At 33.2% G+C, this 72,089-nt stretch overlaps 2 protein-coding genes across 2 annotated transcripts; one reads left to right on the forward strand and one right to left on the reverse strand.

Annotated features, from left to right (window-relative positions):
• The first annotated feature begins 18,685 nt into the window (after positions 1-18,685).
• LOC134726374 (uncharacterized) lies at positions 18,686-20,857 on the forward strand. Its single transcript, XM_063590774.1, has 2 exons — positions 18,686-20,053; positions 20,219-20,857. Exons 1-2 carry the CDS (start codon positions 18,686-18,688, stop codon positions 20,855-20,857), a joined length of 2,007 nt encoding a protein of 668 aa, XP_063446844.1.
• Positions 20,858-24,421: 3,564 nt separating this feature from the next.
• Positions 24,422-48,730, reverse strand: LOC134725001 (alkylglycerol monooxygenase-like). Its single transcript, XM_063588445.1, has 11 exons — positions 48,563-48,730; positions 47,708-47,835; positions 44,663-44,814; positions 43,857-43,960; positions 43,290-43,385; positions 40,840-40,972; positions 39,746-39,825; positions 32,775-32,909; positions 32,236-32,352; positions 29,632-29,714; positions 24,422-25,787 (listed from the first exon to the last, which is right to left on the reverse strand). The coding sequence occupies exons 1-11, from the start codon at positions 48,677-48,679 to the stop codon at positions 25,598-25,600; spliced, it is 1,335 nt and encodes a 444-aa protein (XP_063444515.1). The 5' UTR covers positions 48,680-48,730; the 3' UTR covers positions 24,422-25,597.
• Positions 48,731-72,089: the final 23,359 nt, after the last annotated feature.

Genomic DNA, 72,089 nt, shown 5'->3' on the forward strand with positions numbered 1-72,089 from the left:
GCTTGCATTTCAGACAAAAAATGAATAATGAACAGTGATATTGACTAGATTAATCAATAGAATATGCTGAACAAAAAATAGTAGACTCGACTTAAATTTCATTTATCAGTGTAGACGTGAAACGCATATTTATATTCTCTATGTTTTTGATTCTGATAATACTATAGTTATGAGAATAAATGTATGGGACAAGCTTTACTATTGTAACCATTTGCCAGTTGTTTTTTGTGTAAATCTCATGTGTAAAACTAGTTACATATGGATATAATAATAAAATATTTATCTTTACAAATCTGCAAGCAAACCGGAAATATGAGTTTTTATAAAAAAATAAGTATGAAATACAAATAGTTGATTGGTATGAGAGAAAAAGAGACAGAATGTCAACCCTAAGTTCACATTTGTGTTATAAACAAAAAATAATGATAATTGAACAGGAGTTATATAAAAATACATATTTGAAACAAATATTGAAAGCATGTTATAGTTCAAAGTGATATACACACATTTTATTTTTTCAGTTTTTTGGCTATGTCGTCAAATATTTCGAACCGATGTCTAGTTCCTTCCTCGTCAGATCCATATACATGACCATTAAAATACCACAAGCTTATGATGTTGTCATGTTGGTACAGTCTATTTAGGAGACCCTGGTTGAGTTTTGTAATATCATCACCAATTCTGACTTTGAGTGCTTCGTTTATGCTCTTTTTCTTCCGCAGGAGTGAAATTTTGGTATCCATTCTAAGAAATTTTATGAGAATTGGTCTTGGACTCCCTTCTTTTCCTGGTATTCTATGCATTGCAACAATTTCTGACGGGTTGATATCTAATTTGACTTTGTTTTTCAGTTCGTTTAGGAGAGAATGTGGTAGGTTTTCATTTCGATTTTCTGGCAATTGGTATATTTTCACATTTTTCTTACGTGAGTATTGTTCGTTCCAGTTACCAAGCCGAACACTTTCAGTTGCTTTCCTGTTGTTTACATCAACGACATCCCTCATTTTTCGAAGATCAGAATGCAGACTAGCATTTTTTTCAAGCAGATTCCCATTTTCAAACTCAATAGTGCTTAATTTGTCATGTAGATGAGATATTTTGGAATCGTAATTGGTTTTTTTATTTATCAACTCCTGACTTGACTTCCGTCATTATCTCTTTTTTAATTTGTTTTTTTCAGGTTTTCGAATAACTGTTTAAATATTTCTGTGACAATCTCTTTCAGGTCAGATTTTTTCGGGACATTTAACAGGGACTGCTTGATTTCATCAAGTTCGTTTTCTATACAAATACTATGGTCCGAGGAACTGGAGAGGCAAGAGTGGAGACGCTTGGCTGGATTTGTGATATTATGTTTATCTCTTGTTTTCTCTAAAAATGCTGATTCCTCGGCATTATTTGTGTTTTTGGCTGACAGTTTATCGACTTTCACAGTAGAAATAAAACTGGTTATTTGTTGTTGTTGTTGAGACATATTACATTTGGCGATTTAAACTATTGAAAGTTCACTTATGTGTACATCTAAATGTAAACATTGGCTAATTACTACTCACTCGGTTGTCAATTTTATAATTCGTAATTTAAACTGCAATCTTTATAATTATAGTTCTGCTTTTTGGAATACATTAATTCCAATCAATTAGTAGTAACATCGATGTAACAGAAAAGACGTAAAGAATATCTCTTAATGCATAAACACACAAAACTCTGTGCAAGAAATTCACATCAAACCTTCATGGGCGCCATCTTTCTTTTATATATTTATGACTATATTTATGCTGTTATTGAGTTAAATGACCCTAAACAGTCTTTGGAGATCACCTCGATGGTTGATTAGAAGGTGTCTACACTAAATACACATGAAATGCTGACATATATTATCTAGAAACGTTGAAATATATTGTTGTTGTCACGTCCACAATGTGTTTGGTCATTTTTTATGGTCGTACGGTGACCTATAGTTGTTAGTTTCTGTGTCATTTTGGTCTCTTGTGGAGAGGTGTCTCATTAGCAATCATACTCCATCTTCTTTTTTATATTGTTATTGTTTATATCGGGCTTACTGTAATTTCGATATACGTCAAATATCAAATAGGAGAAATTAAGTCAAATAAGTGAACATGAATATGACAGCAAATACCTGTTTTAATTTAGTTCATGCTGTGACAACTAATCAATAAGATGACTACCGACTGCAATTACTTTTTTATACAATATATCAACAACCCCAGTTTTGCATTAAAGATGGTTACTACTCTTTTAAACTGTAGAGCAAATTCTTAAATCTGGTATATATAGTCTCGATCATTTATAACGTGTGCACATTAATATATACTGTTATTATAAGATGTTTGAAATCATATATGATGTCTTAGAAAGATATTTACAGTGTCTTTCTGTATAATTATACTAATGAAATGTCAATCTTCAGAAAAGTTCATTGTTCCGTTTCACAATAATAATGTAGATCATTTCGTGACAAAATTTCATTAAATAAAAAAAGCCAGAAGAGTAACTCATAATTAAAGTTTAGATGATAAGGAAAGAAAACATCATTTTAAGTCGATGAGTTGGTTTCAAATTTAAAGACTCTACAATTTCGTACTGCGAATTGTGTTTTAATTAGTTTTAGCTACTATTTTAGTCTGACCAAATTATTTATTATAAGCTACCTTGAGATGCGATATGATTGCCATTGAGATAACTATTAAACAGGACATTAATAGTTGTTTGATCTAATGATTTTTCTTTGTGGTCCTTAACATGTTAATACCATGAGCAGATATAAACTTTCAATCAATGTCATAAAAACAATTGTTATATCATCTTTTGGGTATTTTCATCAACACATTGTTATACGGATTGTCCTAAATGTCCTTAAGGATGCTTGGTTTATTGTTCTTCTTTTGTCACGATGTTTCTAATAATATCAACGTGAAACTGAACATTATATTTTCTGAAGAATTAAATTAGAATAACATGAATTATCATACAAACAAACTTAAAATATCTTTCAAAGAAAATAGTCAACGAAATAACACGAATTTTGCCTTGTTCTTGGCTAATAACTTATGAAGTGATGAACTGTGTGTTTCTTAAGGTTTCACATGAAGTTGCAAGGACAATTTTTCACTGTGTTTTGATACGTTATTTTGTTTGTAAGAGAAGAGAGGTCAAGCTGTTTAAATAAGTACATAAAAGTTAACAAGCAAAAATATCAAATTCCGAAGGAAATTAAGATTTGAAATTACCTTATCATAATGGCAAAATCAAAAGCTCAAGCACATAAAACAAATAAAAACAACTGTCAACCGAATGAAAAAAAATATGTTATATCTTTATTTTATTCTTTTAAAATAAAAATCGGTTTCGGCTGGTTTTCTATGAGTTGTTTGAAACTTAAAATTTTTGAAGCATTTTGAAAAGATGACTTTGACTAAATCATACAAGAAACGATGCATATATGATTGTTGATGTCTTATACTTTATTAATTGGTTTGTATCGTAGATATGAGTGTGTGATTGGTTTAGTAATCGCATGATTGATTGGTTTGTGTGGGTTTGCGAATTTAAACAATCATCACAAACAAGTACGAGAGGTTTTGGTGTGCATAGTTCTTAATCCTAGTTAATTCTTTGAATGTAACACTGCAATACATTTGATAAATGCTTTCTCCCCAAATATCTAAGTCTGCAATACGCCATAATTTTTTCAATCCAAACGACAAAACTGGCACATACGGTTTGGGGTTTCTGTTTAAACTGGTTTTTATTATACAGCCATATAGTCCTTCCAATTTAATAAAAAGAGGTACGCATACATATGTTATTATTGAATGGCTATTGATAAGTAAAAAACAAATCTACTTCCTTCTGTTTAACCCTGAATCATTTATTTTTTTCTTAATCTGTTTTATATAAATATTATTCCCAAATTTTTAACGTATTTCGTTCGTCTTAGGACATGGATTTAACGTAAATTAACGAATTTGAACTATCTTAATTGATAAGCAGCAATATCACCATGTAGAACGCCACATGCGGGTTGTCGACTATAAATGACACAGGGTATCAAGTTCAAGTATCAAATTTGTGTTTTTATAGAATTCTAAGTATCATATAATGTATTGCATGGAAGGAACTGAAAAACAATATATTTCCTGCAAGCAGAAGCAGTCGTTTTCAGTGCTTTGTTTTCTCAAACACCTCTGCCTTTTGAGAGGAACCTGGTCAAGAACTTTGATGCCAAAGATGAAGTTTGATTGTTTGTAGCTTCGGCCAAATCATGAATGGAGGTCTGCTCTATGATTTTCTCCATACTTCGGTGTATTGAGCTACAGTTGTGACTTTTAATTGACCATGCTTGTGATGGGAAATGGAAAGAAATTTTCCAGCTTTCAAACACAATATTTTGAGTATTATTTTACTATTTATAAAAATCAAAAGCACATGTCTTATAAGAGTAAAAACAGGCAAAATGCAGTACCTTCAGTTTGGAATGTGTTAGCCTAATATAGTAGATGTGTTTAAATAAAAAGGTATCAGATAATGACCGTTTTATATGCATATATATTCTTTCTTTTTTTTTTTTTTTATCAAAAACCTCTACCCCTGGAGACGCCAAATCTGACACCCGAATGATACGGGGTGATGTCGTCTAAAGTAGTTTTTATCTAGACATTTGCTTATGAAGCCATAAAATCTGCAACACGGAAAACTAGAGAGTGGTGTTTTAGGAAACAGAGCACCGGAAACGACTGCTTCTGCTTGCAAGAAAAAGATTGTGATTCACTTCCTTCCGTGCAATACATTATACATGTTATACGATACTAAGAATTCTACAATAAGAAATTTTGATACTTGAACTTACTTTGATAGCTTTTTTTTGCTTCGAAATTACCACCCCGGGTCAAACATACTCGATACCCTGCATTTGGCGTACTACAGGGTGAATATTAAAATCATCAACATGTAACATGTATAATGGTTTGTAAGAATCTTAATGGGAAGAATAGTTTTGTCAAACAAGAATTAAAGAACGATTTAAATTTCCTATCTTATAAGTTTCTACACTAATAAGAAATATTTCAATACTATTAAGTTCTAACATTTCAAGTCAACCTAAGTATCAAATTAAATAGTGTGAATGAACTCTTCAGGTCATTAGCAGCTACATTTTATAAATTAAAATAAGCTAAATTTGGACAAGAAAATTATCTTCAAATCTTTAAATTCAGAAATTATAATTACAGAAGGACAAAGTAGTATTTAATTTTGAAAAGTTTTTATTTCATTACCTAATATACAGAAAATATCAAGCATCTTTAAAACATTTTATGAAACAAATGGGACACAAATAATGGAATAGAAATGATGACATGCATATATAAGAAATTATTATTGAAGAAAGGCATCTGTCTCACGCATACATAAGGCGGATGTCTTATTCGGGTCGAAATTCAGTTTTGGGTATGTTTTGTTTTTATCAATTTCTCAACATTTATCTTAATAAGACCTATATCATCCCTGATGAGATATTTTAAATGTGTTAACTTCCACGTCTGGTGTTATAGTATTGCCACAATCAAATATAGATTTTTAGGAATTATTTAAATGTTTAGAACAGAAAGGTGAAAAACCTAACAATACGAAAAGGTAGATAACCTGGTTCTAATAGACAGAGCAATTTTCATTTTGTCGTTCCAAGGAAAGGCATAATAAATATCCATTTCATTATCATTATTCATTTCTGAAACACGAATGATAGTTTGTCTATTGTGTAATTAGGTTGATCTACAACGTATATGATATCAAGATACTAAATTTATATTGAACGTCTGGCGTGCAAAATCATAAGCCTGATATCTTTTGATAACGTTCGTCTGGCTTCCAAATTATAAGCTTTGATGATTGTTTACAACCCCTGGGTCAATGTCACTGCTGTTATAGGTTTTGTCTCCGATGCTATCACACGCCCATTTATCAGCACTTTGTGACCACATGCATTATTATTTATATTGCATTCGGTGCAATTATAATGGTACAGTTAATTTAATTTTCTTCAAAATTGCTGGGGTTTTTTTTAAATGTTGTCATTGCCATTCAATGCAAGGTTTGGCTAGTCATAAAGCCAGGTGCAAGTCACATATTTTCCAAAAAAAATGTCTCGTACTAAGTCCGAAATATGGCAGATGTTATTAAATAGTTATTTTCTATGTATGCTGATTTTGCGTTTGTATTCCAATGCACTTCAGTGTTTCTGTTGTTCCGTTGTTTTCAACTTAAAGTTATGTGTTTCCATCGGTATTAGTTTGTAACCCATTTTTATTTACTCTCATACGATTTTTGACTTTTAAGCAGCTGTATACTACTGTTGTAGTTATTAAAGTTCTCGTCATCATAAAAAAAAACTAAAGTTTCAAATCCACCAAGCAAACTTCACCTTAGATTGATTTGGCTACATTTCTTAGATGATCGGACTTTTTTTAATCTGAGTTTTACCGTGCGTATTACTGTTTTTGTGTTTATTGCATTAGCTAGAGGTATAGGGAAGGGTTGGGATTTTAAAAAAAACATGTTTAAACCCACAGCAATTTTGCGCCTGTCCCAAAAAAGGAGCCTCTGGCTTTTCTGTATTTCTGAGTTTAGTATGACATTCATTATCACTGCAGAGGCATATATTTTTGTTTAAGGGTGAGCTGAAGCGCGCCTCCGAGTGCGAGATTTTCTCATTGTATGGTAGGCTCATGTGTTGCTTTTGGCTATTTTGTGCTCTTTGGTGGGGTTGTTGTCTCTTGACACATTTACCCATTTCCATTTTATATTTTATTTCCCTTATCTAATTCGAAAAAATATTGGAAATGTTTAGATCTCTTTTTTACGAAATAGAGTAAATATTAATTTACGTTTTTGGATTGAGTTAAGCCTACCAATTGATATTTTACCGTGTACTATTCTATGTTGTGTTGTTATGCTATTGTTTCAGAAAAAGTAAAAGGTTTGGTACCATTAAAACGTTTAATCCCGCTGAAAATGTTTTCACCTGTCCTTAGATAGGAATCTGATGTACAGTATTTGTCGTTTGTTTATGTAATTTATACGTGTTTCTCGTTTCTCTTTTTTTTTATATAGATTAGACCGTTGGTTTTTTTCCGTTTTCGAAATAATAGTTCCTCGTAAAGAATACGACTGTCACAGTTGTTTTTCGTTCGTTTGATGTGATTTAGCTTCTGATTTTTTCTATTTGATAAGGAAATTTCCGTTTTCAATTTTCATAGGAATTCGGTATTTTTGATAATTTACTATTTCGTTACCTATTCTAGCATCGGACTCGGACTTCGATCATAATGAATTTTACTGTGCATATTGCTGTGTGCTTGTTTAATTAATCTACGTTGGCTGGAGGTAGGGGATGGGTTGAGATCTCACTAAACATGTTTAACCCGACCGTACTTTTGCGCCTGTCCCAAGTCAGGAACATCTGACCTTTGAATTGTTAGACTTGTATGGGTTTTTTTAATTCTATTTCAAGTATTTGGTTAGGAGTTTATTGTGACGTCCTTTTGCACAGAACTAGTACATATTTTTGTTCAGGATCCAGCTGCAATCCGCCTCTGGGTGTGGGATTTTTTGCTTTGTTAAAGACTCAATGGAAGCCTTTGGCTGTGTTTCTTTGACTTTTTGGTCTTTTTGACACATTTTCCATTTCCAATCTCTATTTTATTTTGTATCTATTTTGTCAAAAACACAGACAAGGGCCTTAACTAACTATGAGGCAGGGGGCAGTTGCCTCCCCTGAATTTTCTACACCAAATGTTTTAACAGTGATATCATGATAAGTGATATATGTCATTTTCCGCATTTTTGATCGATAGTGAAACGTTTCAGTATTATTTTTTTTTAGTGTGGTCGTCCGCGAACGTGAATGAGTGAGAACAGACCCGGATTCGTCCGTCATGTTATTCGTTATTCGTACGAGAACACATGTGAAACTTTGCTTTCGACAATTTTGAATAAAACATAACTGTTCACATTTATTTAGGGGCTCAATTAAGAAGAGGAAGTAAGTTCCCTTTGTATTGTGAATCTTTTATGATATCGGAAATTCCTTACCGGCTACATCATCTTTTGTAATATTTTTTTAACGTCTCTCGATCGTACGAGAACAATAATGTCATTATGGTCTATGCCTTAGTAGTTTAACACTCCCATTCGTTGTAGCAGGGAATTTCTATACTAAGTACTATATATTAGTATAGAAATATTATCTGTTTATCATAGTTATATACATGTCTGTTCAGCTTTCAGCAATATTGAAATTCAAGGTCCTCGATAAAAAGAATATCTTGCGTTCTATGATCTTGCTTTATGTATTTTTTTAACTTACCACTTTGATTTCTAACAAAAATATCTTTAAATACAGATAATAATTGCTTGAATAAAAGTTTCAAGCAATACTGGTATGTCCTTAAGTAAGGAAATCGAAGGGAAAAGGGTAATTTTTAACCATTTTACTGAGAGGGAAAACAAATCGGCAGGGGGCTGCGCCCCCAACACCCTATCTATAAGGGGCCTTGTCGGCGGCCCCGAAACTACCCGGAATTCGAACCTTAGTTACGGCACTGCAGATGAGAAATTCGTTAGTCATTATACGTGACGAAGACTGATATAAATTAATAACGGTATATAGAATTACTTAAACGACCTTGATTGATATTTTATTCACGAACAGAAAATCATCACATATTGTTCATTAATATTTGTTATAAATAAAAATTCAATGAAATAATGTAATTCTTCGGTATTTGATAAACCTGCATATCTATTAAAATAACAGATGCAAATAATTAAAACAAAAAATCGCACTCTAAAAATCAATGATAATAACAAATACATCAAACAAAGACATAGACAATTTGGCACCTGACATTGTATTTAATGCTTCAATATCATCACTATGAATTGTTGTTACGGCAAACAAAGTCAAAATTATAATTTATAATACGTAGAAGTCAGGGTGACATCCCATGAGTTAAAGAGGAATACACATCATATTGGCAATATTGTCAATCGATATACAAGTTAAAGTATATATTCAATTCAATGTCAATTGTATATTATTCAAGTGCAATTTCAAATATCTTCATCATGTTACCAATTAAGCGTGAAATAAAACTGTCAAACAATGCTGCTATAGTTCTACTTGTTTAAAAAAAAACCTGCGGATGGCGCGAGAGCTTGAGAACAATTTAGGTCAATTATTTTAGAAACTTGTATCATAAGTATCCACGATAACAACCGTTTTCACTACAATCACCAGTTGGTTTCGCGGAAAGTTAACTGTCCAACACCCTGTGGTTCGGTACTATAATTTATATAATGATACATTTTATGCTATATATTTTATATTATGAATTTTTTCATTGTTAAATAAAAAAAACAACGTCTACACCATTAGGGAAAGTATGCACATATAGGCGGTTACACGCATATACGAACTGTCCTACAATGTCTTTAATTCTGTCTGGAGGATGCCAGTTCATTGTACATGTGTCACGATATGTTTAATACTATTAACGAGAAACAGGACAATGTTTTTTTCTGAAGATTGTAGTCATCAGAATAATTATACAAAAGGAAACTGCAATTATCTTTCCAAGAAAAAAAGCAATGCAACAACAAGAATTTCGCCTCATTCTTGGCTAATACCAAATGAAATGATGAACTGTTAGCAAGTATGATTTTAACACAAATTGGCAAGGATAATTTACTCTGTGGGTTTCGATACCTTACTTGCTTAGAATCTCAACAGTTAAAATAGGTACTAAAACGTAAAACAGCAAAATTACTGCACACCACGGAAATTTTCAATCGGAAAGTCCCTGATCAAATGGCAAAATCAAAAGCTCAAACACATTAACCGAAAGAAAAAGAAGTGTAATATACCCATTTTATACATATGAAATGAAATGTTGTTTCGCCTGGTTTTTTGGAGTTGGTCGAAATTTAAATTCATTAAAGCGTTCTGAAAAGTTAACTTTGATTAAATCATTTTTGAAACGGTGTGTACGCTGGTTGAGGTATTATACTATTATATTATTGAGTGATTGATTTAGTATAATTAAGTGATTGATGAAATGTGTTGGGTTGCGAATTTACACATTTATCACACACAATCATGCCTTTGCATTAGTAGAACGATATGTTTTGAGCCCATCTTTATAATCCATAGTCAACGTCCGATGGATTCATTATAGTGTAGAATTTAGTGCTTCAACACTTTTCTGAACCTCCCTGTCCATTAACTATGAGAATACAGTTCCAACATTCTCATGCAAAGAAGTTGTGCTTGAATTTTGCTAGTCTTGGTAGGTCTCTTATTTCCTATAGCTCTTTACGTTTATGCCTATAAATATCTCTCTCGATAACAATTGTCGAAGCATTCAATGTGTACATAAATGAAACGGGGCGTGTCAACCTCAGGAATAGATTACCTCAGCTGCATTTGGAAAAAAATTTTGGAATTTTTTGGTCCTCAATGCGTTTCAACTTTGTTCTTTATTTACCCTTTTAAACATATTTTGATTCGAGCATCACTAATGAGTCTTTTGTAGACGAAACGACGCGTCTTGCGTAAATATACAATTTTTATTATCATGGTATTTATAAAGTTTATTTCAAACGCACAAAATTCATAAATCGTTGCTTTCTTTTACTACCAAAAGACACTGTTTCATTTAAATATAATTCACAAATTTTCAACGTATTTCATTTGTTCTGGGGAAATAAATTTAACGCAAATAAACGAATTTAGAATTTCATAGTTTGTCTACAGTAAAATTAAAGTCATCAACATATAACATGTATAATGGTTTGTAAGAATCTTAACATGCTTGATGGGAACAATAATTTTGTTAAACAAGAATCAAAAAACGATTCAAATTCTCTATCTGATAAGTTTCTACACTAATGAGAAATATTTCAGTATAATTAAGTTTTCAAGATTAAAGTCAGCCTACGCAGCAATCTTACTAATGTTGATGAACTCTACAAGCCATTAATTAGTAGATACATGTTATAATTTAGAATACCAAATCAAAACTAATTGGGACCAAAAGTTATCTTCAAATGAATCATAAACCATCATTCAACTTCAAAAATTATCACACAATCTGAGGACAAAGTAGTATTTAATTTTGAGACGTGTCTATTTCATTTCCAAATATATAAAGAAGATATCAAACATTTTCAGACCATTGTGTAAAACAAATGAACTAAAATGATTGGACAGAAAAGGCTGACACGGAAATATATGAGTTCATGGTAAAGTAGGACGTATATCTCCGTCATATATACATTGAATGCCTTGTCCGAGTTGGGATTTAGTTAGGGGTATTATTTGCTAGTATCAACTCCCTAATTATGTCTTAGTTAGGCATTGGATTTATCTGAAGAGAAATGAATTGTTAATGCGTATCTGGTGTAATAATTTTGCTACCGTTAATATAATGATATAATTTTTATGAAGTATTAAATAATTCCTAGAACCGAAAGGTGAAAACCTAATAATAATCAAAATATTACTTAAGGTTCTTACACGTAAAGACGGATAACCTGGTACTAATAATCAAAGTAACTTTCATCAGGTAGTCCCACGTTAAGACATAATCACTGTGTCTAAACCACACCGGCAAAATTTGATCGGACTCGATGGTATCTAACATCCGGCACAATAACGGAACATTAATAGACAGAAGAAAGCTAGGTTTCTCCTTATTTTTATTTTTTTTATGATATCGAAGAATATATATACATATACAACTATTTTCTATTGTGATATGCAATATTTTCTACAACCGTTCTATATTAACGGAGAAATAAGTAAAAATGCACGTCAAAATGACGCATTGAGTGAACCTTGCCTTGAAATTGTTTAATTTCTCGTTAAATTGTTCACATTGTACGGAAAGAAAGGTGCGAGAAGATAGATACTGACACGGAGAGTGCAAAACTAGTCATTATGAGCATCTCAATACTTGTATTTCTGTGTATGGAACGAAAGAAATGGGTCATGTCAAATTAAAATACACCGGTTTCGTCATTGTTGTTTACTACACAACACCCGGTTTCGTCTATATATATCACCCGTTTTTTTATATTTTTTTAAACCAACAATTTTTGAAAAGAAACGTTAACACGGATCTGAACATTGTCTTTCGAAAGAATTTAAATATATATTTATTATAAAGTAAACTTGGCGTGTTTACATTTATTCACAAAGGTAATTATAGTACTACACACTTTCCCAATGAAAGGTGTATCCGTTATTTCACTGATCTTCAAACTAATTTTAAATGAAATATAAATACTCAAGAGCAAACACTGATATCTAATAAATTTTTTTAAAATTAACATTATGATATTTTTTTATATAGGTCTTGAGATACATCGCAGTATGTGACTCCCCCTTTTTTTTACAAAGAAAACCTAAATAACGCTTAATAAAAAAAATTTTAAATATCACCAAAAAGTATGCAGAAGTTAAATTTTATATAACTAAGAAGTGTGTAAAGTTTGATGCAATAATGATAAATCGTTTTGAGATATGGCGAGACATGTTAAAAAAACACACTCCTGTTTTACTTACAAAGTTATGTAACTCAAAAAGATTCAATTTGATTTTCACTAAAAGGTTAACAGATCGTTTGACCATTTCAAGAAATAACTGTTAAGTTTCATGCAAACTAGATACGCTGTTCTCAATTTACGGAGCGACATGTTTACGCTGGACAAAAGGATAGATGGATAGATATACGGACGGACAGACGGACGGACAGAATGACTGATAGATGGAGGCACGGACGGATGGAAGGACAGACACACGGATGGATGTATAAAATAATACGTCCTGTCAAAATTGTGGTGGGCGTGTAAAAACGCAATGAAATGAAAAAAAAAAACTCTTAATTAAAGGTCAATTAGTTTTATTAGGATATCGGCCAAGTCGATTTATTTGTATATCTTCTTGACTTCCTAAGCCATTTTTGCTACATGACTTTTATAAACATGTATATGTTTGAAAATAATAGATAGAAATTGATAAAAGAACTTCAAATTCGTCATTTAAGGGCAATGCAATAACTCCTTAAAAAACTAATGTGAGAATTTTATAGAAAATGGACAAACGGTAGAGCTCAACATTTTGAAGATAATCATCTGGCCCTTTCGAATTGTCTATGTCTACGGCTGTTTTTAAATAATTGACATCATGCACTTGCATGCCCCCCTTTGTTTATTTCTTAGCCATGAAGGCCATCTTGGTAAGTAAGTAAGTAAGTAATTTTTTTATTGGTTTAAAATCCTAAATTACAGGATTGATACCAAGACAACACAAATTTGTTATACACAAACATACAAACATATATATATCCAGAGACATATATACACATATATCAGTTGGTAGAAATACGTCTAATATTTCTACTATGGGCGACTTAGGATGGACATCATGTTTGAATAAACAGCGCGTTTCATGCGTTCGGCTTCTGTGTAAACTAACACGAATGGATCAAAGTAGAACTGTATATGATGTTTGGAGTTGGATATCACGTCGACGAAAAGGTTGGAATACGGAGGTGAACAAGATGGTGAACTTATTGGAAATTAGGAACATTGTTAGTGATGTATCATTAAGTACAAAAGTAGTCATGAAAAAAGTCACTGAACAAGTTAACATCTTAAATAATACAGAATGGCAGAGAGAACTCTTAAACGATCGCGGAAAAGACAATGGAAATAAACTTAGAACATATAGGCAATGCAAAAGCAACTGTTCCGTGGAACCGTATGTGTTAAAAATAATTCCACGGTCGCACCGACGTGTAATGGCCATGTTTCGTGCAGGCTCGCTACCGTTAGCCATCGAGACTGGAAGATACACCAAGCCGCCAATACCTGTTGATGACCGTTTATGTGTTTATTGCTCTGACAATAGTGTTGAAACTGAGAAACATTTTTTATTGAACTGCTGTCTATATAATGACTGAAGATTTGACCTTTACTCAGAATGTTCACAACATATTAATAGTTTTGAAAATTTGAATGACGATTTAAAATTTATACAAATCATGAATTGCTACGAGATTCAGCCATTTTTATGTAAAAGTATTCATAAGTTTTTTATGCGACGTAAATTATTACATAATTTTTAACTATTTTCATGCTACATAGATTTTTTACCTAAATTTTTAACCGTAGAGAATTATTTTAGCTCATTGAGTTTATTTAAATTATGCATATCAGTTAATTTTTTCCCCCGCGCAATATCTTAATGTAAATATTTTCATATATATATGTGTGAAGTTTTAAATGTATGTAAAATAAATATTTTTTACGAAACATTTTTAAATATTTTTACTTAAGTTGTATTCATCATGTTGAAAATACTTTAAAATCATAGTTATTATTTTTAAAAATATAATATTTCAAGGTATTGTTGGATTTTTTTTTTTAGAAAATGTATATATATTTTGTGCAATGTGTCTCATAAGCCAAATGATATGGCTGGGTATTGATTGTTCTATGTATGTTTTAATATTGTTGTATGATATGTATGTCAATCAATATGTGACACAATAATAAAATAAATTATTATTTATTATTTTTTATTTTATATATGTCTCTGATATATCATACCAAATTTATAAACATTATATGAGGAGATGGTACCACAAAGTTATTTAGTGCTTAAAGCATTTCTAAAAATGTACATGTCGCTTATAAATTTAACAATAATTATAATTATATCAGTCTCAACACACGTATACAAAAATTTAAATCTTGCTTCATTAGTCATACTGAAAAATTTACAAGTGGGGTCACAATAAACTTTTTAAAACTAGATACCCTAATTATAATTAAAAAAGACATATGATTTTAAATAAGGTTTGTTAAATGCAGCCTAGTAATTTTAGATGTGAACATTTATGTAAAACATTGTATTGAAAGATAATGAAAGACGGTCGACCGGTGCCAAGTGATGAAAAAACAACTTTTCCTGTTGGGTCAAGTGAGACAAAAGCAATCAAGAATTCCAAACAAAATTACACCGTTCTTGAATTCAAAAAACAAATGTGTAACAACTGAAAATTTCAAATTTTACGAATCGGATCGGACATAGCAAACAACTTCACTGGCGGTTTTTTGCAATAAAACAAATAAGACATATTATTTATATTTACATGTACGCACTGACATGTCACAAATGCTTAAATGGTCGCAATTCAATTGATGAAGGTCTGTGGCCGAAGGAAAAATAATATAGAAACGAGGTCATGGGCAGGGGCAATTGACATATGGCAAATAGAGAAAAAAATAGTTAGATCTGTGTTCCATTCTTGTATATGTTACAGTCAACCCTTCTAACTTTTGACATATGCAGCTTTATACAAATACTTCAAAACGCTAGGAATTCGAATCACTTAGTGTCGTCGCTTGTTTGAATTTTCATTGAGAATGTTTATAATAAACATAATCAATAGATATAGGAAGATGTGGTGTGAGTCCCAATGAGACAACTCTCTATCCAAATAACAATTAACAGAAGGTAAACCATTATAGGTCAATGTACGGCCTTCAACATGGAGCCTTGGCTAACACCGAACAAAGCTATAAAACTCATATAATCCGATTTCGCGGGGGACTCCATGCTTTCTTAATTCTCACAATATTTTAATTCGGTATACACTTTATAAGATAAGTGGCGAATCTAGAACCCCCCCCCCCCCCCAATCCCCCGACCCCACCTTTGATACATGGTAGAGTTTATCCTTTTCTTCCAATAAACATTCATTTTCCATGTCGATTATGCATGCATATATACATTTGTCTTATCATCAACGTTTATCCTTAAGAAGATTTATTTTTAACAATCACAGAAAAGATTACATACATAGAATGATTAGATCCCTTATAAAGGTGTCCATTCTCTTGTATGAGAAAATCACATATCAATTGTGTGTTTCGATTTTTTAAGACCGTAAAGTTTAACTCTAATTTCAAGTTTAAACATATTTTCCATAATTCATATACATGTAGAAAACGCATATTTGAGAGCTTTAACCTCAATTTGCGATATAACCTCCATTTCTATCTATTCTGCTGTTAACATTTTTTGAATGCAAGGTAAAATTTAAATTATTTGTGTTCTATAAGAGTAGGAATTCTAGTGTTTGCTTATTATTTATTTGAATCTGAGACTAATCATATAAATAATAAGCCGTTGTCCTGTGAAAGAACTTGTTTTCCAACGACCCGGTCACAAAACTTCTTTTTTACACTGAAGTTAAATTATCAATTATAATGCAATGCGATTATATTTTTTTTTAATTTGACCAAAACGGGTTATGCATTGTGAAATTTATGACCAAACCGGGTGGTAAAAATTGACGAAACCGGCCAATTCTATTTTGACATGACCCATTTCTTTCGTTCCATACTCAGAAATACAAGTATTGAGATGTTCATTAAAACAAGTTTTGCAATCTCCGTGTCAGTATCTATCTTCCCGTACAATGTGACATCATAAAAAAAATAAGAAAATAAGGAGAAACCTAGCTTTCTTCTTTCTATTAATGTTCCGTCATTGTGCCGGATGATAGATACCATCGAGTCCGAATAATTTTTGCCGGTGTGGTTTAGACACAGTGATAATGCATATCCTTTTCAATTACATCATTTATTTGTGAAACACGAATGATAGTTTGCCTATTGTGTAATAAGGTTGATCTACAACGTATGCTGAATTGAAATTGCTCGTCAGGCGTATTACATTACAAGCTTTGTATCTTTGACTAATTTCTACAACCTCTAGGTCGATGTCACTACTGGTGAACATTTCCCCCGTCAAGTACCACCGATTATGTGTCCTAATGAACTATCATTCATCTCGCATTCGCTGCAATAAAATTGGTTCCGGTAATTTTTCCATTTCCTGCAAATTTACTTTGTTTTTAAATGGTAAATTACTCAAAATACTAGGGTTGGCTATTCAAAGGCGCAAATTACCTCAATCGCTTTTCGAGCAACTATTCAGAAGTTTGATTTTTTATCTTCTTAACAATCGTTTTATTGGGTGTTTTTAATGATATGTTTCGAGCGCCACTGATGTGTCCCGTATTTACGTTAGCAAGTAATTAACTTTATTAAAAATTATTTACATTTTGTGAGCTTAAGGATGTTTACTCTGAGGAGACAAAAATTTCAAGAATTAAACTTTTTTTTCAGTTTTAAGAACAAAATGTATATTATTTCAACTTTTTTGTTATAAATGATTGAAAAAATACATATCTTAGAAATTTGAAAAGACCAAAATGATATGGGATGCACATGATTCTTGTAAAATCATATTTGTATCCTTAACCCATTTTCTCAAAATTTTGGCTAAAAATACTGACTTGATTGATCGTAAAATTTGAAAACTGGATTACTCGAAAACCATTCATTGTAAATACACAATTTTTTCACAGAGTTATGTTTGATAATAATATTTTTAAAATTCATTGATATTTTCCACTTGTATTATATATTTTGGAAAAAATTCAAGAACGAGATTTCAACGAGACTAAACGAGACTGAAAAGTCAGAAGAATAATCCTTAACTCATTATTTTCCAGTAATAATGTTTTAGATTATAAAGAAACTAAGGTTTCAAATCCCCAAGGCAAGGTTCACTTAAGATGAATTTTCTATGTTTTGCAGGTCATCTATGGTCATATAGTTCTAAAACTATTTCTGTTATCGTTCATCCTTGGTTTCAAATATTTGGCTTTTGACAGTTCCTGATGATGGTTGTTGTGAATTAGTTATAGTTACTTTATACTCTTTTATTTGTTTAACGTTTTACCGCCATTTACGTAACAATAGGTCCGCAACGTCGTCACTTGCCGACGTCTCTCTTGTATATCATAGACAAGTAAAGCATACGAAACATTGAAGACGCTTTTGTGTTTACTGTAATCGATACGTCCAAAACATTGGTGCCGTGACAAAAACAGAAGAATACGAAAGATGAGTACCGCGAAGATGAAGACCAGACGAGCTGGACATCGGGGAGTTCTTACAAAGTTACTGAAGAAAGTGGAACCGAGTTCCGTGGAACTTTTGCAGGAATATGACGTTAGTGAACTTTCAACCAATCGAGGACTTATTGTGAAGAAGCAGGAAACGATCGATCAACTGAACGAGAAGATTGTGGAGGAACTATCGGAAGAGGAAGTGAGCGAAGAAATAGAGGAAGCCGACAGATACACATATGACATAGAAATGAGTGTAACTAAACTTTCAAAAATCATTAAGGAATCGGAAATCACAGACAAACAGTTAAGTAAGTCAATGCTTAACCCAAATGCACACGAGTTTATCAATTTAACAAATCATCAAGAAAATCAACCTCAGCCCAGTTTCATGCACGCAAATACATCAGCGTCCGTTTTTTCAAACTCCAGCATGTACCACAAACTTCCCAAATTAAATTTACCAACGTTCGGTGGGAATATGTTAGAATGGCAACCCTTTTGGGATTCGTTTAGTGCTGCCGTACACGATAACCTGTCTTTAAACGATGTCGTTCGGAAGCCTTTTAGTGCCCATAATATTAAATAAATTACCTGGGAATATACGAGAAAACATGGTACGTGCCCTCGGAGGCGACCACTGGAACTTGCCGTCGTTACGACAAGCTATTCAACATGAGATAACGATTAAGGAAGCGGATCAGTCGGTAAACGGTGATGATATAGAGCCAAATTACACACCCACATCAGCATTCTTTACGGGTACAAATCGCAACTACGCAAATCAGAAAGGGAAAAGATACATAACCAAGAAGCCGTGCATCTTTTGTCAAAGAGTTCACGCCCCATTAGCTTGCAAAACTGTTACGGAAATTGAAGCTCGAAAACGCATTGTTAAGGAGAAACAGACATGTTTCAATTGCTTAGGAAATCACAGAGTTGCCGATTGCAAATCCGATAAAACGTGTAAAAACTGTTATAAACGACACCATACTAGCATTTGTTCAAAGACTGAAACACACTTGTATACCAAGTCGAAAGATAGCATTACATCAAAACCAGATACTGATGCCGCAGTCGCAAGCATGCATTCATCAACATCATTGGTTAGATCGCAGGTATTGTTGAAAACCGCGAAAGCACCTATCACGTATGACAAGACACATTTTAACACCGCCAATATACTATTCGACGAAGGAGCCCAGCGAAGCTTTATCACTCAAGAGATGGCCGATTTATTAAACCTTAGACCACACAGGAAAGAAGCGATAACGATATCCGGTTTCGGTGAATCCAACAAGAAGGTTAGAAATTTACAAATTGCTACTATCTATATAAAAGGTCTAAAGAATACACTTATCCCTATCGAAGTTCTTATTATACCACAGATTGCTTATCCGATACATACTTACTCAAGGAACCAGTCGAGTTTTCAGCATTTAAATGGATTGAAGTTAGCCCACCCAGCTTTACAGGACGAGGATTTTGATATATCAGTCTTAGTTGGCGCCGATTATTATTGGGATATAGTTGGAGACAGAGTAATTAGAGGTTCCGGACCAACCGCTGTACAGTCCAAAGTTGGATACTTGCTATCAGGACCTATACAATTGAACACTAACAGTAATAATCAATCAACGTCATCGATTATGAACATTTTGACCCCACACAGACTAGAAGAATGTGAAAGACATAAATTTTGGGAAATCGAATCCATAGGAACAGAAACAGACAGCGAAGTGAAAGCGAAAACATACTTACAAGAAATGACCACTTACCAAGAGAATAACATTCATTTGAAAGACAATAGGTACATCGCCGAGTTTCCATGGAAACAAGAACATCCGGAGTTGCCTAGCAACGAGATGATCGCCAGAAAGAGAGCATACAATGTAATAAACCGACTTGCTAAAGAACTAGAGATGCTTAAGATATACGGTAACATTATCAACGACCAAGAAAATCGAGGTTTTATAGAGAAGGTTGAGACCCTGGATGAGACTACTAATCGAGTGCATTATATTCCGCACCACCCAGTGAAAAAAGATTCATCGACTACACCGATACGTATAGTTTAGGATTGCAGTTGTCGTCAAGATTCAGAGTCACCCAGCATAAATGATTGCCTTTCTTCTACACCGCCGCAGCTTAATCAGCTAACAGATATACTTACAAGATTCCGCTACGGGAAATACGCCTTAACAACTGATATTGAGAAAGCATTCCTCCAGATTGGACTAGAAGAAGAAAACCGCGATTCCACCCAATTTTTCTGGCTTAGAGATCCAAGCAACCCCAAGAGTGGACTTGAGACTTACAGATTCAAGGTAATTTTATTCGGAGCGACATGTTCGCCATTTATTATTAACGCTACATTATTGAAACATTTATCAACGGTTAAAAGTGCAACAGCTGAGATACTCAAGCGAGATTTGTATGTAGACAACGTACTTACAAGTGTTAATACGGAAGAAGCCGCCTTAAATTTCTTTGAAAAATCTAGAGAACTCATGACAAATGCAGGATTTAATTTGAGAACATGGAATTCAAATAGCAATCAACTTAGCAACGAAGCTACAAAGGAAAACGTACTTGATACGGATAGCGAGACGAAAATTCTTGGGATGCGTTGGGATGCAAAGTCAGACATATTGACATTTGCGAAATTAAATGAAGATCGTATAGATATTGATAATTCACAAGGGGCAAAGAGAGAAATATTGAGTAAATCATCGTCAATTTACGACCCACTCGGAATTCTTGGACCAGTGGCCGTAAGAGCTTAGCTACTGGTACAAACATTATGGAAAGAAGGATACGATAGGGACCAGGTGTTGCCTAGCAACATAGTTAAATCATGGTATGAAATTTTAGATGACATCCGAGATGTAACAGTTTATACGAAAATCGCACGACATTATTTCAACGATCAAAATGAGAACGAAAGCAACGAGAAATTCACATTACATGTCTTTGTTGATGCCAGCCAACGCGCTTATGGCGCCAGTGCCTACTTATGTAAAGGAAACACTTCTTTTCTCGTAATTGCAAAAAAACGGATCGCTCCGCTCGCCAAAATGACATTACCAAAGCTAGAATTGATGGCTGCAGTAATAGGAGCTCGAATGTCTAAAAACCTCACGAAAACCCAAAAACCACAACGCACAGTACTATGGAGTGACAGTCAGATCGTTCTGCACTGGATTTCGTCTTTAAAATCATTTGGAAGATTTGTTCAGAATCGTGTGATAGAAATTAAAGAAACGACACATAACTACGACTGGAAATACGTAACAGACTCAAATCCGGCCGACCTTCAAACTAGAGGAATATCATCAACGCAATTCTAAGAATCGACTTTGTGGATGCATGGACCGTCGTGGATATCAGATGAGAACAGTTGGCCTACATGGACCCCACAAGTTAAACAAGAGACTCTTTTGTTAACGACAACAGATGACAGCGAAAAGACAAAACAGTGTGCTTTAAATGGAATTTCGAAATTAATTGACCTATCAAGATTCTCGTCATTGAAGAAGTTACTACGAGTTACATGCTACGTGTTTAAATTTGTGAATATATGTAAAAGTAAGCGATCGTTTAACTTGAGGAAATATGCTAGACACGGAAAAGATATTACGAAAGATGAAATCGACCGCGCAACTAGTACATGGATTACAGATATTCAAAATGTAAAATTTAGTAGTGAAAAGGGGCAACTCGTAAACCCGTCACGTGACAAGAATCTACCGTTAGTAAGGCAACTGCGCTTTTTCATAGATACAGACGGTGTCATTTGATTCGCCGGGCGCATACACAATTCACAGTTAGACGACTCCGCGAAACTTCCAGTGTTACTACCGAAGAAAAATCAATTTACGGACTTAGTTATATTGAACGCGCACCTGCAGATGTTACATTCTGGTGCTGGACAGACAATTACGCAAATCCGCCAATCATATTGGATACCTTCCATCAGACAATGCGTTAACCACATCGTACAGAAATGTGTACAGTGCCGAAAAGTGACCGGAAAAGTATTTCCACAGCAAATTTCGCCTCCGCTACCAAAGGATAGAGTCACCGATATGATACCGTTTACGACAACTGGTGTTGATTTCGCTGGACCACTATTCGTTAAAGATAATGGACTTGTTACAAAATCGTATATTTGCCTATTCACATGTGCGTGTATTCGTGCCGTACACCTAGAACTAGTTACGGATATGACAATCGAGTCATTCAAATTAGCGTTTAGACGATTCGTAAGTAGGAGAGGAATTCCGAGTACTGTGTATTCCGATAATGCACCAACCTTTGTTTCCGCCTCACATGACATTCCGAAGGAAATGAACATTCAAATTAATTGGAAATTTATCCCTAAAGCAGCACCGTGGTACGGTGGATGGTGGGAGAGACTAGTTGGAATTACGAAAACAACATTGAAAAAAGTGCTCGGAAAATCACAAGTAAATTCTGACGTATTACGAACAACTTTGATAGAAATTGAACGTATCATCAACGATCGTCCGATTACGTATGTATCGTCCGACATCCGAGATCCAGAGCCGCTTACGCCGTCACATCTACTGCAGGGAAGAAGATTATCGCAAGACAACAATTCTGATTCAGAGGACAATAATTTTAATTTAGATTTCACAGTGGCAAACAAACGTTTGAATCATAAAGTAACTTTGATTGAACACTTTACAAAACGATGGAGAATGGAATACCTCACTGGATGACGAGAATTTCATCGCGTCTCCGGAGACCAAAGCGCACATGTGAAAATCGGTTCCGTCGTACAAATCATGGACAATTCACCAAGAATGATGTGGAAACTAGCAGTTATAGAAGATTTGATCACCGGGAAGGATGGAGTCCTAAGAGCAGTCAAATTACGTACACCAAATGGACTGATTACCACGAGACCAATTGTGAAACTGGTGCCACTGGAAATATGAACTTTAATTGTTAAAAGTGTTTTTCAACACCCTTTTTATGAACAATACATGAACAGTAATTGCATTTTGCGGCCCCCAGAATGTTGTGAATTAGTTATAGTTACTTTATACTCTTTTATTTGTTTAACGTTTTACCGCCAATTACGTAACAACAGGCCCGCAACGTCGTCACTTGCCGACGTCTCTCTTGTATATCATAGACTAGTAAAGCATACGAAGCATTGAAGACGCTTTTGTGTTTACTATTATCGATACGTCCAAAACAATGATAAATCCTGACAGGTGCTTCGAAGGTCACATAGCTCTCCCACTTTTTCTTTTATTATGAATCCTTGGCTTTCAAATGTTCGGCTTTTGACCGTTCCTAATAATTGCAAATCCAGAAAAGTGCTTCGGACCGAATATGTCTTAAAAATGGGTTGTTTTCATGTTTATTAATCCTTTCGAAAATTCCCTTGTCTAATTCAAACAAATATGGTAAATATGTGTGTCTAGATTTCTTTTTTCAAATAGAATTAGCATTTAAAATTATATGATTCAATATATAATCACCATTTCTATTAGTTTAAGTAAATATAAAAAAAAGAAGATGTGGTATTATTGCCAATCAGACAACTATCAACAAAAGACCAAAATGTCACAGACCATAACTACTTTAGGTCACCGTATGGCCTTCGCAATGAGAAATCCCATACCGCATAGTCAGCTATAAAAGGCCCCGATAAAACAAGGTAAAACAATTCAAACGGGAAAACTAACGGCCTGATTTAAAGTAGATCATGAATATAATTCAGAACAAATATAGATATATGCAAAAACTAAGCAATGAATGTCACGTTACTTGACACATGAAAAGACAATCGGCTTAGGAGTATTCATGAAACTTCACATTTAATCTTAAAAAAAACTACTTTATTGGTACAGATAAGTTAAAGAAAAAAAAAAAAAAGTACACATATTGATGTCAGAAGGTACACAGATAATTATGTATTTACTTGTATTTTCTGTATGAGAAGATAATAAATCATCGTAAGGAATACAACAGTCACTGTTGTTTTCTGTTCATTTGATGTGATGTATATTTTGATTTTTTTCTATCTGATAAGGAAACTTTCCGTTTAAAATTACTTTTCGACTTCTGTATTTTGATATTTTACTTTTTGTATGTTTTTTTTTATCTTTTTTATAAGACAGATGATCATTATATAATATCTAAACTCTTGAGTCATAATACGTGCCGGAGACCGAAATATTAACAACCGACTATAAAATGACACAAAGAACCTTGATTGATATTTTCTTTTATTCATGAACAAACAATCATCACATTTTATTCGTTAATATTTGTTTAGAATACATGATTAATCAAATAATATAATTCTTCGCTATTTCATAAATCTGCATATTAATTAAAATAACAGATGCAAATTTAACAAAAAAAATACATCGCACTAGACAAATCAATGATAATACAATATACATCAAACAAAGGCAAACACAATTTGGCACTTGATAGCGTAAGTAATGATTTAATCTAATTCTATGAATAGTTGTTACGTGACAATACATAGCTGCAATTATAATACGTAGAAGACAGGGTGACATCCCAGGAGTTAGTGGGGTAATAACATTCGTATTAGCAATATTGCCACCAATACACAAGTTATTGTACATATTCATTGTAATGTCGATTTAAATTTATTCAAATACAACTTCAAATATCTGAATCATGTTACTAATACGCGTGAAATATATCTGTAATCAAATGGTAAAAAGTGTCGCAAAAGTTTTACTAGTATAAAATAAAATCGGGGGAGGGAAGGACTCTTCCCTATTCTCTTAGAGCACATTGATAATCGATTTTTATTTTTAGAAATTTGTATCATAAGTAACCATGATAGAAAAAGTTTTTATTTCAATCACGGAGTTGGTTCAACTGAATCAGATGTAGTGAACTATTCAGATTGGTTCGGTACTGTAATATATAAAACAAATTTTAATTCTATATCTTTTATATTACGAATTCCATCATTGTAACTAAACAACAAGTTCTATTCCATTACGGAAAGTTTACACATATGCGGTTTTAGCTTCTCTGCAAATTTGTTCTGCATTCCCTTTTTGTTTCTGATACACTAAATACGTACCGAGTATTTGGTTTCTTAACTATTTGCATTTTTCAGATATTCTTTAAACTAAAATCTTGCATGAATTAATTGTCATTTATAGGCACGGAAACGAATCATTCAAATGTATCTAATCACTAATATATTTTTTTTAATTTGAGCGTCACTCATGAGTCTTTTGTAGATGAAACGCGCGTCTGGCGTATATACTAAATTTAGTTCTGGTATCTATGACGAGTTTATTTACCCAAGGAATGTTAAATTAACTAATTGTGACAGCTTTATAGAGCTAGACGAATTATTGCATTAAGCATGATTGGCAAATTCGACGTGAAAACACCCTAACTATATGTTTCACCCGTAAAATTTATATCACTTAAAAGAATATGCTGTATTTGGTTCATAGTTTCTCTGAAACAATCCTGGTATTCACAATTCAAGCTGTTTTGTCCTTCTTCCTTATTGTAAACAGCATAATGGATACTAAACTTAATAGGAATAGTATCTGTAGAAACTTGACACTTTCTGGACGATCACTTGGTTGATATACTTCAAAAAAGCACATGACCCAATTCAGTAATAATGAGGCAGCACATCGTGTGATCTCGTAATACACAGCGTATGGTCTGAAAAAGAATTTTTGTTTCGTTATTCGATATGTTTTTTTTCTTTTTGTTTTTTAATTGGTGTATACGATGTTGTAGTTTGTGTCATACAATGTTTTTAGAATTTTGCAACTTCGACAATTGTAAGTGTAATTTAGCTGAAAGAGATTATCGTCTACCATGTGCCTACAGTTAAGAGAACTAAAGGGTATTTTTTTCATTTAATTTAGCTGTTTTAACTAAAACAGATATCAAACTGTCATTAGATAACTTAAAAATAAATAAAATATAAATGAACTTTACACTGCTAATATAATTTTTTCGATTTTTTAGATGGAGACATGTGTATTTTCAAAGTTTTTACTAATATACATGTACTAGGCCACACCAATTTAATTCCTTGTTCGACGGACCCACTCGCACCTATTTTTTTCTAAACAGATTATTTCTATATTTTTGTTATTCCCGCTTCCCGCACTATTAAATGATATCAACATTTGTTTTTTAAAATCACAGTCAATTTATCCCATATGTGATTGATTGATGGTTGATTGCTTTACGTCGCATTAGCACAACAAGCATGTGGGAGTGCTCCGATATAAATAGTTAACGGCGGAAATACTTGTACAGAACAATTATTGGTTTCTTCCTCCCTTTCTTATATTCCCTATCAAAAAAATTTCGTTGTTAGAATAAAGTACAAAGAACTTCAGAAAGATTTGCCTTCAACTGCAATTATATTGTATGCTGGCAAAACAAAACTATCCATAACCGCTGCATGTTTATGTACCTGTCCTGATTGATTCAGGTGCCTGCCGTTCAGCAGTTATCGTTTTTAATGTTGTTCATTGGTATTTTCCTGTTTAGATATATAAATTAGATAGTTGGTTTTCCTGTTCGAATTGTGTACACTAATAATTTTGGGGTCCCTTATTGCTGGCTGTTTAGTCTGGATCAAAGCCCTGTGGTAAAGGACGTACTTTGACCTGTGTTTGTTATTATCAGGTTGGGAACAACCCTTAGTCATGTCAGTACCTCAGACAAGGGGGCATTTTATTGTTGTAGAAAAGAAAAATAGACATGATAGAAATATCATCAAGGATTTGTATGGTGCTTGTGCTACTATACAAAACCCTTGAAAACTTGGAATTTTTTATTCAAAATTAATAGAGGAGAAATACCTCACATATTTAACAACTTTTCTAAAAGAGTTCACATATTTTGAATAATATTAAACTGTTAAAGTAAATGTGTTAACATGGTTTACAAAATTCTTGGACATGTTTTGACCATTTAATACTAAACAGTTTTTTTAACAAAGAAATACATTATATATATATATACAAAATATATAACTTGTATTGACCCCCATAAAAGGGATATGTATAACATTAATGGGTTGTTCCCAACATGATTATGACTTAGATGGAGAATTGTTTCATTGTCAGTCACACATACATATACCACATCTAATTATAGAATTATGTCTTGGTGAACAGAAACAAATACTTCATATATTAAGGAAATGTCAAAGTATAAGTGTTAAATCAAGTTTTAATATTGTCAAAACCTACTATTTTATGTTTACAAAAAAAAATCGCTAGCCTTTACTTTTCAAGCTTCGCCTCAAAAATTTGCAAATTCAATATGTTTTTATTAAAATTTTCAAATCGTTTGCTCGCCCAAACTTTTTGGAGTTTAAAAATCCGTAGAACAAGAAATTAATTTGGTGTGGCCCTAGTATTCTTTTCTAAAAAGATAAAGTCTTTGGTACTTTTTGTTCTTTCTCATTGTGTTCTTTGATTTGGTGCATCTCGCCGATCAGATGGGTCACCACCTTATCAATTTGTTTTTACATCTTTTTTCAATGTTGTACTAGTACACCACAGTTCCAAGTTTAAAGGGTGCTGGTCGCTAACAGAGACATTGAACCCTGTCACATTGTTTATACGCATGTCAAAATTCAAGAAGATGTAACTCAATGCTTTCGCTTAATGATACTAGTTCAAATCTAGCCATTGGTTGTGGTCTTCTCCTTTTTAGCTATATTTGTTTTCTCGGGGTCTTTTATAGCTTACTGGCCGATTATTTTGTTAACTGTTGTTTTTCGTATGGTAACCTATGGGTTTTTAAAATCTCATCCCCTTCGATTAATAAACGGGAAAAAACTGTATATCAAGTACAAATGTATCAATGGAATAATTTATACATTTATATGCGCAGTGCTAAATGTTAAACGCATCTTTCTTATATAACTTCAAAGAAAGGATACAACAGATACAATTAATTATGTTTCGTATCTCTTAAATTGGATAACAAATGTGAGTCATTTGAGAATATGCAAGAATGTCTATGTATAATTAGACCACATATATATTAAAATGGTCGTAAACACAATCATGTACAATATTCTCGAATGTGACATTTGCCGCATTTCAATTACCATAAGCAACATGAAAAATGCCATGAATAAAGCAGAACACTTGTTACCATTCCGGAGCACTTTAGATCACCACATATTTAGGAGGGGTTCATGTTAATGTCTTATTTTGTTTTATTATATTGATTCGTGGACTTGTTTGTCCCTCGTCGTCTTCCATTGTTTGCAAAGACTTTGTCAGTTTATCGTCGACTTTTGAGTTTCGAATGTCCCCTTCGCACTGTTTTCCTCTTTTTCCAGAAAAAAAATGTTGTGTAAGCAACGATACAAAATGTGAAAAATATGTGTGAAACGGTACAGCTTTACAACGAAGCTTGATCTAAAATATCAAATAGATCAGATACGCAATTGCTGAGATATGGGATAGAGATATTTTACGGACTGACAAAAGAATGGCCGAACAGATCTAGTAACAAACGCATGCTGTTATGCACACATTTTATCATGAAATTCTTCAACTGTCCTTTGTACACGTATTTCCATTGTGTGGCATCCGTTTACATTTATCACTGATGATGTTATCTTTCAATCATATGGTGATATTTCACCTGTATATGTTGTGGGAACAACATTACATGGTTTCAACTGGTTATTATAAAATACGAAATCACCTTTGTATGATGTGAAAATATCAATCTACTATCAACAAAGCATACATACTTTTTACCCATATCCACATTTCATAATATGATCGGTATTTTTACTATGTCCTTTTGTCCTTATGTGTTTGCTATTGTCTTTAAATGACGTTTCATTTGCATTTGAAAATAAATGTTGTGCAAATTCACTAATTCTATTTACATTCTCATTTATATTATTTTCTTGTACACTTTTTAGTTGTTTTTCATATGGTGGGCACCTTTTCCCTTAAAATATGAGCAAACGTAAATATATGATAGGTTTCGTGGCAAGCTATAATACCAAGTTTAACCGATATTTTTCGTATGAAGTTGTTTGTACAAAGTCAAGAATACGGTATTTGTTTTTACTTGTTCCGTTTGCATTTTTCTGTTTTTAGGGACTTCCACTTGATGAATTTGCCTTGGAGTTTAGTATCTATATTCGATTGGTCATTAATATGGTCAATTAGCATGATCCTTGACCGAATACTGTTCACATGAAAAATTGGGTTTGTTTCTTTTCTTTGAAATTATAATAAATCTCCGGTCAAATCTGTATCTGGCCTTTGATACATGGTTAAGATTATTTCTGAGTTGCACCTTAAAGCATAGGTACAACGTTTCAAAGATATATAATAATAGCTCCACGATATATAAAGTTGAAATTACACCATATAATAAATGGTTCTTTGTGTGATTGTGAAAGACCATCGTAGAAAGAGAATGGGTATAAAGAGTTTTTATTTTTTATTGAGTCTTTAATAGTTCTTAACATTTTCTGAGGTGTTTAGAAATTGATACTTACGCGTTATCAAATATTTTTCCGAAGCAAGTAAGACTGAATCCGGAATACAATAATAAACAAATGATCAAAGCTTGTGACAAACTCTAAAAAATAAATGATACAAATATGATTGTTTACATACTTTACACACTTCTAACAAACACATTTTCATATAGTAAAACCGAGATAAAACTAAATTTACAAGTAATACCAGTACAAATGTAAAGTACTACATAACTGCTCAATTGTAGTCACAACCTTTGGTCTTGAGCGTTGTTGATAACAACTCAATCCAGACAAACACACTAAAATCACGATAATGAAGTCATAAGATTCCAGTAGATATGTCTAGCATGTTAGCTTCAATTTCGGGATGAAATTTAACATTTAGCTCAAATGGTATTTATATACTAGTACATAGGCGTATTATGCGTGTAGCGATACACCAATCCAGTCTTTGTTTGTGTTTTGGACATACAAGGAAGATGTATATCTCTAAATATTGGTATTTTGATTTATCCAAGAACTCTTTGAACTTTTCTTTGTTCATAATTTTTGAAAATTTTGCATCATAAGAATATAAATAAGATATATTACTGGTATATGTAAACTCAGCAATGCGACCTTCTTTCATGTTTTTTCGACGCTATAAACAGTGCCCATACCACTCAAACGTTTTTTGAATGACCTATTCAAGGGGTACAATCAAAATCACGTGATGGATATACACACACCGGTAGTTACAGTCGAACTCGCCGCTTGAAAGGTTAGTAGTTGCATTTTCTTGTTTATATCAATTAAATTTTGATTAATAAGTTGGCACACCGAATGTCTGATAGTATGTAGTTTTAAAATACACAATTTGTTTTGCTAGAAAGCGTGCAGTTATTGCAAACACTTCGACACAGTTATCTGTTGAAATTTTGGAACTGTGTCGAAGTGTTAGCATTAACTGCACGCTTTCCAGCAAGGATAATTGTGTATTTCAAAACTAGATAGTATCCGACATTCGGTGCACTACCTTATTTATTAAATTTTATTGATATCAACAAGTAAATACGACTACTTACCTTTCAAGCGGTCTGCTCGACTTTACCTTCCGGTGTGTGTATATCCATCACGTGATTTTGATTGTACCATTTGATAATGTCAAGACGTAAACAAATCGCCTAACTTAAGGTTCATCATAACCTTTTGGCTAAAATGGCCGTATTTACACCCCAAATTTTACTCTGAGTACAGACTAACCTATACACCTGCAACAGATTTAATGGATGGCAGGAACTAGATATATAAATTTTAAATGCATTTTATGTTTCAGAAAATTATAAACTTTTCTAAATTTTGCTATCCATTTTTTTTCGTTCCTGCAGAATGTGCAAAAATTAACTAAGTAGTGAAAACGATTGAGAAGCTCCCCTCATATAATCAATGTTGTGAGTAGTATTGATTTAAATGGACAATAGATGGACAATATACACCTGTAAACAATAGGTGATTTAACAGGTTTAAACTGTGTAACTGAGTGGACCGTATCAAATGAAACTCGGGTGTTTGTTTATTTTTCTATCTTCTGCAGACTGGAAAAAAATGCACATCAAAATGCAGGTAAGTTTTTAATTTTCTGAAACGTAGACTTCATATAACTTTTATATATCTAGTTCCTGCCATGCCTTAAAACTTTCCTGGATGTACCAGTTTGTCTGTACTCATAGTAATTTTTGAGGTGTAAACACGGCCATATTTTTCAATTCCTTATGATGAACCTTAATCCACGACCAGGTCAGATTATTAGATAGTTGCCATTTTCACCAGTGTGGATATGAATTGACAAGGGCTAGAGATGTGGGAAGGGGAGCTAACGGATTTTTGTTTTTAGTTAATAATAGATAAGGAATTTATAGTTGAATAATAAAAAAAAATGTATTAACTTATCTGGTGATCATTACAAATTTGCTTTCTTTTGGTGGCAAAAGCCTCCACTCATAATTAGATATTCATATTTAAAATATCTGACGTTCAGAGTTTCTTCAAATACGATTGTTTTCCTATCTACAATTAAACGGCTTAAATTCAAAAACAAAAAAATACTGGGTTCTGTTGCTCATACAAAATATTTTTTTACTTTATTCATGAAAAACATCAAATTAAAGTGCCTTCGAAAATTATCATTGACTCATTTACGCGTTGCTGATAACAACTCAATCCAGAAACACGCACTGAAATCATGATAATGATGTCATAAGATTCTGTTAAATATGTCAAAGAATGTTAGCTCTAATTTCAGGATGACTTCTAACATGTAGCTAAAATGGTATTCGTTAGAGTATTTATAAATTATGGAAAACAAGCAATTTACACAGTGAATGAAACTTCATCAAAATTCTCATTGAATTAACCAGCTGTCTGGGTATCTTGTAAATTGTCAACGTCATAACCATATAATCTTTTTAAGAGTTTGACACGTTTGGTCGTTTTCGGAAGTTGACACGATTTTAAAGATTATGTTTTCATGTCTAAAATAATCTAGACATAGTCAACGTCTATTTCTAAAATGATCATGTAACTGTCTCGGAGAAAAATCAAAAGGGCACACAATGCATTGATTATTATTACTATACCTACCCCTTTCTGTGTTACAAGCTCTATGTTCATTATCAGTAGTACTGTAAAGTGAACAGCAGCGTAAATATTAAATATCAAGGAATGCTTTGGGTCATACTTTGGATGTGGTGCCTTAACCTATAAAATATTTACAAAATGTTATAAACATATGTGTAAATATATAAATATATGTACAATATGTATAATATTATACTAGGCTCAGGTCATTTATTGCATTTTCCACTTTTATTTACTAGCTAAATTTATAATTTACCCAACTCTAATTATTTTCTAATATTAAAAGAATACTCTTGTTGTGATTTGTCTAAGAACCTAATATTCGGCAATATTAATCATAAACATGATAAACATTGATATTTAATCTTTTTATCAAATTTGACTACATTTGCGTTTAAAACGATATAATCACAATCTCGTATTATAAAAGCGCCAAAATATTGTAAGTTTTTATACAATATTGCATACTACAAATGCCCGAACAAAGCACTGTCTTTCAAAAATAACATATACTTTTCAAAAGTGAGCCGAACAAAACTTACGTTTGGAATATCTTCAATTAATCCTGTTCTGGGTTTTCCTTCCTCCCATCCTGGTCCACAAAATAACACACCCAATTTGTTTTTTATTCCTTTCGTATCCAAAAACCGTTGAAATGTATACTTGGCGTGACAAAACTATCAAAAAAATACATAAGATTAAAATGCGAAAAGAAAAAGAAAAAAAAGTATGAGAAAGAAGAGGTGTATCTATAAGTATACTTTACTGCAATGGCAACACCCCAAACTCTGACGTATCAACGGAACGCGAAATCTGGGTGAGAAAAAAGTTGTATGTATTTCTAAAAGTTCACATCATGATGAATATGTGTTATGTTCTGAGTATCGAAGTGATGTGACCACGTCAACTTCTCCGTTAACTGCCTCAATTCACAACTTCATACTTTAACCTTGGACGGGACGGGCAAACAGACCCTGCAGATAGGGACGAACCTACCAGAAAAGTTAACAGGAACCTCGGCGGTCGTCTTAAGTTACATACATTTGTTTGGTTTGTTTAATGTGTTGCGTCGATTTTGTTAGTTGTTTTTTTTAGGGTATTTGTGTTCAGGACACATCGTCACATAGGGGGACAGGAGGGACCCTGATCCCGAAATCCTGGGCTTAAAAACACAAAATTTCGCGGTCCCGAATTTAAATAAATTTAGATCCCGACATTCCGAAATTCGAAAATACAATTCCTGGATCTCGAAAGTGTCAATCCCGAAAAGCTTAAAAACACCCTGTTATGATATTGTAATTATTATGTTTATTTATGTTGGCCTAATTTATGTTGTATGGCCTGATAGTTGTTTACCAAATAATCTTGTAACTGTGCAGTTTAGGAATCACTGTAACAATCACAGAATGATTAGAACTTTCTAGAATGATCCTTATAAAAGATGCGTAATTTAAACTTCTACGTTATTCCAGAAACTTCCGTTGTAACTTTCCAGGATTTTCCACAATGTTCCATTATAGAGTGTTCTAGAATTTTCCATGACAACACTATATATACAGACACTAAAGTTAAACTCTAATAATTAAACTTGGACATAGACATTGATAGACATTAGTATTCACAGCATTTGGATTGACACTTTTATTCTACAAACAACATCATACTGGATTGTGACATTAGTAGTGAACGTAATATTCAAATTGGATTCCGAAAGATTTCCGGATACAGATAAAGATAACAGATTGGACTCATATTTTGACAGTTAAGTTAACAGTAATATTTGTGTAATACGTTTTGTAAACTTTTGTATATTAAATATTGTTAAATTTTACTATTGATTTGTGTCTTTTGTTGGCTACAATTTAAAGGCGATTTCTGGCCGTAACAGAAATTGGGGGCTCGTCCTGGGATCTTAAAAATATTTTATTCAAAATTTGATTAGCATTTTTATTATAACTAGCCAACAAAATTCTACAAAATGGCATTTGATGCTGGTAAATTTTTGAAAACGCCAGACCTGGAGAGTTTTGATAATTCAAAGAAAGAGGAATTAGTGTTGCTTGCTAAACAACTGAAATTAGTTTTTAAAGTATCTATGAGAAAACAAATTATAAAAAATTTGGTTATAGACAAATTAGTTGACGCAGAAATTTTAGGTGAAGAGGCTCTTGATCTTAAGGTCGAAAATGTTGACACCTTTAAATTAAAGCAGCTTGAATTAGAACATGAGTTTAAATTAAAACAATTGCAAGCAGAATTGGAAATGAAGGAAAGGTTGGAGATAGAGAAAAGAAAAAAAAAAGAAGATGAATTTAAATTAAAAGAACTTGAAATGAGAGAAAGGCTAGAGATGGAAAAACTGAAAATTGAAATGGTCAAAGAAGAAAGCAACACTAAAGTTCACTCGAAATCAGATTATTTTGATGCAGCAAAAAATATACGTTTGGTTCCTAAATTTTGTGAAAAAACAGTTGATAAATATTTTCAACAGTTTGAGAAAATTGCAAATAATTTGAAATGGCCGAAGCCATATTGGACTACGATGCTGCAAAGTGTTTTTGAGGGTAAGGCCGCTGAAATTTATTCCGCACTTCCATCAGAAAAAAGTTCTGATTATGATATGGTAAAAAAGGAAGTTTTGAAAGCTTATGAACTAGTACCAGAAGCATATAGACAGAAATTTAGATCCTATAAAAAGTTTGATTCACAAACATATGTGGAATTTGCTCGGGAAAAAGAAGATCTATTTGATAAATGGCTTACGTCAAAGAAAACAGATAACAATTTTGATAACCTAAGACAATTGATGTTATTAGAAGAGTTCAAACAATGTGTTCATTTAGACTTAAAAACACATTTAGACGACAAAACTGTTGAGTCAATACATGATGCAGCTGTTATTTCAGATAATTATACTCTTTCACATAAAAGAAGTTTCAAGGGTCAATATGTTAATACTTCCAGTGGAAATTACAAAAATCAAAGCACTGAGCATATTGATAGTAAGCCTGTTCCACAGAATAAGAGTCAGTCCAGTTATAATATGTCTAGTCCAAAATTTGATACTTTTGAGAAGAAGTCACTGACTTGTGCTTATTGTAAGAAGATTGGTCACCTGATGGCTGATTGTTTTAGACTCCAGAAGAAGAATGAACGAGATAATAAGCCGAAGACCAGTGCTTGTACGACACCTTATATTACCAGTACATTGGAATGTCCTGCGAGTCAGGCTTGTAAGTCCAGTTTTTGTGATTATATGGAGGAATATAAACCCTTTATGTCTGATGGGTTTGTTGCTATTGTTGATGATACCACTCTTCAGCCTATTAAGATTTTACGGGACACTGGAGCTTCTCTATCTTTATTGTTAGAAGGTGTGTTGCCTTTGTCTGAGAAGACTTCTGTTGGTGCCTCCGTTTTGTTACAAGGTGTAGAGTTGGGTTGTATAGATGTTCCTCTTCATCGTATTTATCTGAATTCAGATTTGATAACTGGACCAGTTGTTGTAGGTGTTCGTCCTAATCTCCCTGTTGAGGGTGTTACATTTTTGCTAGGAAATGATCTAGCTAGGAACAAAGTGGTTGCTGAACCAATTGTTACCAGTGAACCGGTGGTGGATGTTAAATCACCTGAAGATGATGCTGAATTGTATCCAGCTTGTGTTGTTACTAGGGCGATGGCTAGAAAACAACAAAATCAGAATTTGCAAGAAGACAAATTTGATTACATGGACCTTTCTGACACTTTTATAGCTGACATTGAAGGTCCTGGTAGCTCAGAAAAGGCCATTACAAAACCACCTAGTGTTAACAAGAATGTTATTATGCCATGGCCAGACGTTAACAGCCATTCATTAGACCGAGAAAATTTATCTGAAGAACAACATAAAGACCCTGAGGTTCTTCAGCTCAGCCAGAGAGCTCAACCACAGGAGGAAGCAGACAAAGTGGCCGAATGCTATTACCATCAGGACGGCATTTTAATGAGAAAGTGGAGGCCTCCTGATGCTACCCCAGAGGAGGAATGGAGAGTTGTGTACCAAGTGGTGGTGCCTAAAGTTTATAGGCAAGAAATTATTGATCTTGCCCATGACACCCCCTTGGCTGGACACTTAGGTATAAGGAAGACTTGCCTAAAAATATTGCAACATTTCTACTGGCCCAGACTTAGAAACGATGTTGCAGAATACTGCAAATCATGCCATATATGCCAGGTTGTTGGTAAACCTAACCAGAAAATACCACCAGCACCTTCTGCCTATTCCAGCCTTTGACGAACCTTTCAGCAGAGTTCTAATTGACTGCGTTGGACCTTTACCAAAGACCAAGACTGGAAATGCGTATTTATTGACAATCATGTGTACATCTACTCGCTTTCCTGAAGCTATTCCGCTCAGAAATATCAAGACACCGACTATCGTCAAAGCTTTGATCAAATTTTTCACATTAGTAGGACTTCCTAAGTCTATACAGTCCGACCAGGGATCAAATTTCATGTCAGGTTTATTTCAGCAAGTCGTGTACCAGTTAGGGATTGCTCAGTACAGATCAAGTGCTTATCATCCAGAATCTCAAGGTGCCTTAGAACGTTTTCATCAAACATTGAAGAACATGATTAGAACTTTTTGTCTTCAATTTGACAGAGACTGGGATGATGGAGTTCACTTTCTACTTTTTGCGGTCCGAGAGGCTGTTCAAGAATCCCTTGGATTTAGTCCCTTTGAGTTGGTATTTGGTCATACTGTAAGGGGACCGTTAAAATTGATTAAGGAAAAGTGGCTTACTGAACATACTGACTTGAATCTTTTAGACTATGTATCTAGATTTAAAGAAAAATTGTTTACTGCTTGTCAAATTGCTCAGAAAAACTTAAAAAATGTACAGAACAAGATGAAAATATGGTATGATAAAGATGCCAGGGACAGAGTTTTTGAGCCTGGTGATAAGGTACTTGTATTTTTGCCAGTCCCTGGACATCCTTTACAGGCTAAATATTGTGGTCCTTATACAATAGAGAGTAAAATTAATGATTTGAATTATATTGTAAAAACTCCAGGTCGGTGCAAACAAACTAGAGTGTGTCATATTAATATGTTAAAACCATATTTTGAGCGTACTAATGTACTATGTGATAGTAAACCAATTGCCACTTTAGGCATGGTTAAATTTGAGAACAATCATGACAAACCAGATGTAATTGAACCAACTTTTAGTTGTAAAACTATGGAAGAGACAGTTAGATTGAAAAATTCAGAAATTTTGTCAAATTTAGATTCAAAACTTGCACATCTGTCATTCGATCGTAGAGAAGAAATAAAAGCTTTGGTATTTTCCTTTAAAAATCTTTTTCCAGATGTGCCTAACAAAACAACTGCTGTTTGTCATGATGTTGATGTAGGAGATGCTTCTCCAATTAAGCAACATCCTTACCGGCTCAATCCACTCAAACTTGAAGTTATGAGAAAAGAAATTAAATATATGCTTGACAATGATATTATTGAGCCGAGTAACAGTGAATGGAGCTCTCCTTGTCTCCTTGTGCCAAAACCAGATAAAACTTTTCGTTTCGTGACTGATTTCAGAAAAGTAAATTCAGTCTCAAAATCTGATTCCTATCCGATTCCAAGGATAGACGATTGTATTGACAATATTGGTCAAGCAAAATTTGTGAGCAAATTTGATTTATTGAAAGGTTATTGGCAAGTTCCATTGACACAGAGAGCTCGTGAAATATCAGCTTTTGTTACACCAGATGGCTTATTTCAATATACTGTAATGCCATTTGGCATGAAAAGTGCTCCAGCTACATTTCAAAGAATGATCAATAATGTTATAAAAGATTTAGACTGTTGTTATGCTTATATTGATGATCTTATTGTATGTAGTGATAGCTGGGAACAGCATTTAACACATTTGTATGATACTTTTGATAGATTGTCAAAATCAAATTTGACTGTTAATCTTGGTAAAAGTGAATTTTGTCAGGCCACTGTTGATTATTTAGGGCATACAGTTGGCCAAGGTCAAGTAAAACCTATAATGGCTAAAGTGGAAGCTATTTCCAAATTTCCTCCTCCTACAAATAGAAAACAACTTATGAGATATTTAGGCATGATTGGATTTTACAGGAAATTTTGTTCAAATTTTGCTACTGTTGTTCAACCATTGACTCATCTTTTACGAAAAGACTCTAAATTTATCTGGAGTGAAAATTGTCAAAACGCTTTTGAAAATAGCAAATCACTTTTAATTAATAGTCCAGTTCTGATTACTCCAGACTTTGAAAAACAATTTAAACTTGCCGTTGATGCAAGCGATGTAGGAATAGGAGCTGTTTTATATCAAGAGACAGATGATAATGTTGAAAAACCTATATCATATTTTTCTAAGAAATTAGATAAACATCAGAAAAATTATTCAACTATTGAAAAAGAGTGTTTTGCAATGTTGTCAGCACTTCAACATTTTGATGTATATTTGAATCCCACTGTATATCCTATTCTGGTTTATACTGATCATAATCCTCTCACCTTCATGCATAAAATGAGAAACAAGAATCAGAGGTTGACTAGGTGGAGTTTATTGTTACAGGAATATGATGTAATTGTAAAACATATTAAGGGTAAAGATAATGTAATAGCTGATGCTTTATCTAGAGCTTATTAAATCACTTTGTATATATTATGTATTTTTATTCATATTATTCCTGATAAGGTTTTGTTACACAAAAACTTCTTTTAAGGGGGGAGGTGTTATGATATTGTAATTATTATGTTTATTTATGTTGGCCTAATTTATGTTGTATGGCCTGATAGTTGTTTACCAAATAATCTTGTAACTGTGCAGTTTAGGAATCACTGTAACAATCACAGAATGATTAGAACTTTCTAGAATGATCCTTATAAAAGATGCGTAATTTAAACTTCTACGTTATTCCAGAAACTTCCGTTGTAACTTTCCAGGATTTTCCACAATGTTCCATTATAGAGTGTTCTAGAATTTTCCATGACAACACTATATATACAGACACTAAAGTTAAACTCTAATAATTAAACTTGGACATAGACATTGATAGACATAAGTATTCACAGCATTTGGATTGACACTTTTATTCTACAAACAACATCATACTGGATTGTGACATTAGTAGTGAACGTAATATTCAAATTGGATTCCGAAAGATTTCCGGATACAGATAAAGATAACAGATTGGACTCATATTTTGACAGTTAAGTTAACAGTAATATTTGTGTAATACCTTTTGTAAACTTTTGTATATTAAATATTGTTAAATTTTACTATTGATTTGTGTCTTTTGTTGGCTACAATTTAAAGGCGATTTCTGGCCGTAACAACCCGAGTACCGATAAAGGTCATATCGTCCCTCTCAGACCGAAGCTTGTAAACTTGTATTTTGTATCTCTTTGTACATGTACATGTATATTCAAGGCAAGCAATATGTAGTTTTGTTAATTTATCATTTAACTTTAGATTAAAAATACATTATGTTTTACCTGTACATAGTTTGGATCATAAGTATTCAGGGGATGGGTCAGCCCATATACTACTTCTTCGTTTTCTGCTTCAAACGTTCCTTTAAAAAGATAATGCAGATTGGAGAAACACTTTCCCTAAAAATCACTAAGTGGTTTTTTTTTAATGCTTTCAAGTCTATATTAGGTGTTTTGTGTGTTTTGTTTTAGTGGTCATCTTCAATTAGTATATAAGCTGGATTTTTTTAAGTCAAATTGGCGTCGCATTTTGAAATAACAATAGTTTGATATGTTTTAAACAACGGGATTCGTGATAAAACCCTGCGTTGAACAAAACATCGAGACAGTTCCAGCGTCATCTTCCAATGATGATATCATTTATGTTTCATGATGCATGTCGACATCTATTTCAATCTTTTTCGAAAATAAATTCAACGTTTGCTCTTTTTTGAATGAGCTTAATGTGAAATCCTTTCAGATTAACATAAACTGTATTGTATTAAACATGCATCTGCGCATTATTAAAAAAGCTTAAAGCAAACTACGCAAGCAAACTTGCGTTTCTGGTTGTGAAGCTGCAGTTTACTTTATTGATCTCCTTTGTTTCTTATTTATCAATTTTATAAAGTTTTTCCTACATTTTTATTTAATTATCTAGTATGTAATTATGTTATTATTTCGTGTTTGTTTCATCACTTTTTGCCATACGTATTTTGTCTTAAGTTAAATGATTTCGCCACAGTTTATGTTTTTGCCATTTTCACATTTCGTGACTTATTCAATTTTGACAGTAGTCCATTTTCGGGACATGACAAAATATCCTAAAAGAATACAAATCGCCGTTTCAATCCAGTCAAGTTTATTACTTGTCAATCGTGATAAATAGCCATTTATTTATAAATATAGGTCAATGTGATATATCCATACGGTTCTCCTCATAACAAAAATAAATCAAATATGTCAATGTTTGCTTTCATGATGAAGTGCTGGTACCAAGAAACGTGCGTGAGTCAGTGTAATTTATTGAAAACTAATAAGAAAAGCAATTATTTACCCTAAATCATTGCGTGAAACAAAGTCATCAAATACAATAGAATATATTTCTTCGAACTTACCAAACAATCTGTCCCAAATGATGAGGGTTCCGGCATAATTCTTGTCAATACAATACCGATTTCGACCATGATGTACTCTATGATGACTTGGAGTATTTAGTATATATTCTAATGGCCCGAGGGATTTTACATACTGGAAAATAATCATTTACAATTTATCCTATCATTCAAAATTTGCATATATTCTGGAATAGTTTCTCTCTTTACAAAATTTCAATATGGTCATGACATAACGTTTAATAACTAAATGTTGCAATTGTTTTGTTTTGTTAAAATTAACTATCGACCTGTAAAATTTATGTAAACTTTTTCAGTTTTTCTAAGAATTAATTGGTTGATTAACGATAAAATTGAAGAATGTGTATCGTTCAGCTGCATATATAACATGTGCAGCTATATTCATGACGATAAAATGTTCTGATTAAGCCCCTACATTGTTCAAGACAAATCCCCCGAGTCGGATTGTTAAAGCGTTCACTTTCTCTGTAACAAGTTGCACAATCTAATAAAAATTAGATCTCTCACTTGGTTTTGTTTACTGAGAAAGGCCCACGCGCGACATAAACAATTATAGCATGCGTTAGATCAATTGTAATTAACAGGAAGAGATTTCAACCCATCCTGTAGAGTGTGTTAGATGAAATTTAAATTAGATTAATACTTGCAGGAATACATTTAACTGATCCGGGGAAGGGGGAGTAACTATATGTTTTAAGTCCATACCACTTTTGTGAACTGCTAGGACTAGTTTTCTATGAACTGTTTTCCTATAGCCAGTGCATGGGTACTTGTATGATTTGAAAGATATACTTGGAGCATGAAGCTTTAGTTTATAAACTATGTAGTTGAACTAAAAGTAGAATCAATGCTTTTGCATGCGATGCATTCCTTAATTTCAGACAAACTAAGCTTGTTAATAGCAATTTTCAATAAAAGAATTTGGTTGGGCTATGTTGGCTGGTGACACGCACGCGCAATAACCGTTTATCAACAATACTATTGACCCAATGAAAGTATGAAAGTTAAAATATAACCCAATATTATTGTTTCTGCATAAGATGCGCATTTAGACAAAAAATGTCTCAATCAAACCTGCAATACTAACGTTGAACCGTGCAGGGCCAATTTTATAGGAAAACCTAGACAACGAATTGCTACCGTAGCTTATCGTGAGGGAAGCACGTTCCTTTATTTCGAATTATCTCTCAAAGTTTCAAAAGCTATCTGCTTCAACAAAAAAATATTTAAGAATTGAATGCTTCTTTTTGTAACTTCATTGGGTTGTAAAAGCGTTGAACGAAGTACATTTTGTTTCCGCGCTTCATTCTAAAATTGTGCGCACGGTAAACGCTTTTACAATCCTTTGAAGTTACAAAAAGAAGCATTCAATACTTATAATTACATTTTTAAGCTAGGATCATGGAAATGTGTACCATTTGTCATTTTAAAAACTTTTGGCGATGTGCACTCTGAACTTTCCCATTTTTTTTTATTGTTTAAAATATTTTTAACACTTTTCAGTTGAATACAAATTTTGGCTGCAGAATGGTTATTCAAGGATATTATATTTTTTTTTATATAAAATTAACATAACACATTTACATAGGCTTATTAATTATAAATTTTTGGACATCGTGTTATCATAAATAAGTTTTATTGTGTAATGCAATTGCTTAAGGAATAACACGTGGTGTGCAGTTATCCAATCAGAATAACGTATTATAATGACACATACATCTAATGTTATTATTTCCGTACCAAAGCTAAAGTATTGAGTTACCTGGCTGTCGATTCCTCGAGACAATCAGTCCAAAAGCAGAGGTGTCGTCCAAATTGTTTCAAAAACGTTAAGCAGTGATAATTTTACTGCACATTTAGACAATAAATGATTTACTTGCGCATTTGAATGACCTATTTAAACATATATTGACAAAAACAAGATATTAACATTAAACCGTACAGTATTAGTTCTGTGCTAGATGCGCGTTTCGAAAATGAAAGTCTCTTCAGTGATGTGCAAGGACAAAATATTTAAAAATCAAATACTTAATAAAAACATTGTTGACGTGATATATACAAAAAGTGGACAAAAACGTCGAAGAAAAAGCTAGACATGACTCCAAATATCTCATTTCGATTAAGTAAACTCCTACATGTAATTGCGTTTTCCTTCTTTCAACGTTTTACTCTTCATACAACAACCTTAAAGAAGTGGTATGGATGCCAATGAGACAACTCTCCGTCTAAGTCAGATCAAGTCGCAATTTGTAAAGGTAAACATTTAAAGGTCAGATTACAGCCGTCAGCAGGGAGCCTTGGCTCGCACCAAATATCAAGTAATAAAGGGCCACACAAATGACTGGTGTAAAACAATTCAAATGGAAAACCAACGGTCTAATCTGTTACAGTAAAAAAACGGAAATCGAGAAACACTTATGAACCATACATACCTGTGTATGTATCCAAAACTGATATAAGATGTTCAATTCCATGTGGACAATAAAAATCTGTGGTGGGATAAATAAGGCAAGTGGAAGATAAAACACCTGCAAATACATAAAATAATAAAAAGACAGTGTGTATTAGATGAAGTAAAACGAGGGATAACTCTAGTTTGATTGGTTTATATGATTGAAGAAATCTGGAATGGGACTCCTAACCGTCTTTGGTAGTAGGAAAAAAACAACAAATAAAGAACAGTCATACTTAAATTGTGTGATTTGTTTTTTACAGAAAGTATTTGTGATTGTCATAATTTATGTAACCAACGGTTTTCTATGGGTTGATTTAGTTCTAAACTCTACATCAGTTCTTAATCATTGCGATTTGGTAGTGTTATTTTTATGTGTGATATATATTTTTAGACTATCATGTCTCAGAAGCACTGACATGTGTATATCATTTGTCTTGTACATGTAGATAGCAATAGTCCTGTGCAATGACTGTGACGAATTAAACGTGTGGGAATATGGAAAATACATTTCCAGATTTCAGTGTTTTGTCAATATCATACACACCCAGGATGTATAACTCTGTAAGATAGATTGTCGTAAGGCTGTAGCTAGATTGTAATCTTCTGAACTGTGATGTACTTGATGGGCTGCCCACATAAAATTCACCTCTAATACAAACAAATAAAAATATGTAATACATAGAAAATTGAAAACATAAAATAGAATCATTGAAATCTTAAAGATTCATATGGACTTATTGATTGATTTAGCTTGCTCAACGTTCAGTGGCAAATATTTCATACATATTCATGTCCGGAACAAATAAACGATTTAAAAAAATCAATAGATAAGTTCTGTTAAGTTGGTCAATCTTAAAACAGGGCGCTAGAATTTAAATGCAACGTAAAAATAAAGAGTATATAATTATGTAAGATAATGGCAGGTTTTTCACCTCCTAACATGCTCCACAAATAGTTATAAAGCTTTGTAACGTCAGAGTAGGGTATTCTCCACCAGAAGATCATTATTTCATGTACAATACATTCCATACAGACGAACGGGCATTGTCTGCCGGACGCGAGAGGCACAAATAATGATCATATTGCTCACGTAAAAATCTACACCTGTGAAACTATTCTCTAGAAAAATATATTTATAATAAAAATTGTGGTCAAATTGACATTTTTCACTATTGTTAATAAATATATTATCATTTGCTGCTGTATTAATCTGTTTAAAAAACATATTGCTCAAATATGTGATAAATTGCAAGCTGTTTCAAAAACCACGTGAAACAATATCACACAACAGTCTATCAGAGCTTCCGAAAACAGTCCTACTTTTATGCAAGTTTCTATAAACAGTCTTACCGTGTGCAAGTCTATGGAACCAGTAATAACCCATATCTACGCCTAAAAAGCAGAACCACCATGTCCATTGCGAATTCCATGGTAACTCGAATATCTTGAAGTGCTCATGTACCCACATATACGACACAAGGCTAATGGCTTTTATGAATAACCTAAAATATTGACAATCCATTGTTTTGCATATAGAATAAATTAAAAAAAATGTTATAATATATAGTTCTGGGTTGGTGATACCCTCGGTAATGATACGCCTACTACATGTAGCAGTTGCGTTGACCAAGTCCCTAGTATACTCTTTTCTTATTGTAAATTGTTCTTGTACCGTAACTTAGGCCGTGCCTAATCCGAAAAGTAAAATATACATTTAAATTCACCAATGCATAAAGAACAACAATAAATAGGCCAGAAGAACGTGTCCTTTTCTGTTAAGGACATTGATCACAAAGTTTCAGAAATATATGTTTCATGAATAATGTTGGCAAAATGTGTTTTCATGTTATTGTATGTTTTATGCAGTCCATCATGGTTGAAATAAGTGTGAAACTATTTACTAAAAGCTTGCATTCCTCAATGACAATTACATTAGATACTAGCTTCTAAATTCTTCCAAAAAAATTAAGAATGATTCTTAATAATTTTGGGAAATACTCCTCCCTCTCTTGTTTATAGCATGCAAAGACTAAAACAATGTTGTATATGCTTACTCTGTAAAAGCAAGAGAGAGCTGAAATAGTTTTCATTGGACCACGCTTCATTGTCAATATCTTTGGATCTACTCTTCAACATTTTTGGCCTTCAGCATGACTTTTGTAAATTTATAACTCACTTTTTGTTTATAAACTATAAGATCATTGCATGAGGCGAATGTCATTTTGATGTTTTAAATATATATCCTCTACTTTGAAAGCATTTATTTGTAGCCTTTGGATGTTTTCTGCTCCATTGGCGGGTTGTTGTCGTTAGACAAATGCCCCATTTCAATTCCCAATTTTATTTGTATTTACACATCTATCCTGGCCATCCTCTTATGTCTTTTAGTGTCAACAAAAAATGAAAGTATTTTACTATTGCCTTCAAAGTGGACACTCACAATTATAATTCATCAAATAAAGATATGTTCATAGAAAGTCATAAGAGGATCATAAGACATCTGTCCTAAGATATATATCTTAGGACAGGTCTTAGGAATGCTTTGAAATACCAACCCCAGGACATTAACTGTATCAAAAAAGGACAATACACACTAACATGAAGGAATAATACAGTAAAAAAGTTATGAAAATATTATTGAGGGCAATATCATCTGTTATTCCATATTGGTATTATTTTAGTAGTTTTCTCTATATGAATTTGATATTAAATAAAAAAGCATATTCACCTGAGAAAGTATTATTCACCGCGCTAAACGTCACTCACTTTTACATGCTACGTTATGGTAAAATGTTTCATGTAAAATTTGTTTTGGTATAATTATGTTTGTCATCAAATACATTTTCTTTCCTCGGAAAATGGAATAAAGTTTCGGTAAATAAGGGTTTTATTGACTTTGAAAAACTAATATTCACTTTTTCAAAAGTCAATAAAACTGCATATTTACCTCATCAAAAGACAGTATATCATTCTGTGGCGATAATAAAAACATATTCTTATTTTTTGATTTTGTACAAGTTAAAACCATTTTTAAGCAATATTTTGTACAGGTTATAACATGTATGAGGTACTTTTGTACATGTTATAACTTGTATTTTTGCATTATACAAGTTATAAAATGTACAATATTTTTGTACATGTTATAACCTGTACAAAATCGCAACTTGTACACGACATATACATACGTATTAAACGTCTGTACATGTAACGTAAATATGATACGTCTGTACATATATACACAGACATATGAAACGTCTGTACATGTACACATGCATGTGATACGTCTGTAATGTACACAAACATATTATCCGTCTGTACATGTACACATACATATGATACGTCTGACATGTAATATAGTACATATGATACGTCTGTACATGTACATAAAAATATGATACATATGTATATGTACACAAATATATGAAACGTTTGTTCATGTAACATACATATGATACGTCTGTACATGTACAAATACATATGATACGTCTGTACATGTAACATACATTTGATACGTCTGTACATGTATACATAAATATGATACGTCTGTACATATATACACAGACATATGAAACGTCTGTACATGTACACATGCATGTGATACGTTTGTACATGTACACATACATATAATAAGTCTGTAATGTACACAAACATATTATCCGTCTGTACATGTACACATACATATGATACGTCTGACAAGTAATATAGTACATATGATACGTCTGTACATGTACACAAAAATATGATACATATGTACATGTACACAAATATATGAAACGTTTGTTCATGTAACATGCATATGATACGTCTGTACATGTACAAATACATATGATACGTCTGTACATGCAACATACATTTGATACGTCTGTACATGTATACATAAATATGATACGTCTGTACATGTATACATAAATATGATACGTCTGTACATGTACACATGCATATGATACGTCTGTACCATGTACACATACATATGGTACGTCTGTAAATGTATACCTTCCAGTGCAAACTTATAAAGAATTCGAAGATCAAGGCCCAGGCCATATTTAAATGGCAAGTACTTATATGGCTTCAATGATTTATTTCTTACTTAATATACAAGAAGAAGATAAAAGAATCATGATTTACATAGAAAGTTTTCATGAGGGATGGTCAATTTTTAAATTTGGAAAAGAATCATTTATTTGTTAATAACAAGACTGGTGCCATCTCAGTGGGTTGTTGCAAAGGGAAAAAGGAAAAATAAAAATGTTGGTTTGACAAAGGCAAATGATATCTAAGTCAATCCTTGAATTGCTATAACATTTAACACACATCAATCAACCAATTTTGTAGTGTATCTATACTATATCACCAGAATGATAAATAATATATTCGATGTAAATCCTAAAAACTTACAATGGAAACCTAGAAAACACCCCAGCACTAATGGATGTAATACTGTCACCGAGTCTGTACTTTCCATCCTTTTTATAAGAAGAAATGGCCAACTCTAGGAATATTAAAACGAAGAAGAATGGCCCGGACTGAAAATCAAACAAAACATTATTATTATAATATATTGGTTTGAAACATGTCTTTTAGTTATCAGATCACAAGAAAGGGTTGGTTAAGTGTGTAATGTATAGTAATTATATCATGTATATACTTCAGAGGCGGATTTAGGGAGGGGCCAGGGGGCCGTCCTCCCCTTTTGGGAAAATTTGGTGGCTTATATATGGAATCACTGAAGTGTGATTAGAGTGGGCCCGCTCTTAGGCATTCAGTGGGCCCCCACTTATGAACCACTGTACGTCTCCGATCAAATTGATAAAGGGTGTGTATATTAGGCTGTATGGGATGCAAAAATACGCAGACACGTTCACAAAAATATGGACGTACAATCCGATGCCTAGTTTGGGTGGGTGGCATGATCTCTGTACGTTGTAGAACTATTGCACAACACTATGAGGGGTTGGTCCGTAGATGGCCTGATGCTATACCGGAATTCATTTTCTAATTGTTGTCTGATTTCCGCCAGTTAACCAGCAATACACAACGTACCTTTTTGAAGTGGATATATTTATTATTTAGCCCTGAACTTGCTAACCCCTGACAGGTCGTGGACATTAAGCATATCATACAATTCAATCAAGAAAAAAAGCAATTAAACAGAAAATTAGTAAGTGTCGAGAAAGAGCTCGCCTTCTCTACTTAAGTATAGAAAGTAAACCTCATTTGGTTTATTTCATACTCAATTCAAATTATACATACTTCGTCTGTGTAGGGCGGTACGTCTTTAACATCAGAGAATGATGTTTCATTAGGTGTTACAGCATAAAACAACCGCCTCATTCCCACCTGAAACGGCACTTTTAATGCACTAGCCATGTTGGATGTTAAATAAGTAAAATGAAAAAGATTAAATATAAGTGTGTATTTGGTTATATATATGGTTAAAGGGTCATATGTTCGTGTACTAGATATTCAAAGTAAACATTGTATAACTTTAAAATCGGTCCAGGTAGTGACTAAAGATAAAATCCGATATTTATTAGCAAGAAATAATATATGACCCCTATATTTAAAGTGACGAATGACGGATTTAGGCGGGGCGTGGCTGGCATGCCCCCCCCCCCCCTAAAATTTACAAACATAGGTTGTCTTCAACTTGTTTATGTACATTTTTATCTGAAGAGACCATTCCTTCTTAACATTCAAAGTATATAAAACAGTCAGTTTAACCAGGGATTTTCTTTACTAACTTAACTAAGTAACTTAGTAACAGAATCAACGTGATTACGTGTCAAACGCTTGATAAAAAATAAAATAAGTTTTAAGCAGTTAAAGTACAAAAAATTGTTACATTGTATTTGCCGTTTTTATAATCAATTTCTTTGATAATCGAAGTGCCGAATTATGTACCGTATTACATGCATGGCATCCCCACAAAATAAACATAACTACGTAAATGCATCTTATTCTGATTTTAGTGGTTTGTGTCGAACACATAATGTATGTATAAAGTCTGGCACTACTTCCGAAAATGTAAAGCTTTATAGTGAAAGGACAATTGAAAATCACGGCGAAAAGTAGAAATTTTCGTTTGCAAAATCTAATACTAGTATCTAGTATTGGTCATATGAGTTGATGTAATCTGTCTTGTTTCACTTTGCTTCTGTCGGTCGCCCGCCCGTCTATGTGTCTACTCTTCACATTTTCCATCGTCTTAACCAAATCTGTCGGGGTGGTATTGTGGGGTGTTAAAGTTATTCTTAAGTGGGACCGGTTTCATTTCACATAATTGAAACCATGTACAAATGACTTAAACACATTGACGATCTGCAAACAAGGGCTTCTTATTTTTGTGATGTTTCTATTTTTCTGTCTATCACAACTATACCAGCACCAATATTTTTTCAAGGATTGGTTGACTGAGATACTTATTACCTGATATTGATATATAGATCATTGTACAACAAGTCCTGGTGTCTTGATTGTAGATTTGTTTGCACAGACTCAAAATAAAATGTTCGTATGATCTTCAGCTTCTGTCTTTTGGTTTCCAGCTTTATATCTGTAGCCTTAAGCTTATAAACGCTATTATATATACTAGTATGCAATATGAATCTCTTGCATGTAGTGTGTAAGTTATTGGCGTTAGGAGATTGTTTTAGATTTTTCAAGTTTGTACGAGACCTAATTATCATACACCAAAGGTGTCACAACTGTCCATCCATGATCTGTCAGTCAGTCACCAGTGATTGTAGATTGTCGTCAGAAGGGTTTTTTATAGTTCGTTCTTATGTTGTACTGTTATACCACTGTCCCAGGTTAGGGGAGGGTTGGGATCCCGTTAACATGTTTAACCCCGCCACATTATTTCTGTATGTGCCTGTCCCAAGTCAGGAGCCTGTAATTCAGTGGTTGTTGTTTGTTTATGTGTTACATATTTGTTTTTCGTTCATTTTTTTACATAAATAAGGCCGTTAGTTTTCTCGTTTGAATTGTTTTACATTGTCTTATCGAGGCCTTTTATAGCTGACTATGCGGTATGGGCTTTGATCATTTTTTGAAGCCGTACGGTGACCTATAGTTGTTAATGTTTGTGTCATTTTGGTCTTTTGTGGATAGTTGTCTCATTGGCAATAATACCACATCTTCTTTTTTATATTAGGCGGTTTCTACTTGAAACTTTAATTTCTTGCTGATTGTATTTCACAATAGTTCGAAATACCTACATAGCACCCCTTTAGAAGAACATTTCAAAAATTTAACCTCAATTTTTTCAATATAAAAACTTTGCGCCCGCCTAATTTGAAATCCTGGATCCGCCCCTGAATGTTAATTAATGTTTTCGTGTTTCCCTTATTCTAGAGAATGATGTAAATCTGAAGAAGAAAAATGCTCTTTAAAATCTTTCATGTTTTAATTTAGAGAATTTTCGATTCAGATGTGAACTTTAAGGACTTCCCGACAATTTTTAGTTTCTTAGGAAACATGAACTAATGATTATTGTTTTAGTACTATGGAACTCTTTTTTTTTTTGGGGGGGGGGGGGGGGGTTGACGAAAGAGAGGCAACGTTTTGTGTACTAATAAACTCCTCCTATAGTTTTACGTATAGATTCCTGAAACTTCACAGAAACAAATGTACATCGCATTATTCTGTTTAAGTTGCACATATGTACCTGCTTTTCTGGGCATCTGACCCTTCTAAATTGATTGATCACAAATATTGAAACCCAGCCCTAGAGATTTAACCCACTTTGTGTAGGATAACATAATTCAAAAAGTAAAAAATGTAATACGGAACAAGTTAGTATCGCACTGCAAAACGGATGAAATATTTTGAAAAATGAATAGAAAGGTTTCTTTTTTTTATATTTTGCAAGCTCGTAAAAGCTTTTTTAAATAAACATCTAAAAAATGTAATATTTACACTTTATAAGTGCTGACTTATGAAACACAAACTGTATAAAACTTTATACATTGATTTTCAATGTTAAAACAATTAAACCTCGCTGCTTAAAAAAAAACATAAAAAAAATCTTCACTGCTTTAAATATACGTTTAAAAAGCTCCCTAATTATTGTCTGTAAATCTACTGATTAAAATATTTGCGTTAAAGAACAGTTCTTATTCTAAATAAAATATATAAAGATTTGGACAATTAACCTTAAATAAAAGGAAATAAAGAAATAAATTAATGTAGGATAGTCTTAATTTTTCTTTTGATCAATTATCTCGTTAATTAATTTCATCATGTATAATCATTGCACTTCATTAATATATAAAAAGACAGAAGGTGTTGTCTTAAGAGCACGCGCGCTAGCGCAAACACCTGTTATAAATATTTAACTAACATATGTTATAAATTTTAATTAGTTAATCCTAGCTGGCTATATATAGCCCGTGAAGAGTTTGAGTCCACTTACTCGACTTACAACAAGCAACTCAATTAGATCTCACTCGGTTTTATTTATACAAACATTGCAACTTTATTTAAGAGGGTACTAGTAATTCAAACATATAGTTCATACATACTCGAGTCAATATTAACTTTAAAAGAAGGATTTATTTACTTCACGTTGGAAAATGAGGGATAACGACATGTTACTCCAGGATAATTTGGATACAGTTGTTTCTGGTGTAAAGGCATTGTCTATATTGTCGAAGATTGTAAGTTTTTATATTATAAGTTCATTTATTTTTTTTGTAAGACTGTATTTTCTTTTTTATCAAATTATTTTTTTTCCAGAATTATTTCTATTATTTTTTATTCCTTTTTTTTATTAATTCATCTACTTTTATGTATTCGCCTATTGATTTATATTTATTTTTAAAATGAAACACGTTTAAGTTTTTTTTTTATCTTTTGTAATTTATTTATTTTATGTCTTTCAATGCATACACCGAAAAAAAACTTATTTCCATATTTTTCATGATGCCATCGTTAGTTTAATTCTTTTGTCAGTTATAATACTAACATGTATATATTAAAATGTAATTTTAAGAAGATGTGGTACAATTGCTCAAAAACCAACTGTCCAAAAGAACCAAACAATAAGGATAGAAACAATTAAAATAGGTCACCGTACGGCCACCAACAATAAGCTAAACACATACTTTATACATGTAGTAAGCTATAAAGGATAATATAAACGAGAAAACCTATGGCTTAATTCATATCGGAAATTATCAACTTGACAAGAAAAGAAACCAAAAAAAAATGAAATGTTATTCTTATATTCTTTGGTAGAAGACAAGTATTTTTAAAGCAAATTTTACTTTAAATATTTGTAAGTTTTATGATTTTGCAGAAGATTTCTAAAAAATAGATATTTGAACTTTAAAAATTAATTCGGGTTCATTAAATTTAGCTAACAAACTAATGCATTTTCTTTGTTCGATTTATAGTTGCAAGAAACAGATGGAGGACCATCAACAAAGAAAGATGACGCTACAATGGAATCAGTTCTGAGGGAATTCTCGGCTGCTTTGTTGTCTTCCCAGAAAAACAATTTGGACACACCATGGCATACCACCAAGAAACAAGTTAAGACACACGTCCTTCAGAAAAATATTTATTCATCAGAATGCTGCAGTACCGAAGGAAACGACAACGACATAAATTTACCAATTTATATCGACTCAGAACCACGTGACAGCGACGACCAATTAGAACCAGAGTTAGACTATGAAGAGGAACTTCTTTCCAGAAGAATTTATTACGATCAGTATGAAAACTCAGAAGCAACAACACCAAAAGCCAAGAGAAACTCCGTACCAGCTTCAGCATCTATACCTTTGGCTTCATCTACTATGATGGAAGATTGTTCTAAATCAGAACTACGAAACAGCAGACGAAACAAGAATCGATCTAACCCAATTGCTTCATCTACCATGATGGAAGATCTGATAGATGAAGTACAACAGCAGCACAATGAAACATGCGCAACTAATACCGGAAGTGTCGTGACATGGTCTATCGATAACAGCATCAAGACAGCGTCACTCGAAGATTTTTACAACATATATTCTGACTTAGAGACCGAAAACCAGTCGCGGAATAATAATTGTCAGAAGAAAAACTCAAAATGTAAACAATCAGTTTCGAAACTGTTAGTTTTCATCAGGGGAATCAAAAGGAACCTCACGAGAAAAACTTCTGCAACGAACAACAGACGATAAGTAAAAGACATATTTAAAAAGAATTATAGATACAACTTTTAAGTTTATGAAATAGTGCTATGATGTTATGTTTGAGTATTATCGGTTAATATGATTAAGATAGAATAAATATATTATTATGTAATTTCAGTAGTTTTATTTCGGGGAGAAGTTTTAGTGAATTTGTTTTAGTTTTAAGTTGTCCTTTGAATAAAATTTGTATTTGACTTATCTCCCCATTGCATAGGTTTCGGTAAATATATCCAAATATTGGTTCGATACATTTTACTTGTATACTCGGAATTCTTGCAACTGTCAAATATCAACAATTACTATGTTATGAATAGAAATCGATCATTTGCACAAATTATAAATACACAATAATATGAGTGTACACAGCCCTAGATGTCTATTTGGGAAAGTACCGCCCGGTATTTCTCTTTCGGTCGGTTTGTAACTTTGTAAAAAGGATGTCTCGCTCTAATATAGTGCAACATGATTTTAATTCACATACAAAAGTCAATTCAACTGCTAACTACGTTTGACATTTTATTATCAACCTGTCCAAGCAAATGATTTCGGATGTATTTGAAACGACTATTACATTTTTGTAAGAACATATGAACTGTTTTACCTAAAATTACTCATACATGATACCATTTTTTTGTACTTCAGGCGAAACATGTCGACAATAAAAGATGCAGTTTACTTAAGTGTTGTTGGTCAATATACACAGGCAAACATCCTCACATGGATTTCACATCAATCTCGCGTGAATTCACATGAAAAATTTCATGTGAGATTCACCTCAATCGAGCTTAGTTACATGAAACTCACGTGAAAATATTTATGTGAATTTCACGTGAATTGAGATTCAGGTGAATCTGATGTGAAATTTTCACATGAATTTCACGTGAAATTTACAACAAAATATTTTTACAACTTTCATGATTTTAATTAAATTTGAAAATTTAGATGTTATTTGAATTACTCTATTTTAAAAAATTAATGTGAATTTCACATGAAACATTTTTACGTGATTTTCATGTGAAATTCACATGAGAATTATATGAAACTCACAAAAATTGTTTTCATGTGAGTTTCACGTATAAGCTCGTTTGAGGTGAAATTGATGTGATTTTCACGTGAGATTCACATGAATCTAAATTCATGTGAAATTGATGTGAGTGAAATTTGCCTGTGTAGCGGCTATAATTATTCAGTATTGACGAGATGTTCTTAAATCAAACAAAATATAGAGAAAAGAAGGGGTCAACGTCCTAACAAAATTCCAAATAGTCAATAGTCGAGTACTATGTTGATATTTGATACTCGATACGGCATTAACTTTTGCACCAATGAACTGAATCATAATCAGAATACTACATTATATATAAACTCTAAGAACTGATAAAAAGGTCAAATTTTCATGTTTACTATGTACAGTAAAAACAAAACCATGTTTGAGGGAAAATGACCCTATTACACTGTGTTTAAGAGACTGAGTATAGAAACTTTTATGTATTCATTTTGGTAGCCATGGGATAGAAATTCATTGATCATCATTTGAATGTCAATTCTAGTACATATACTTTTCTCCCCTAACTAGAAGGCTTCTTATTTTTTCCTGATATAAGATTAATTGTAATTTTAAATATATACAGTTTAAGAAAAGGAAACTGGTAACATTGCTGATCTTTAATACAGTCATCATTAGCAAATACAAACTTCATTAACGCGGTAGTAGGTGCATTTCTCCGAACTGCGAATTGAATGCAAAGAAAGGTCAATTTGAAGCAATAGTTTTATATAAGAACAAGAATAAGAATTTTATTAGTCTAATATCCAAACAATAGGATTGTTACTAAAATACAAAACAAAAACAAACAAACAGACAGGCATATTAATTACAAAACGATAGACATTAAACACTACAAACATGTAGCATATATATGAATGAAGTAAGTGTCCATAAAGGTAATGATTCAGAAGGTCAGCTCTGCATAAAACTATAAGCTAAGCATATTTTATTTTGATTCTATATACAACGAGTGAGATCAGTTGCATGCTTTTTCTTCGACTTCATTGTTTTAGATTTCTACATGGTATTATCTGCACTTCTTTATATCAGGATATCGTTGTCTAAATTGATTTGTTGTTAACAACTTATGGTTATGATTTATGGTTCTCATCCAGCATACAGCTTTACAGGTGTACTACAGTTACATCGAAAATGCATGTACTTTTAGTGTAGAAAGTAGATCTGGCAACATCTTATATTGCAGTCAACATACATGTAGTCATCAAATTTGAATTATTCAGGAAAAGGACATCAACTTTATAGCTTAATGTGAAATTAATACTAGGTGAATCTAGCTTTTTTCCATTTCACCTGAGAAGCTTTTATGTAAAGTCTGCATCATTAGGATAGACAAACAGGTACAAAAACAACGTTGTTTTTTCAAGGGATGATGATTGCTTTTTGAAAAATATGTTCAATACAATGTAACGTATATGTTGTCAAATAAAACTCCTAGAATTTTGAAGCTGTCAGTTTCAGAGTAACTTTCTGATTCTGCGACCTACATTATATGTACACGATCAGCACAGTGTATATTGTACATGCTGTACGAGTGCGTATATATACCATAGTATCTCTCTGAGGGTCAGTGCAGTCATAACATTCTGCAGACTAACTGATTCTTGCAACTAAATTGAACATTTAAAGGGTGTCGTTTTATATTCTAATATGACGTGCTTCTTTCGCTTTGTAAACAACACTGTGTGAAAATTCTCGATATATCTATACTTAGCGCAGACTCAGAGATATACATAATAATGGATGTTACAATATACCTCCCTAGTAAATCCACATGTATTTGAACCTACATTGCAAACGCTTTGCCAAATTTATTGTATTACTACTTTTAATTAAACAAAAAACATTACAGAACTTTTATTCTTATTCAGATGCATCATAAAAAGAATTAATGTATTGCAACTAGTTTTGTTTATTTCCTAAATATAGTAACACTGTATATTTTGTGCAATGTCAATTTCATCATGGAACACTTTCTCTACAATGAGGGGTTCATTAAGGGATGTAAATAAGCTTGATATTTATGTTACGATTTAAAAAAAATATCAATATACTAATTTAAGTTGCAGTATAAAAACAATATTTAGTCAATATCACAAAAATAAAAACTTTTTTGTAACCAACGAAGTTCGTATAATATTGTATTAAAATGGAATTCTGAGGTTTTCTATTCTATTGCCTTTGATTCAGCGAGTCAACATGGCAGCTCCTTCTTTACGAAATGTCAATTTTGGATTGACGGTAGCTTACAAGAAAACATGTAAATTAAAAATCGGAAATATTGGGTTTGAGAATTAAACATATTTTTTCTAGCGGTTATTAACGAAATAATTAATGCAAGTTAAAGATGTATGAGAATATTTGAGCTTTATCTAATTATATATAACAAGGAGTAAAAAAGAACAGCTCCACACAAGGCATACCAACCCTTCTTTCAGTATTTAAATTAACTTATTTGTCCTATTAGAATCGAAATAATTCATGGAAGCCATAGATTTGTTGTAAATTTACACATGGCCTGGGCCGTGATATTCGTTAATTTTATCCCTCGCTAACGCTCAGGATAAAATTCGAATATCACGGCCCAGGCCATGTGTAAATTTCCAACAAATCTATGGCTTCCATGAATTATTTCTTAATTAGACAATTGCACGGACGATAACTCTTTGTTGCGTAATTAACTGAGTTCTCTGGAATCTGTAGAAGGACGCCTTCGGGTGCCGGAGTTTCTCGATACATTGAAGACCTATTTGTGGCCTTCGGCTGTTGTTTACTGTATGGTCGGGTTGTTGACACATTCCCCATTTCCTTCTCAAATTTATGATATTACACACTTTCTGTGACAAATATATTTGTTCACCCAGAGGAATAAAATAAACCATTGTCCTGTTTGAAAAAAGGATCGTGTTGGAAAAAAGAATTATTGAATAAAAAGATAATATTATAACAAACCAAAACATAGTGCTTGTACGTGTTATTTTAAAACCAAGTGGATCATGACCTAAAAATTGAAAAAAAAATGACATCTTATTAATTGTTACTGATGTTTGAGATTATATTTATACACAAATACCATCTATAGAAAATTTCCGAATGGTGCCTTAAGTATGCTATTGTTGTAAATGGTATAAATAATCATTACTTCTTTTTATAGATGGAATGATTTTTAGGGATCCAGAGACATCCATCACGCTGACCATCAGACATTTTCTTTCATTGGTCATTAATTTTCGTGTAAAACTGAAATGCCATGTCAATTTCATCATATCTACAAGATTATATATAAATGTTTAATTTTTCGACTCATAAGTACATTCAATTATCGAAATAGAAAATAGAATATGTAACATTTTATATGTTCCTTATATCATTGGGTACACTTGTTCTTTGAAAGAACAAAAATAACTGAATTTCGCCTACAAATTTGGTAGAACTTATGTAAGTTCCAGTCAAGAGTTTTTATTTCTATATAATTCTAACAAAAATAAAGTGTTTGTCAAGAACAATTAGTTGATTATGGTTAAAAAATGATTTTGTGATCTGAAACATTAGAATTTATCGTCATCACTTTCAATTGATAATGACTTTTTTTGGGTTGGCCTATATGAATGTAGCTATTTGTCAAATCGGATAATATCTTAAAATAATGCAATAGTCATGTTTAATTTTGATTTGTTTTAGATGTGCTAGACTTAGTTCTGGGATCGAAATATAAAACAAAATTATATTAATTGAAGATTTTATTTTCAGATTGCTATATTTGAAATGCATTACCACTTTATGTTTTCTGCCAATTTGTATATCGGATTTTTAACTCACTTTAATCTTATTTTGTTGTCTGCGTTTATAGTCGAAGTCTTGTCAAGAAAGATTCATCTTTTACCAAAAAAATGTACTTTGTGCAAGTACCGTTTTATTTATTTTTTTGAATTTTTGTTCACATAAGTTTTGATTTCATATTTACGGAGGAGTGTAGAACGTGTTATGCACATATTCATTTGCACTATTGATCGAAGTAACAGTATATCGAACTATTTAAAAGTCAAACAAAGAAATATGTGCAAAACTTTTTTCGTCAAATGCACGTTAGTATTCCAATTTTTTGAATATCAAACTGAATCAGGAGGAATGTATATCGAATCATATTTTAGCCTAGAAATTCTACTCATGTGATACATGTAATGGTATACCAGTATTACAAAATTATCTGAAAACAATATTTTTTGCTAATTGTTGTCTTTTAAATTACCTCCGGGTGTGGGAATTTCTCACTATATTGAAGACCTGTTGGTGACCTTCTGTTGTTATTTTTTCTATGGTTGGGTTGTTGTCTCTTTGACACATTCCCAATTTCCATTCTCTATTTTATTCTCACACATCAAAATCAAAACAAAACATCGTAGAGTCCAAAGTAAGTATTATAATCAGATTATCGGCCTATCCACATCCACATAAAATATTTTTGAAGGTATACACGTGATGTTATAGAAATCAAGAACAACTCAAACCTTATTGTTCTTAGTTGTTTACAAAGCTGATAAATGAAAATAACAGTTTATGAATTTCGTGCATCCGAAGGGCTTTCTAGATTTACATTCATCTGGAATGCTCAAGTCAAAAAGTTTGCCTGTATAAACACATATACATGTAATGAGCCTGTATTTGTTTGCTTTCTCATAAATTCGTATTTGCAATTGGTAGATCCTAGTTTCATAGACAATCTTATCCCACATTTGCTTTTTCCATTGTGAATTCAAATACGACTGATATTCCTTCAACTGGTCAAGTTGTAGGAATCAACAAAATATTTGAAAATTGTCACAGATTATATTATATTATTATTATTACATAGCTTTTATATAGCGCCTATCTAATAAACATAATACTCTAAGCGCTTAACATATAAAATTGAAGGAAAATATATATCACAATGCATACAATAATAGCAATTATATATATATGAACATAAGAATAAAACAGAAATTAAATAGAATAATGATGGAAATTAAGAGCATTGGCAGGGGAAATATATATCACAATGAATACCATAAAACATATTAAATATAACAGTCAATAAAAGAATAATGATGAAAATTATAAGTATTTACATTCCAGTAAAACACAATGAAAAGATAAATAAAACTGTCTATTCAATAAAATCGTCAAAACTAAAAATTTAAATAAGTTAAAAATAAAAAAAAGATCCTATCACTTAAACTTTTTAGAATAATAATAAATTATCACATTTCTTACACATCACAGTACGCCAGTCTAAAAATATGTGTCTTCAAACCTTTTTTAATACGAGGAAGCGATTGTTCTCTCCGTAAATGAATTGGTAGGTCATTCCACAATGTAGCTCCAGCTCGGTCGAATCGTCTTTCACCGTATGTTTTAGTGCGGACATCTCTTGGATTCGTTATGAGTTCTTCATTTTCTGACCGAAGTGTTCTAATAGGAGCGTATGGTACAATCAGTTCTTTCAAATATTTAGGTGCTTTATCGTGTAATGCCTTAAAAACGTAAAGTAAAAGTTTAAATTGTGATCTGTATTTCACGGGGAGCCAATGTAGCTGCATCAGAACAGGTGTTATAGAGTCAAACTTCCTTTTTCTTGTGATAAGTCTAGCTGCTGTGTTTTGAACGCGTTGTAGTCTTGCTATAGTGGAAGAGTTAACATTATATAGCAAAGCGTTCCCATAGTCTAATCTGGAGGTGACAAGAGAGCAGACTAGTGTCTTACACGCATTTTCGGTGATATACGATCTAATGTTTCCGATGGTAACATGATTTTGAGACGGCTGTTACCTGCTGTTCCATACTCAAGGTCTTATCAAAGAACACTCCTAGATTCCTAACGCAGTTCGCATCACTTAAAATAGTGCCATCGAAGGGTAGCTCATACTTGGATAACTGTTTGACTCGATGTTTCGGAGCAAAGACGATGAGCTCTGTTTTGTCCTGATTTAGTTTCAGCATATTTGATGTCATCCAATCGCTTATCTCTGACAAACACGCTTTCAAACGGTCGGATAGATCGTCCCAATCACCTTCCGGTTTAATCACTTGATATGCCTGAGTGTCGTCGGCATACGAGTGGTAAAGCATTTTATGTCGCCTGCATATTTCACCAACAGGTTTCGAGTACATGCAGTATAACTTTGGTCCTAGAACAGAGCCTTGAGGCACACCATATTGAAGACGTAGATCGTCAGATTGTTTGGTGCCAATGGCAACTCGCTGAGTTCTATCTTTCAAGTAAGACTCGATCCACGATAAGGCGCTATCAGAGACTCCGAAAGAATAGTTCAGACGTTCTAGTAAAATTTTGTGGTCAATAACATCAAATGCGGCCGAAAGATCGAGCATCAGAAGTACAACACAACTGTTTTTGTCCAGTGCAGAAACTATATCGTGGTGAACACGTAGAAGAGCTGTTTCTGTAGAATGACGAGCTCGGTATGCAGATTGCAAATTTTCGTGCAGATTATTCGATTCTATGTGGTGATCAAGCCGAGAGGAAACAACTTTTTCCGAGACCTTCGACAAAAACGGAAGGTTTGACACTGGACGGTAGTTTTTTAACACTTCACGATCTAGACTAGGTTTCTTCAGCAATGGTCGAACGATAGCTTGCTTAAATGAAGATGGCACCAGTGATTCTGAAAACGAGCAATTGACAATGTTTTGCACTGCCGGAAGAAGTTCATTTGAACAAGATTTTAGTAAATAGGTAGGCATTGGATCTAGTTCACAGTGTTTTGATGGTGCAGATTGTATGATCTTCGTGAGTTCCGTAATTGTTGTTGGTTTGAATGATGATAAACGTTCACCGTTAAACTTTTCGTCTGATTTCATAATCTCGCACATAGTGATGGAGCTTTTATTAGATGCACTTAAATTTGCCCGAATAGTTTCAATCTTGTTCATGAAAAAGTGACAGAACTTGTTAGCAAGGTCTTTTTCATCTTTATGCGATGGTAGAATTGTTTCTTGCTTTTCTCCCATTATGCGTTTACTAAGGCGAAAGAGTTGTTTCTGATCGTGTTCAGCTTCTTCAACTTGGGTCGAATAGTGTTCTTTTTTACATCGGATAAGGAGTTTGTTCGCATGTACACAAGCATCCCGATGTATCTGCTGATGAACGGTCAAATTTGTTTTCCGCATGCGGCGTTCAGTTTTACGACAATTCCTTTTAGCGTCGCGGAGTTCTTCAGTGTGCCACTCGGTATTTGGTCGAAGTGTTATTTCTTTTGAGACTATCGGTGCGTGCTTGTCAATAATCGATATCATATTCGTATTGTAAAGACTAACCAAGTTACCGACAGGTTCTGTTACATTTACAACAGACGGAATCGATTCAACAAAGTCATTTTTGATGTCGTCCAGATTGATGTCTCGATATTTGCGGTAAGTCACTGTTTGGCGATATTTCGACGGTCTTGAGATTCTTAGCTGAGCGAACAGTACCATATGGTCACCAGCGGGATTGCCTTTCTTGTCACATAAATACGGATGATGTACGACCGGCGCATTCTTTAGAATCGAACTGATTTCTCTTGTAATGATGACATCTAAGGTGTGTCCATGGATGTGAGTTGGACTATTTATATGTTGTTGAAGTCCATGATCCTCCAACGTTTCGATGAATTTACAAGCGTCACTGTTGTTCTTGTCATCTAGGTGGAAATTTAAGTCGCCAGTTATTACAATTTCTTCTGGGATTATCACAAGTTGATCAAGAAATGTGGACCATTCCTCAAAGAAAGTTGACGTCTTTAGCTTGTTTATACGTGATGGTGGTGGGCGGTAAATTTCACAAAGTCGAAAACGGTGATGTTTTGAAGAAACATTGCATTCTAACAGTTCAAAGTGTGAAAAAGAATGTTTACTGGAAACAAGTTTTACTTCCAAGCTTTTGTTGAAAATGACAGCTACACCACCCCCTTTCCGACTGGTCCTTGCAACGTGATGAAGATCGTATCCGTCTGGAGTAATTTCTGAAATAATGTGTTTATCAACTGAACTGCCGAGCCATGTCTCAGTCAGTGCAAAAATGTCAACGTTGTTTTAAAGTCAGAAAGTCGCAGACAGAAGTCGTTTTGTTTTTGACAGACCTTGTATTAAGCGTAACAAGTGACAAAGCGGTGTTAGAGCCATCATTCGACGAAGTTTTAATTTTTGATAGATTGGATGAGTTACATTTGTTCTCGCTTTTGGCATTTTCACGCGATCGAACTAAGGATTCGATAGCACTAAAAGTGTCTGGAACATTCTTGTTGATCGCAATGTGTACAAGATTTGTCCTGTCTACGCAACTTATTCGAACAGGCACTGAAGGTCTTTGTGTTGTTGTAATAGATCGTATCGGTCGAAAAACATTCCTCCCTGCCTTTGTTCCGCGCCTAGTGCGGTGGTGTAGTTTAGCTATGGACGTACTGTAATATCTAAGATTACTGGTAGCTATAGATAGCCTATTGTTGTTAAAGTTCATATTCGATGAAAGTTAAACCTCAAATTAATAATATAGTTCAATCACAGATGTAACTTTGTGGGAGCTGCCAACAAGCGCTAACCACCAGTTTCTATATTACTCACATGGAAGATGGAACAAACCACGTTTGCACGGTGTTGAAAGTTGCTTGAGTAAATATCCGAACGCAGAAAATCTGTATGCAGGTCATAATTTAGGACGTTCTGAGTATCGTTGTTATTTAACAGAATACCGTCTATACTAGCTAAAGTTTTATATGAAAGATGACAGACCTGTTCAATAGAATATATATATCCGTTTTAACAAAATGTTTTGTTTATATCCAGTCCATTAAATGAATTTTAAAAGTTTTTTACACTGTCGCTAACATAGCGAAGCTCTTCCGTTGCGTTCGGATAACTATATCGGTCGTAACTACAATTACCTTCCCTTTCATGAATGTGACCTACCGAATTCAACTATTTACCGGATTTGTTATAACATAAGCAACACGACGGGTGCCACATGTGGAGCAGGATCTGCTAACCTTCCGGAGCACCTGAGATCAACCCTAGTTCTTGGTGGGGCTCGTGTTGCTTGTTCTTCAGATTTCTATGTTATATCAATATTAAGTATCAACATTAAGTGCATCTATAAGAACCTATATAGAAAACTACATATATGATCGTTGTGTTGCAAGGTTTCAGCCTCGAAGACAGCGACAAAATACCAGAATCTTAGCTGTATATAAAACGCCTAGAAACTGTACTACGTACGATAATTGATGGCTAGACCAGACTTTTAACCTTAGATTTGTATATAGATATAACGAATATCGTTATTCTTCAATAATTTAGTCAATATTAATGTTCGATTTAAGAAATTAAGAAATAAAATGATTCGCTGTAATACAATTTGCAAATGGTATTACAGATTTAAGAAAGAAAAAGAATATAAAGTTAAATATTTTACATTTTTGAAGATACAATTGGAATTTTACAAAAAATAATATTTGATTAAGTAGATAAACTAAACTTTGATTTTCACTACATCGGGTAAAATGAATGGAATGAGCTGAGAAGAGAGTCATTTTTTTGTTGTTGTAATTCGAGCTGATTGATGTGGATTTACATATAAATTGTGTTGTGGCAGAAAACTAACGTAAATATGCAAAGGTGGCTGACATAAATCTTAAAGTCGGAGTAAAAAAGACAACACGTCAAATAAAAAAAAACAGTTTATAAAAAAAGTGGTACTGTATGAGGATAATCAGTTCTTGTCCTACTAATGACAGTCATTGTGTCGGGTAAATAAAACTCATCTTATATGTCTCATACGTTGATTTCATAAAAAAAAAGGTGGAGGTTATGCAGGATTGTACTTTGCCAAGATAAATAGAACAGTATTATCCGTGGTCAACTATGTCACAGATATTCCATAACTGTCAATCAAATTATCATGGCATGTGACGTAATAACTTCAACTATACTATTCAAATTCCTTGGTTCAATAGCTCAGAGAAATCATGATTGAGATATGCAAGTACGGAATATACTATTACCAGTAGTATTTGTATTCAATGCGCAGGTGCTTCAGCAATGTTGCTACATACAAAATAAATTGGAATTATTTTTGGTCATTAAGTTTGTTCTCAAATAATCCTCACTGTCAATTTCCCGATTCACATGTATATGGTCAAAGTATGATTCAGACCGGGGATTCTAACATAAATCTATATTTCACGTTAAAAAGAATAGGTAGGATCAACATAGCCAAAGATAATTTAGCAGCAATAGAAATTTTCTAAATAGGGGAATAAAAATAATAGCTTTTTTGTGTTTTGTGTTTTGTTTTTGTTTTTGAAGCAACTGTACAAAGATTGCACAAACGAATGAAGAAACAAATCGTTGAAAAAAGGAGGTATGTTGGTTACCTTCGGAGTATCCAAGTAAAAATGAACGTTGTCTCCATGCATCAAGAGATTTTTTATACGTTAAAACGGTAAACGTATATAGGATAAGGGGTATATCAAAGTTTATAAAACAGATGGTAAACCCGTGTTAAATAAACTTTCGTCAGATGTTCAAATAATTACAAAGCAAATATTTGGAATGAAACCTAATTGAGCACAAAATTGTAATAATATTCAGTTTTATGGGAAACTGCTGGTTTTAAGTTAATGTTTGTATATTCACAATTATTTTCGTTCAATGTCTTATTATATACAAATTTCACGTTTTAAACTATAGATACAAAACAAAAAAAGGTATAAGTGCTTATTCAGTATTTCTTATCATAAAAAAACGTAACACAAAATGCAATGTTCCAAGTCAGTATCAGAAAACTTTATTCTCTTAAATAATTTTCAAAAATAGTTAGTGTATGAACACATATGCAATTCAAGGCTTCCATGACTTTCCATAATCGCGATCTAATTAATTGACAACCGAGGAAAAACTGTTCAATCAGGGTTATAATATACATAACTACATATTATTATAAATAAGTGTATGATAATCGGGTTCATTCGTCATAAATGGTCATATACCTTTAAAAGTAATACTTATATGACACAACTAGTGAAGTCTGTAAATTAGAACATAGTTACATTGCCTTTTGAAGAACCTGGTACATGTAGAAAGTAAAATCACAAAAATACTGAACTCCGAGGAAAATTGAAAACGGAAAGTCCCTAATCAAATGGCAAAATCAAAGGATAAAACACATCAAATGTATGAACAACAACTGTCATGACTTGGTACAAGCATTTTCTAATAACTGTGAGGATTGAACCTGGTTTTATAACCTCTCATTTGTACGATAGTCGCATCAAATTTAATAATATTGATAATGATGCGCGAGAACAAAACAAACAGACACAATACTTAGTAGGTAAAAATGTCACATATAAAGGTAAAAAGTATAACTCGGTAGGACAGATTCTACTGTAGACTACTCTAGTAGTTATTGTAGTATTAACCTATAAAAATTATTGCTCAATGATTTGGTATTACGTTTTCGATTTTGTCTCTGTTTTCCTGTTGCTTACTTTAGCTTGTTTGACCCTATACTTGTCTTGCTACTTCTTTCAGTATCGTGCTTGGTGTCATCTTATAGATTATTATCTTTTTTCCGTTGATTTCCTATCATGTATTTCATATAAATAATGTAGAAATATCTTTTTCCGCCCTTATGTGTTTTTTAAATGCTGGTAACTTTAACCGAGCATACGGGCATGTACTGTTTTCGATACAGTTTTCATGATCATTTTGAAAGGACATTCATTTAAAGAAGTGTCGTTATTTTTAGTTTCAGCTACTATAATAAAATTGAGAATGGAAATGGAGAATGTATCAAAGAGACAACAACCCGACCATAGAAAAAAACAACAGCAGAAAGTCACCAACAGGTCTTCAATGTAGCGAGAAATTCCCGCACCCGGAGGCGTCCTTCAGCTGGTCCCTAAACAAAGATATACTAGTTCAGTGATAATGAACGCTATACTAATTTTTATACACATCAAACCATTCCTACAGACCTTCAGAATAACATGAACAATACTAGAACCTCAAGGAGGAAGCAGTAATATTACTAGAACCTCAAGGAGAAAGCAGTAATATTACTAGAACATCAAGGTGAAAGCAGAAATATTACTAGAACCTCAAGGTGAAAGCAGAAATATTACTAGAACCTCAAGGTGAAAGCAGAAATATTACTAGAACCTCAAGGGGTGAAAGCAAAAATATTACAAGAACCTCAAGGTGAAAGCAGAAATATTACTAGAACCTCAAGGTGAAAGCAGAAATATTACTAGAACCTCAAGGAGAAAGCAGAAATATAACTAGAACCTCAAGGAGAAAGCAGTAATATTACTAGAACATCAAGGTGAAAGCAGAAATATTACTAGAACCTCAAGGGGTGAAAGCAGAAATATTACTAGAACCTCAAGGTGAAAGCAGAAATATTACAAGAACCTCAAGGTGAAAGCAGAAATATTACTAGAACCTCAAGGAGAAAGCAGTAATATTACTAGAACATCAAGGTGAAAGCAGTAATATTACTAGAACCTCAAGGTGAAAGCAGAAATATTACTAGAACCTCAAGGTGAAAGCAGAAATATTACTAGAACCTCAAGGGGTGAAAGCAGAAATATTACTAGAACCTCATAGGGGTGAAAGCAGAAATATTACTAGAACCTCAAGGTGAAAGCAAAAATATTACTAGAACCTCAAGGTGAAAGCAGAAATATTACTAGAACCTCAAGGTGAAAGCAGAAATATTACTAGAACCTCAAGGTGAAAGCAGAAATATTACTAGAACCTCAAGGAGAAAGCAGAAATATAACTAGAACCTCAAGGAGAAAGCAGTAATATTACTAGAACCTCAAGGAGAACGCAGTAATATTACTAGAACATCAAGGTGATGGCAGAAATATTACTAGAACCTCAAGGTGAAAGCAGAAATTTTACTAGAACCTCAAGGGGTGAAAGCAGAAATATTACTTGAACCTCAAGGTGAAAGCAAAAATATTACTAGAACCTCAAGGGGTGAAAGCAGAAATATTACTAGAACCTCAAGGTGAAAGCAGAAATATTACTAGAACCTCAAGGTGAAAGCAGAAATATTACTAGAACCTCAAGGAGAAAGCAGAAATATAACTAGAACCTCAAGGAGAAACCAGTAATATTACTAGAACATCAAGGTGAAAGCAGAAATATAACTAGAACCTCAAGGGGTGAAAGCAGAAATATTACTAGAACCTCAAGGGGTGAAAGCAGAAATATTACTAGAACCTCAAGGTGAAAGCAGACATATTACTAGAACCTCAAGGTGAAAGCAGAAATATTACTACAACCTCAAGGTGAAAGCAGAAATATTACAAGAACCTCAAGGTGAAAGCAGGAATATTACTAGAACCTCAAGGAGAAAGCAGAAATATAACTAGAACCTCAAGGAGAAAGCAGTAATATTACTAGAACCTCAAGGAGAAAGCAGTAATATTACTAGAACCTCAAGGGGTGAAAGCAGAAATATTACTAGAACCTCAAGGTGAAAGCATAAATATTACTAGAACATCAAGGTGAAAGCAGAAATATTACTAGAACCCCAAGGTGAAAGCAGAAATATTACTAGAACCTCAAGGGGTGAAAGCAGAAATATTACTAGAACCTCAAGGTGAAAGCAGAAATATTACTAGAACCTCAAGGTGAAAGCAGAAATATTACTAGAACCTCAAGGGGTGAAAGCAGAAATATTACTAGAACCTCAAGGGGTGAAAGCAGAAATATTACTAGAACCTCAAGGTGAAAGCAGAAATATTACTAGAACCTCAAGGGGTGAAAGCAGAAATATTACAAGAACCTCAAGGTGAAAGCAGAAATATTACTAGAACCTCAAGGAGAAAACAGTAATATTACTAGAATCTCTAGGTGAAAGCAGAAATATTACTAGAACCTCAAGGTGAAAGCAGAAATATTACTAGAACCTCAAGGAGAAAGCAGAAATATTACTAGAACCTCAAGGAGAAAGCAGTAATATTACTAGAACCTCAAGGACAAAGCAGTAATATTACTAGAACATCAAGGTGAAAGCAGAAATATTACTAGAACCTCAAGGAGAAAGCAGAAATATTACTAGAACCTCAAGGAGAAAGCAGTAATATTACTAGAACCTCAAGGAGAAAGCAGTAATATTACTAGAACATCAAGGTGAAAGCAGAAATATTACTAGAACCTCAAGGTGAAAGCAGAACTATTACTAGAACCTCAAGGGGTGAAGGCAGAAATATTACTAGAACCTCAAGGGGTGAAAGCAGAAATATTACTAGAACCTCAAGGTGAAAGCAGAAATATTACTAGAACCTCAAGGGGTGAAAGCAGAAATATTACTAGAACCTCAAGGTGAAAGCAGAAATATTACTAGAACCTCAAGGGGTGAAAGCAGAAATATTACTAGAACCTCAAGGGGTGAAAGCAGAAATATTACTAGAACCTCAAGGTGAAAGCAGAAATATTACTAGAACCTCAAGGGGTGAAAGCAGAAATATTACTAGAACCTCAAGGTGAAAGCAGAAATATTACTAGAACCTCAAGGAGAAAGCAGAAATATAACTAGAACCTCAAGGAGAAAGCAGTAATATTACTAGAACATCAAGGTGAAAGCAGAAATATTACTAGAATCTCAAGGGGTGAAAGCAGAAATATTACTAGAACCTCAAGGGGTGAAAGCAGAAATATTACTAGAACCTCAAGGTGAAAGCAGAAATATTACTAGAACCTCAAGGTGAAAGCAGAAATATTACTAGAACCTCAAGAGGTGAAAGCAGAAATATTACTAGAACCTCAAGGGGTGAAAGCAGAAATATTACTAGAACCTCAAGGTGAAAGCAGAAATATTACTAGTTCCTCAAGGGGTGAAAGCAGAAATATTGCGAGAACCTCAAGGAGAAAGCAGAAATATTACTAGAACCTCAAGGAGAAATCAGTAATATTAATAAAACATCAAGGTTAAGGCAGAAATATTACTAGAACATGAAGGAGAAAGCAGAAATATTACTAGAACCTCATGGAAAAAGCAGAAATATTACTAGAACCTCAAGGAGAAAGCAGAAATATAACTAGAACCTCAAGGAGAAAGCAGTAATATTACTAGAACCTCAAGGAGAAAGCAGTAATATTACTAGAACCTCAAGGGGTGAAAGCAGAAATATTACTAGAACCTCAAGGTGAAAGCATAAATATTACTAGAACATCAAGGTGAAAGCAGAAATATTACTAGAACCCCAAGGTGAAAGCAGAAATATTACTAGAACCTCAAGGGGTGAAAGCAGAAATATTACTAGAACCTCAAGGTGAAAGCAGAAATATTACTAGAACCTCAAGGTGAAAGCAGAAATATTACTAGAACCTCAAGGGGTGAAAGCAGAAATATTACTAGAGCCTCAAGGTGAAAGCAGAAATATTACTAGAACCTCAAGGTGAAAGCAGAAATATAACTAGAACCTCAAGGGGTGAAAGCAGAAATATTACTAGAACCTCAACGTGAAAGCAGAAATATTACTAGAACCTCAAGGTGAAAGCAGAAATATTACTAGAACCTCAAGGTGAAAGCAGAAATATTACTAGAACCTCAAGGAGAAAGCAGAAATATAACTTGAACCTCAAGGAGAAAGCAGTAATATTACTAGAACATCAAGGTGAAAGCAGAAATACTACTAGAACCCCAAGGTGAAAGCAGAAATATTACTAGAACCTTATGGGGTGAAAGCAGAAATATTACTAGAACCTCAAAGTGAAAGCAGAAATATTACTAGAACCTCAAGGGGTGAAAGCAGAAATATTACAAGAACCTCAAGGAAAAAGCAGTAATATTACTAGAACCTCTAGGTGAAAGCAGAAATATTACTAGAACCTCAAGGAAAAAGCAGTAATATTACTAGAACCTCTAGGTGAAAGCAGAAATATTACTAGAACCTCAAGGTGAAAGCAGAAATATAACTAGAACCTCAAGGAGAAAGCAGAAATATTACTAGAACCTCAAGGAGAAAGCAGTAATATTACTAGAACCTCAAGGAGAAAGCAGTAATATTACTAGAACATCAAGGTGAAAACAGAAATATTACTAGAACCTCAAGGTGAAATCAGAAATATTACTAGAACCTCAAGGGTTGAAAGCAGAAATATTACTAGAACCTCAAGGGGTGAAAGCAGAAATATTACTAGAACCTCAAGGTGAAAGCAGAAATATTACTAGAACCTCAAGGGGTGAAAGCAGAAATATTACTAGAACCTCAAGGTGAAAGCAGAAATATTACTAGAACCTCAAGGAGAAAGCAGAAATATAACTAGAACCTCAAGGAGAAAGCAGTAATATTACTAGAACATCAAGGTGAAAGCAGAAATATTACTAGAACCTCAAGGTGAAAGCAGAAATATTACTAGAACCTCAAGGGGTGAAAGTAGAAATATTACTAGAACCTCAAGGTGAAAGCAGAAATATTACTAGAACCTCAAGGTGAAAGCAGAAATATTACTAGAACCTCAAGGGGTGAAAGCAGAAATATTACTAGAACCTCAAGGTGAAAGCAGAAATATTACTAGAACCTCAAGGGGTGAAAGCAGAAATATTACTAGAACCTCAAGGCGAAAGCAGAAATATTACTAGAACCTCAAGGGGTGAAAGCAGAAATATTACTAGAACCTCAAGGGGTGAAAGCAGAAATATTACTAGAACCTCAAGGTGAAAGCAGAAATATTACTAGAACCTCAAGGGGTGAAAGCAGAAATATTACTAGAACCTCAAGGTGAAAGCAGAAATATTACTAGAACCTCAAGGAGAAAGCAGAAATATAACTAGAACCTCAAGGAGAAAGCAGTAATATTACTAGAACATCAAGGTGAAAGCAGAAATATTACTAGAATCTCAAGGGGTGAAAGCAGAAATATTACTAGAACCTCAAGGGGTGAAAGCAGAAATATTACTAGAACCTCAAGGTGAAAGCAGAAATATTACTAGAACCTCAAGGTGAAAGCAGAAATATTACTAGAACCTCAAGAGGTGAAAGCAGAAATATTACTAGAACCTCAAGGGGTGAAAGCAGAAATATTACTAGAACCTCAAGGTGAAAGCAGAAATATTACTAGTTCCTCAAGGGGTGAAAGCAGAAATATTGCGAGAACCTCAAGGAGAAAGCAGAAATATTACTAGAACCTCAAGGAGAAATCAGTAATATTAATAAAACATCAAGGTTAAGGCAGAAATATTACTAGAACATGAAGGAGAAAGCAGAAATATTACTAGAACCTCATGGAAAAAGCAGAAATATTACTAGAACCTCAAGGAGAAAGCAGAAATATAACTAGAACCTCAAGGAGAAAGCAGTAATATTACTAGAACCTCAAGGAGAAAGCAGTAATATTACTAGAACCTCAAGGGGTGAAAGCAGAAATATTACTAGAACCTCAAGGTGAAAGCATAAATATTACTAGAACATCAAGGTGAAAGCAGAAATATTACTAGAACCCCAAGGTGAAAGCAGAAATATTACTAGAACCTCAA

This window comes from Mytilus trossulus, chromosome 7, assembly GCF_036588685.1.
Source record: "Mytilus trossulus isolate FHL-02 chromosome 7, PNRI_Mtr1.1.1.hap1, whole genome shotgun sequence".
Classification (NCBI taxonomy): Eukaryota; Metazoa; Mollusca; class Bivalvia; order Mytilida; family Mytilidae; genus Mytilus; species Mytilus trossulus.

Excerpts from the sequence above, each read along its gene's own strand:
- LOC134725001 (XM_063588445.1), bottom strand. The coding sequence starts at position 48,679 with ATGGCTAGTGCATTAAAAGTGCCGTTTCAGGTGGGAATGAGGCGGTTG. Across the intron at positions 32,910-39,745 it reads ATGATCCAAACTATGTACAG|TTTTGTCACGCCAAGTATAC; the intron begins GTAAAACATAAT and ends TTTTTTTGATAG. Across the intron at positions 32,353-32,774 it reads TAATTGAAGATATTCCAAAC|GTTAAGGCACCACATCCAAA; the intron begins GTAAGTTTTGTT and ends AATATTTTATAG.
- LOC134726374 (XM_063590774.1), top strand. The coding sequence starts at position 18,686 with ATGGTACGTGCCCTCGGAGGCGACCACTGGAACTTGCCGTCGTTACGA. Across the intron at positions 20,054-20,218 it reads ATCGAGGTTTTATAGAGAAG|CTTAATCAGCTAACAGATAT; the intron begins GTTGAGACCCTG and ends ACACCGCCGCAG.